The sequence below is a fragment of the Misgurnus anguillicaudatus genome, chromosome 22 (genome assembly GCF_027580225.2).
Source record: "Misgurnus anguillicaudatus chromosome 22, ASM2758022v2, whole genome shotgun sequence".
Lineage (NCBI taxonomy): Eukaryota > Metazoa > Chordata > Actinopteri > Cypriniformes > Cobitidae > Misgurnus > Misgurnus anguillicaudatus.
In genome coordinates this window covers 24038399-24090118 of record NC_073358.2, presented here as the reverse complement: position 1 = coordinate 24090118, position 51720 = coordinate 24038399, and the positions used below count along the sequence as shown (strand labels likewise).

Below are 51720 nucleotides of genomic sequence, written 5' to 3'. Positions count from 1 at the left end.
CGTTAGTTGATATATTGTTTCCTAATTCAGTTTAGTAGGCTATGCAAAGGTTTTAAGGGTGCTTTGTTTGTTTGTTCGGGGAACAGACATAGTCTCTGTATGTTGATATCCTGGTGATACAACAATGGATTTAATATGCCCAAAAATTAATGTGAGAAGGTAGACTGTACCACCCCTTCAGGGCTGCCACTACAAACACCTGATCACCCTTTCGTTTGCGCTTGTCTTCTGCACAACTAAAAGTGATCGGTCAGGAGTCCTTAGCTTCCTAGAAGGCTCGTGCCCTAGAAAGATTCATAGAAAGCTCAGACAGGTAGGAAAGGGCTAACCCATTCAGGGATTTAAAAACAAATACCAAGAGAAGATAAGATGGGCGAAATATGGTTTCACTTGCAAGTCCTCGTCAGAAGCCTAGCGGCAGCATTCGGAACTAATTGCAGTTGGTTTAATGCCTTTTGACAGACACCCACATACAAAAAATTGCAAAAGTCAAGTTTTGTAGACAAAAACGCATGTAACAATCAGTAAAGGAAAGAAAGGTTTAACCAGCTAAAACACCCGCGTTTGGCGTTAATGGAAAATACTTGATTTAACAACCGAATTTAACTGTTTATCGAATTTTAGGGAGTTATTAAACAGTACCTAAAGATTTTTGGTAACAGGTTTACAAAGATGGGTCAGCTCACCTAAAGTTGATAATTCAGAAAGAGTAGGACCACCAAAACAAATGAGCTTAGTTTTACTTTCATTTGAAGTTTAAAAATTTGCTAAGACCCAAGTTTTAACATACACATATATCACAACAGCTACATATTTGCCAGCATGGCACATTCAAGTACACAATGACACTAAATTACATTTAAACACATTAAATTTTAATCAACTAAATCTAATGTAGATTTTGTCAACTAAAATTTCATGGCGTTTAGATGAAAACTAAAAACAATTCAGAAATTAAAAGGGACATATCATGAAAATCTGACTTTTTCCATGTTTAAGTGCTATAATTGGGTCCCCACTCCTTCTATCAACCTAGAAAATGTGAAAAAGATCAACCCTGTAACTTAGTTTTGGTAAACCATTCTCCGGAAGCATGTGAAAAAATAGGTAATTGTAATTTGGCTCCTATTGTGATGTCAGAATAGGATTATACCGCCCCCCTTATCTGCACTATCCAACCATGGCACAGCCATTTAGTACAGAGAGAAAGAGAGAGAGAAAATAATTCACAGCACAACTGAGTTTCAATTGCAACAAATCACCATCATTGTGTGATCAGTGCTTGCACTTAATCCGCTCATTTGCATTTTAAATGACACACCCAAAAACGGCACACTTTTGCTTAGGCCTACAAAGTGGCAATTTTAACATACTGTAATTAATTACCTGTGGGGTATTTTGAGCTAGAACTTCAATTATGCACTCTGGGGACACCAAAGATTTATTTTACATCTTATAAAAATCTCATAATATGACCCCTTTAATTATGTTAAAACTGAATTGTGTCAAAATTAACAGTGGAAGCCTTCCTCAGTGCAGCTGTATTTCCGACACTGACGCTGTATGATATTACTTAGATTATATGTGATCATGATGCAGCACTTTGGCTGTCCCCTACTCGGTAGAGCACTGGTTCCAGGCATGCCCCTTGCCACGGCACCTGAAGTTTTACCAAATTTTTTCTGCTATTGACCCTCACAAAAAACAAGTTCACTCACTTGGTAAGGCTTCTCTCTGGCTCGTAAGTCAGACCTTTTTTTTGGCGAGTATGGGCAGTGTTTAAATTCTGGCGCACCACTTGATGAGCTTGCTGCAGGTTAACTTGCAGGTTTTGGACAAACTGGACAAAAATGTATAGCTTTAGCCTCCCTGGCAACCTCTACAGTTTTTAACCAGATATCATGTGGCTGAAAAATGTCTTGACCCAGATTCAGCAAATTTGGTGTAAAGTTTGTTGCTGAATACAAAGTGCTCCCATACGCCGCGGCGAGTAAGGGATGATGTTCATCCCAATTCCATTTACTTTGGTCCACTTAACACTGAATCATCTGCAACAAGGTTCTATTAAATCCTTCCACTTGCCTATTGGATGCTGGATGATAGGGCGTGGCCCTGGTAGCTTGTAGAAGGTGATAAAGCTGTATAAACATTGAATTTTTAAAGGTCAGTCCTTGGTTGGTGTGAATCTCAAGAGGAGCTCCAAAGCAAGATATAAAAGTCAAACACCAACCTTTTTGTTGTTGTCTCAGCTCCTTGTTTGGAAATAGGAAACACCTCTACCCAAATGGTAAATTGGTCAATTATAACTAGGATGTACCTGTTGCCTGACTTGGGCTCCGGGAATGGTCCTAAGACATCAAGGTGTAGTCAGTCCACAGGCACTCCAGCCTGGTAGTTTGTCCCTACCCACTGGACTAGTTGTTTTACAGGAACTACACTGTGGAAACTTGATGGCCTACATCATTTCTTATATTGTACCAGTGGTAACATCTACATAGTTGCATGAGCGTTTTTCCCTCCTCTGCATAACCTGCTTGAGCTGGATCCTCCATGACCTGCTTTGAGGCCCAGTGGTTGCAGCCTGTTTGTGGATGGGCCAGTGTTGTCAACACCTACTTCACTGACATGACAATGGGGGTTAGTGTGATTATTTTTATTCTGACAGTTAAGAGTTTGTGCGTCTTAACGACAAGGGGATAACATCTTCTACATCTTCCTAGAATCTAGCCCATTGATGAGCTCTGTTCAAAGGCCTTTTTGCTCCTCTTTTCAGCTGAAGGGAGTTACTTTCTTGAGTAAAACTTTCAGGGATGCAGCAATTTAGCAACAAACCTGTGATAACTACAAAGCCCCAGGAAGGTCTGTAGTACCTAAATTTACCTAGTACCTGATGTTGGGAGGCTTCAGCTTTAGTCCCTATTTCTGCAACCTATGGAAAACTAAAGCAAGGCGCTGCATACACTGCTACACATATTCACCAAAGATGATAATGTCATCCAGGTATATCATCAAAGTGTCCACTGCAACCATCAGAGTACCAACTCCATGTCCCGTCTGGAATGTGCTGGGTGCATTACATAAACCAATGGGCATTCTGGATTACTCATAGCCCATTCCTGGTCACAAAAGCAGTCTTGGATTTGTCTTTTTTGCTAATTCCATTTTTTTTTATTGAAGGTCAAGTGTCCCAAATGTCTTTGCACCACCCAGCACATCCAGGCATTCCTCTATTTTTGGGAGGGGATATGTATTCTTTATGATAAGATCATTAAGCTTTGCGGTAATTCATGCGCCAGGGGATCCCCTGTCTTTCTTTCTTAAGAGGGCAATAGGGGATGGCCATTCTGAATTTGATGGGACAACAATGCCTGATGCAAGCATTTTCTTGTGATACATTTTCTCCTCATTTTCACTCTCTCTGAAGGAGTGTGTCGTACTGGTTATTGAACAGGCTTAGATATTCTTGTGTCAATGCTATGCTCCAGAGCAGAGAACCTCCCAAGATCATCATCAGTTGCTGCAAAAACTGCTTGGTGTTTGTTGACCAGAGCTATTAACATTACTTGTTGCTGTTCAGTAAGTGTTTCATTTGCTGAAGTGAAAAACTGTCAGAGGGGCTCACAGAGGTCAAGAGCATTTGGTGATAACACCCTTCTCACGTTGTGCTTATCTGAAGGTTCACTGTCAGAGTCACTGAATGCCCTCTTTCTGCATTTAACTAAGAATCATCTGGACCTAAAAAAACCTTCTTCTCTTCCCCTTGAACATCAGGGTATGCTTCAATGACAACACCCAAACAAACTCCTTGTGATAAGGGCCTACTAGAAGCTGTGATGCTGTATATCCTTACAGAAATCCTCTATTTCATGGTAATGATGAAACTGCCTGATGGCCTGACTACCCCCCAAACTAGGCATTCACACTCATGTGGCACAGTGAAATCAGTTTCTAACATCACTCTTAAAATGGTTTATTCTCTGCATACATTATGCTCAAGAAAAATTTCCTTAAGGGTACTATAAAGTATGCCATATCTTATCATATCATATGTAGGCAGATGAGTTCAGAGCCCATAAAGTCTTTTTCCAGAGGCATGTAGATGGTGAAATCAGCAGCTCCAAACCGAGGAGAAGGGCATATAAATTGGTGCAATGCAAACTGTCCAGTCCCAAACTTTTGTGCTGATTTTGAATACCACCTTCACTCCACCTGTCACTGACATGTCCTTTCCGCATTTTAGAGACACACATTTGTCCTGAAAGTAAGGGTGATTTTAAATCGAAATCGATTGAAATTAAGTCACAACCTCAAACTTTGAATAAAAAAATGGGATTGTCGATGCTGCCACCCCCCCCCATGTCATATCCAGTCGGCTTGCCAAGCGGGGAAAAAAACTCTCAGAGGTGCCTTTAAAAACATTGGTCCAGCGGAACGCGATTTATATTTTAAACACGAGGGGTGTATTGCTACAACTCCTTGAAATGCATATCATAAACAGGATTACTGATATCTGACTTCAGACAGAGCGCAGCTCTCTGCACGTAAGCGAGAGTGTGAGAGGCGCCAAGATGCAGCGGGTTATATTTTAAACAAAAAGGATAGTTTGCCTCAGCTCTGAACAAATACATAAGGATTACTACTTTAGTTTATGTTTAGACTTCGGACAGATGTGAGAGCGCATGCACAGAGAGAAGCGCAGCTGCTTATGACACGCTAGATTTATTCCAGATGCTAGGAGTCCAAGACGTGCGCATTAAGTCCATGTGCGTACAAGAAGGAAGTGAAGCCCACAAACCCCCAATGCGAGGTAAAGCATGCAATGTGCATGTTAATGTGAAACTAAAATAATAATAATAAATAATAATGGCATACCATTTGTTTGTCTTAAAAAAATTTCAAAACCGAGAATCAAATCGAATTGTGGCCTTAGACTCAAAAATGTAATCGAATCAAGGATTTGGAGAATCGTGACACCCCTACCTGAAAGTGATTTAGTGGGTCTTTACATTCATATTTACATAACACTGATGTGAATTTAAAACTTAGCCTTGATTATTCTTTTACTTTTAATTTTCTGGATTTAAAAATATTTCAGCATATTAAAGGTGAATTGCATACCACAATTTTTAGAAAAGAAACTGACAGAAATAACATTTTAAGAGCAGATAGCTTCCATCCTCCTTGGCTAGTGGATAACATTCCCTTTGGATAGTTCCAGAGGTTAAAAAGAATTATGTTATACTGAAGAAAACTTTGATATCAGTGATATACCCAATACATTACTTTAAGATTCTCATCTGAAGAAAATCTTACCTGAATCCCCTTCCATGGTGTTTTGAAAAGCACCTACAATTGAAGATAAATTAGCGAGGAGTCATCATCTCCCTAGGAAGTCTTATACTTGGTAAGTCCAGGCACAGGAAATTATAGACGTGATAATTTTGAGAAACCACAAGACAAATTTATTTAAAGATGTGTCATCAAGACAAGAATTTAAGGTAAAATATTTCATTAATTGCAAGACCCCTCTTTTTAGTATATCGTCTAGAGTGTCTCTGTGGATGCTTCTATGTAGGCATGACTACAAGGAAATTAAAGGTTAGATTAACAGAGCATAAGAAAGCTGTTAGAGTATGTAATCCTCAATACCCCAATGGTTCTACATTATAGAGAGAAAAAAACATTTGAGAATAATTGGTATAGAACATAAGTAGAACATAAGTCAATAGGAAGGTGGAAGAGATAGGGTAAAAAAGCTATTACAAAGAGAGTCTTTCTGGATATATACACTTAAAGCAGAATTGAACCCTAGACAATCTAGCCTGATATCACGGGGAATTTATTTCTATTATCTTTTTATTTGTGAAAAAAGAAATTTGCACGATTTCGATAAATTAGATGATAGTGTTTTGAAGAGGAATTTTCGTAACGGTCTTTGATGGACTCAATTAACCAGAATGCACTGTGCGAAACTTGAGTCATTAGCTCCACCCACTAACCAGTGATCAATGCAGCCTTCAGGCTTGTTCGACTTCATGCGGTACCACAAGAACCAGCAACCGGATGATGAAAAAATTCAAAAGTGATTCAAAAGCAAACTCCTTCGTATGATTTCGCGAATCGCTCTTGCAGTACTTTGACATCATCTGACTGTTGATTCTTGCGGCGCTGCATGAAGTTGAACAAGTCTAATAGCTTCTTTTATCGCTCAACTTGTCCTGAAATCAGTTCAAGTCAACTTGAAGTTAGCCAGCAATCGAACCCAACCAAAAGAGTAACTCCGCTTTTACTGTGTCTGAATGGAAATTACCAAAACCCTTGATGAAAGATCACTACCTGTGCAGTATGTGGATGTAAGGACAACAAATTCAGGCCACCAGGAGTTAGTTTTTATTGTTTACCTCAACGTGATGCTCAGTTGACACACCACTAACAGATTACTCAAAAATTAGAATAAGCCAGCATTTGCGTCAGGAGGACTTCAAGTACTGTTTTTCAGCCCAGACTCAGGTATAGGCTTGCCGCGATAGTGGGTGAAACGGTGATTACCGGTGCTTCAGCCTCTCACCGGTTAGAACACTTGCCCACCGCGACACTGCCTTTCACCATCGTTTTTATATTTTTGTGTAATTAAATCATTTAGTTTCGTTAGAGAGAGCAAACACACTAAGAACTGAATGTGTCTGCTGAGCGGAGCTGAACGCGCGTCACGTCACAGAGCAGCATGTGTCAGATTTTATTTATTTCTATCAGAGTGTGTGAGGCAAGCTGACTGACCAGATGATGGCAGAAGCCGCGTGCTTACTTGTTTTTGTTATAATATACATATATGATGTTTAATATAAGCGAGATCGTTTTGTTGTTGTGTTTTTCATCAAGAAAAATAAACCCATCATTCAAGCAGCGCTTTATGGAGAAGTAGCCGGTTGCTCTGCTTGGGACTGTCGGGTTCTGTCAGAATTACCTGCACACATTGACTCAAGCACTTATAATTAAACCAGCTGTTGCACTCGCATTCCACGCAAATTCATACGCGATTTAATGCAGCGTACGCAAGAACTGCATTTAAACAGTTGCGTAATTCAAAAGTGAAAGAAAAATGTGCACGTCTGCATGCGCATTTATTAGCCCCTCCCACACGGTGATACCAGGATCACCGGGTTTGTGACGCGCCGATTAACCGGTGGGAAAATTCTGTCACCGCGGCAACCCTACTCAGGTAATGTAAAATGGTCAAAATATCTAAAACATAATTTGGCTCAGTTGTTGCTTGTTTTGTGTAACTACGGTAAACATACTACGTATAGAAAGTTATTGTGTTATGAAACACGAGCAAAGCATGCTAACGTAACTCATCCTTTGCGGCTGTCAATCAAAGAACGATATCATCTACTGTCAGTCATCTCTCCTCAAGACCTGCCCTCATTCAGAACGTTCAGAATATGTAGTCATGCATTTTTTTCCCGGTGATTTGACATGTCATATCAACGTTACTGTAGCAGTTAAAAGCTGTGAACCCTCAATTAGCCTTCCCTGAGAAGTACAATGGTGACCCAGCCAAGTGTAAGGGCTTCTTGTTACAATGCTCTCTGTTTGTCTCGCAACAACCCAGTTTATACCCCACGCATGCCAGCCGAATCACCTTCGTGTGCAATCTACTCATGGGCATAGCTCTGGACTGGGCTCCTGCGGTTTGGAAGGATAATGGCTCGGTTTTTCTGACCTTTGAGGTTTTCTTGGCCAAGTCTCAAGAGGTGTTTGTGCATACTGCTGCAGGAGAAAGTGCAGGTGAGCGTCTCATCACCATTATTCAGGGAGATCGCATAGCTGCAGATTATGCGTTGGAATTTTTGCTCAATTCATTGCTCAAACTGGGTGGCCCAAAGACCCTTTGAAACTAATGTATCGATGCAGATTAAACCACAAATTGCAAGTGGAATTGGCCTGTTGCAATGAAGGGAGAGATCTAGCAGCATTCATTGATTTATCCATCCAGATAGATAACCTAATTTGATGCCATTACACTCAGCCCAGTTTCTTGCCGACACCCTCTGAACCCATGCAGCTGGGTTATACACATCTCACTCAGAAGGAGGGAGAACAGAGGATTAATACCATACTGTGCATTTATTGTGAAAAGCCTGGACACATTCTGTCTACCTATCCCACCACACCTCTCTCTCGCAAAACCACCATGGTTGAGTGCATTTATCCATTCATCACAACGTAATATTGAAATCCCAGTTCAAATTGCAACTGATGAAGGGTTAATCTCTACCTCTACTTTGATTGATTTTGGAGCTGCAGGAAATATTATGTCTGAAAGTTTTGCTCACTGTCATAATCTGCCATTAACACCATATCCATCTCATTTAACAGTTGAGACGATAGATGGAACACCTATTGGAGAGGGGAATATTAAATACAGTACTGGTAAACTTCAGTTATGAATTGGATCTCTGCATCAAGAACATATCTCCTTTTACATTATCCCCTCTCAACATTTTTAGTAATCCTGGGGCTGCCATGGCTGGAGGAAAACTACCCACACATTTCATGGAAGGAACACCAAATAGTTAAGTGGAGTGATAATTGTCTCTCAACCTGTCTGTTATCCATTCATCCTGTTACTTCCCTTAACACTATCATTACCTCTGAGGATTCTACATCATCTAAACTACCTCCAGAATATGCTGCTCTCGCTGAAGCCTTTAGCAAAAAGGGTGCATCTCAATTACCGGCTCAACGCCCAAGCGATGCAGTATTGAGCTTTTACCAGGAGCCACAACCTAGGTGGCGCATTTTACCTCTCTCTCAACCTCAAATCGAAGCCATGAATAAATACATTGAGGAAGACCTAGCTAAGGGATTCATCCGTCACTCTGTCTCGTGCTTTATCTAGCTGCTTCTTTGTGAAAAAGAAGGATGGAACTCTCCGACCCTGAATCGACTATCAAGCTATCAATGACATCACGGTGAAGTTCAGGTATCCACTACTACTCGTCTCAGCAGTCTTGGAGCAATTACATAATGCCAAATACTTCACCAAGCTTGACTTATGATGTGCTTACAACCTCATTCATACCTCATTCTTTTCTACTAAGTCAGGACACTATAAATATACCGTGTCATGCCCTTCGGATTATGGAACAGTCCGTCTGTCTTCCAGTCATTTATCAATGATGTGTTCAGAGACATGTTAGACCGATGGATCATCACCTATATCGACAACATTTTAATCTACTACAGTAACCTAAAGGAACACATCTAACATGTAAGAGCAGTATTAAAACGTCTCATTCAATACCAACTGTTCGCCAAAAGCAGAAAAGTGTGAATTTCATTATATTTAGTATACATCATATCATCTGATGGAGTAGCATTGGATGAAACCAAAGTTAAAGCTGTGCTCGATTGGCCCAAACCTCAAACTTTAAAGGAATTTGCAACGCTTCATGGGATTTGCTAATTTCTAAAGATGCTTCATTTGTAATTTCAGTATCATAGCAGCTCCTCTCACAGGAGGAGCAGGAGGAGACAACCACCGAGCAGGATCCTCAGCCCCTGCATGTAGATGGTTATGAGGCTTATCTGGTCCGTGACCTCCTCGATTTCAGACGTTGAGGTAACAGATTACAATATCTGGTTGATTAGGAAGATTACGGTCCCTAGGAACCATCTTGGGCGGAGGCCAGGGATATCCTCCACCATTCACTCATTACGCAGTTTCACCAAGATAATCCCGGGAAGCTGGCCCCTCAACCTTTATGGTAGACCCTGTCGTCATCCGCCTACTCGCTTCAGGGGCCACTCGCAGGGGGGTTCTCTGTCATGAGTGAAGCTCCTGCTTTGCTCCTCGATCACCACCAGAACGAGCCATTTCCTGTGTATTTGTTTACATTCGGAGTTCATTTCCCACAAGCCCACATACCTGGACTGATTTCTCTCTGCCTATTTCTCATTGCAAAGTCTTGATTTTCCCCGGCATCATTTCTGAGCGTTAGGTATGTTTCTTAGTTATAAAAGCTTTTTATTTTATTTATTTTTTGTTATTGCACTTTAATTGTAAAGGTGTTTATTCAATTAAAAACAACTAGTTTGAGATTTATATTCCTTTGTCCTTTTTGAACTATACTAGAATCCCCCACCTCACCCTGCTGTTAAAAAGTAAATTTTACTCTGAGTAAAGTTAAAATGACTTTCTTTTTACTTGAGGAGATTTAACTTTACTTGTACTCAAGTAAAATATCATAAAGTAACTGTACTTTTACTTGAATAGAATATTTTATTACTCTTTCCACCTCTGGTTTAGGGTTAGAGCTAAACTCTGTAGGACAGTGGCCCTTCAGGACCGGAAGTAAATAGCCCTGTACTATGCCATGACAAACCCAGTAAAAGGAGTTTTCAGACTTTAAATAGTTAACTCTGGGTTATTCTAAACCCCAAGAAAAGTTATGCCTTGGTTATCTTTTGTCACGTTTCACACTGCTCATACTTTACCAGGGGTTAAGCTGGACCACCTTCGAGTTCAGCTTGGAGTGAGATTTCCTGGTGGGTGGGGGATTGGGGTTTGTTATTGAAATAATATTATTTACTAAATGATTCCTAAAGATGAAAATTATTATATAAATAATTTACTTAATGAACCATTTGCAAAACTACTGATGTCTACTAATGTCTTTTTTTGCATTGAATTGTTGGATCAATCTGTGCATTTATACGGAAAGGTTTTACATAAAAAAATTTTGCTTTAATTTGAGGTCTACAAAACAAATCAAACTAGAATAACTTGTTTGTTTTTTATTTAAAGTGTATTGTAAACAAGCAATGGAGATGAAGCCAAAATTGAACCTTTCTGTTTGCAGTACTTTGTAAAAAAGTTAAGGCCTTTATAAAAGCGGTGCTAACCCTGCATCCGAAAAGGGTTTCATAACCTGTGTAAAATGAGGTGTTAACTCTGTTTCTAATTTACATATGCGTCCATCTTGGTTTTAAAGCTCTACAGTTATGCATGTAAAAAATGTCTTATAATAACAGTCACACAAACAGGAAAAACACCTTTTACAAGATGATGCAAGAATTTATTCATTGTACTAAATATAGAGGTATGCATATGAATAAATCAATTTTAGAAAAAAATTATACAAAGATTATAGACTTTTCAGAGTACAAGTTTATGGTATACCGTACATGAGTACAAGAAACTCCCACATTATTTTATGATTATTTGAGATTTGTAAAGCAATGGCAAAAATATTTAACTGATTAACTCTTTTTAGTACATTTGATGTTCACTACTGTTTGGTGTGGTAAAAACAAATTTCTTCACATCCTGTTGGAAATAAAAGACAAAAAAATGTTAGCATTAAGGTATCATTAATTAAATTAAGATCATCCATCACCATTACTTACAGCAGTTTGCTAGCTGCTTCCACTTTGGAGAAACATCAGCTTGTGCCAGTGCACAAGTTGATTCATAATTACTGAGGGCATTGCAGAAAGCCGTCTGGCTTCCACCTTGGAGACACAACTGGAAGAGGCAGTCAGAAGCAAATTGACGCTTTGCTATTATATTCTGACACTGGGAAAAGGGGCCATTTGCATCCTCCAATAAGCCACAGAAGCTTTGTCCCCTGTATTTTAACTTGTTTTCCTCTGAGCATGGAGGAAAATGCCAGCAGTTGCTGCTGCTCTCAGGGACACTCCAAGACGCTGCCCATTCTGTGATGTCTGTCATGATGTTACCACTTGGTGTGACAAAGTCTTCCCCAAGGTCATCATTGTAGGTTCCACACATTCCTTCAATATTATTGTAGTAACTGCTGGAAACCACCACCATGAGCGTATCTGCCCAGTTAAATATGACCTCCAAGCCAAAATCTGTATTCAGAATTCCTTTAGTCCCTGACAACATTATGTTGATGCCTTCAGATGACAAACTCACAGGAATGTTTAAAACATTGCCATCAATCTGTATGGGAAGAAGAGTAAGCATGTATGATAAAATGTAAATGTATTACTGAATTGGTGTGTAAAAACAAACTAAATTCTGGGTTAGAGAAATATCCATGAGTATTGACTTACTGTCACATGATTGACGTTGCCTTGGATGAAAGTGATGTCATGTCCTTTGACTTTGATGCTGGCTGACTTGATGTATGAACCATAAGAACCTTTGCGCATTTCATTTTTGTTGACGATGCTGAAAGGTGTGAGTGTTTTGTCTTTGCCTGATGTTTTAACTAATGTATAGGAGCAAATCCCCTGGAAAGAAAAGTGGTTGCCATCAAAGGTTCTGTAATGAGGATCTCCTGTGGCCATGCAAGAGGCCTTCGACACTGGAACACACAGTGCCTTGTTGTCGTTTACAGTGCAGTGCTCTTTCTCACGGCATTTATGGTCACTGCAAAGGTCTGGAATAGACGTGGACATGTTTATTGGACAATCAACTATTTTAGTTTGATTTAAAGGAACTTACACAAGCGTACATGATTTAGCAAATGCTTTATATGGTTTATTACAGAGATAATCACCTTTGTTGTGACACCCAAAAACACCATCTTTTTCACCACAGAACTGATCTAAAGCACATTTTAAAGGTTCACAGGAGAACACTCCAGCTTTGCAGAGACATTTCCTTTCACAGTCTCCCTCAATAACTTCCTCATCTGACTTGTAGAACATATAAAAGATAATGGTAAAGTTGTTACAGTGTTCCATGGCTGGGTTATTGCACACCACATACACAAACAACAGATTTAATGGTTTCTTACCTTGTAATATCTTCCATCTTCATCACAGCCACAGTCTTTCAAAGCCTTACATTCACCTCCATCAAACACCAAGCCATCATCACATTGACATCCCTCATGACACTGTGGGCATTTCTCTGACTTTGTCAGGCTGGCGCAGGTGGAGGTACAGGTGTCAGCACAGAGCTCATAGTGACTGTTCACAAAACACTTGAAAGCTGTAAGAGTACAAGACCATTTTCAGAGACTAGTTTACATATCAGTTTAAGACAAAATATTTATTTATATTATAGTGTATCTTGAGCACATCTAAAGCCAAAAAGAGTGAGAGGAAGATAATTTTGTTACAAGCAACTACTTACGACAGAAGGTGTTATTCCTCCAGCTATTGATTGATGTCCCAGTCTCTTGACAGCTGGCTACATATTTTTGTATGTGACTACAGAGAACTGTGTTGTCCTTTGACTGTGCTGCCACATCTTTGACACATTCATCAAAAAATTTCTGGGGTGGAACTTTATCGTAACAATTAGAAAATGGTCCATTCTCTGATGTTAGAATACTGCAAGAAGTCTCTGCCTCTGTCTGTTTATCTTTGTCAGGATTTACACACTTGGTTCCACATCCGGTTTGGCACATCATTTTGTCTGATGGTGAAACCCAGGCCTCAACAAAGTATACCTCAGAAGATGTTGGGTTGCCATCTGGCAGGAGAAAATCATCTGCTTTGTTTTCATTGTAGTTTCCACACAGACCTGTGACTGCGCTTTTAAAAGTTGATGGGATCTCAACAGTGACCATGGAGACTGTATCATATGTGAGTTTCAATCCAAAAGATGTTTCCACAACAATGTAAAGACCAGACTGATAGACTTGCACCAGTCCTTCATCCACAGTTAAGGGGAGATTCATTTTAACATTATTCACCTGCAGAGAAAACACCAACATAAAAATGAAGTATTTATGAAAGATTTAGTTTTTGATTTCTTAATGGACAGTGTTTTTTTATATTACTGTGTATTACCTGAGTTTCCCAGATTTGGCCGGGCAGCAAAGTAAACATGTGTTGATTTATCTGTATTTTGACACTTCGAGTGAGGACTGCCTCTTCAGAAGAGGACTGCTGTTTCACTAACACACTGAAAGAACTTGTCTTCTCATCCTTTTTCTGAGTCATTTCTACTAATTTATACTCACAGTTCCCTTCCACATTAAAAGATTTTCCATCAAATGACTGATAAAGTCCATAGCCTGACACTGTGCACACTGCTTTGCCTTCAGGAAAACAGCCTTGAACTCCATTCTGGACCTTGCAAGTCTCGCCTGGGCTGCAGGTGAATGCATCCTTACATTGAACTTTTCCATTTTCTGTGCAGACGCACTTTTGCTTGCATTTGCCTTCAGGGAAGAACTCTTGTCCCAGCTGATAATACTGGCCCATGTAAGTACAGCCGCACTGCACATTAGACACACACTCACCATTGCTCAAGATAAAGCCACCGTCACATGTACAGCCTTCAACACAGAGGGTCTCCGTACAGCCCTTAGGCCCCGTAAGGCCAACGCAGTTTTGGGGGCATCCAGCTCCACACACATTATAGTGGCTGTTTGCCTTGCAGGATGCAGCTGTGGACAGATCATGTTACAGATTATTTTCACTAAATTATTTATTTACTTATAAGAGAAATTACAATGCTGGATTGAATACTAACGGCAAAGAGTGTTGGTTCTCCAAGATTCCACTTTTCCAAGTGCATTCTGACAAGCAGCTGTGTATGCGGTGAGAAAACTGCAGAGCGCTGATGAATGTCCACCATACATGCACATATCGTACACACAATCTTCATAAAACTGAGTGGGATTCACTTTCTCATGGCAGCCTTTAAATGGGCCCATTTTATCTGTGATAATGCTGCAAGGCTTTGTAAAAGTCACTGTGTTTCTCTCAGTGGCATCACATTGGGGACAGACCTTGCCCTTACATTCATCTGAGCATCCAGGGTCATCCTTGAATTTCCAGCTGGTACCAAAAAGTGTTGGATTTGCAGCAAGAGTGTCATTAGGAGTGCGTAAATCATCATTGGAGTTTCCATTCCAGTTACCACAAAGCCCTCCCAATTTATTGGAGTAAGTGCTGGGAAGAGTGAGTACTACATGGCTGTCCCAGTTGAATTGCAATGTCAGACCAAAGTCAGCTTTTACCACACCAAAAAAACCAGAGCGGTAAATGTAGAGTCTACCATCCTTTTCATATGGCAAATTCACAAATAGATCATTGACCTTTAAACACAAAAGCATTTGAGTCAGTGTGTATGCTATGCAGTTTTTTATCTTAAGGTGTATAAGCTTTTTGAAATTAACTGACCTTCACTTTCTTTGGATTATCCTTACTTAAGACAATTGTATAACCATAGACACTTATTGATACTGTCTTGGTATAAGCAACTGCCTTGTTACTTCCTCTGTTCTCATTCTTGACAAGGACCTCAAAGGGTATCAATGAGGGGTCAGCTGTATTGAGTAGCTTGGATAAATAATAAGTGCAGGTACCTTGAAAGTTAAAGGCTTTACCATCAAATGTTCGGTAGTGTGGATCCCCTATACCCTGGCAGATACCATAGGTCAATGGATAACAATCTCTCACTCCATTTCGTGTGTCACACATTTCTGAATTCTGACACTTTGCTGGTGTGCATTCAGCTTTTCCAGTTTTGCGATTGCACACACATTTCTCTGTGCATTTTGTATCCCCCCAAAATGTTTGCTCGCCTGTATAATACTGGCCTTGATAGGTGCAGCCACACGTTGTCTCTGGCAAGCATTTGTCCACATTGAAGACATAACCTTTATTGCACTGGCAGCCATTCACACATGGCAGCGTGCACTTGTTTGGGGCATCTTGATCCACACAAATGGCAGGACAGGCTGTGCCACAGGAATTATAAGTGCTGTTGGCTGGACAATAGGTTTCTTGGAGGATTAAAAAAAGAAGACAATAAATGTAAACACCTTGGAAAGACTTTTCCCCCTTCTTTTATAACAACGAGTATATGTAATACTCTACAATTTTATTCAACGCGTTTACATAGTAAAACACATTGACTTTGGGACTTGTATTTAAACCTCATAAACCCAGCAGACACTGAAAAAGAACTAATAAATATATTCATAACTTCTAGGCGGCACTACTCTCTACCAATCTACACTCTCTGCGTATAATCTGTAAGATTTAGTCTAGTTTAGGACTATATTTGGTTCTTATATGTTTAATGTTCAGGTCTTTCTCTTTCATTGGTTTAGTTCTTATTCAATGTTTTACTGTTGGTTGATTTAAGAAAACCTTTTTGTTTATTTAAATTAATTGAATTATTCATAGTTAAAGGTGGTGTGTGTAAATTTTAGCGGCATCTAGTGGATTGCGAGTTGCAACCATCAGCTCACCCTTTAATTTCAAAACGCATATGGTAGCTGCCACAGGACAAAGATGTCATCGTCTAAGACAGTGTTCTTCACTCCCAGCCCTGGAGAGCCGGTGTCCTGCAGAGTTTAGCTCCAACCTTAATCAAACACACCTGAGCAAGCTTATCAATGTCTTCATGATCACTAGAAGATCACAGGTAGGTGTGTTTGATTAAGGTTGGAGCTAAACTCTACAGGACACCGGCTCTCCAGGATTGGGAGTGAAGAACACTGGTCTAAGACAACGTAGGGACGAAACATGCTCAGGACATGCCTATTATGACACACAGCCCTATCACATGCCATCGATCTTCCGTCGATATTGCTTAGTTGATCTATGGTTTGTGCCTCTTAGACATTCAAGTAACCCTGCTGCAAACATTATAAGGTTTTTAAAAAGGCAGATGAAGGTTAGTGGTCGTGCAACTGACGTCTTGCCTTTTGAAATGCTCTGGCGCGATTTGCGATCACACTGTGCGTTTAGCGCCTGAGCCCAGGTGAACTGCGCCAGAACCCACCTCTGCACGCGGTCCAGGGTGCAATTTATCAAACCGCATCCGGGCGGCGTGGTACCGAGTGATCACACTAGTCAAACTCAACAGGCTTGGGGGGCAAAGTGTGCTCGGGTGAGGTTTGGTTTAGATAAAGTGAGTGTGCCTTGAATCTTCAAAAGTGAGGGCACGTAAGAAAGCCTCATTAAGTCCTACATGCTAAAATCACCAGTAGATGAAGTTTTACAGTCATAAAGGAGCAGTTCTTGATATGTTAATTCCTGTAAGAATGTTAGAATTGGCATAATGGCACACGGAAGTAGTTATGAAATTCATCTATTTAAAAGTGGAAACTGCCTCAGGTGGACTATGTAAGCTGAAGATTGTAACTCCATTGCAATGAAACACACATACGTTTCCAACCTTATGAGCGATACTCATTGCGGCACTGTGCATGTGTGCCACTTCTGGAGACTTAAAATAAGAACTTACTTGTCATGGCAATGTGTTGGTGACTTATGAGCTATTATAAAGTAATATGTGCAATGTGTATGCAATCACACAATATTTCATAGTTAATGTGTTGTATTGAGTGAACTGACTGAATGTAAAATTGTCTTTCATATAATAAAAATATGCCTTTTGTTTAGATTACCTGTTTTGTAGCACCCAACTGTGCCATCTTTTGTGCCACAGATCTGATTTTCCCCACATTTCAAAGGTTCACAGGAGAACACTCCAGCGTTACATTGGCATTTTGCTTTACAGTCTGCTAGAACCACTACCTCACCAGTCTGCAAAGCATATTTGTGAATTTAAGCTAAATTTGTGGCAAAGGCACTTTGTTTATTTTAAGTTGATGTGATATTTGACCACTGTAGGCAAAAACAGAAATGTATGGCTTCTTACCTTGTAATATACTCCATTTAATTGACAACCACAGTCTTTCAAAGTCTTACATTCACCTCCATCAAACACAAAGCCATCATCACATTGACATCCCTCATGACAAGGTGGGCATTTCTCTGACTTAGTCAGGCTGTTGCAGGTGGAGGTACAGGTGTCAGCACAGAGCTCATAGTGACTGTTCATGAAACACTTGAAAGCTGTAAGATTACAAGAACATTTTCAAAGACTGCTTCACATATGAGTTAAAGACAAAATATTTAATTTTACACTGTATCTTGAGCACATCTAAAGCCATAAAGAGTAAATGGAAGATAATTTTGTTACAAGCAACTACTTACGACAGAAGGTGTTATTCCTCCAGCTATTGATTGATGTCCCAGTCTCTTGACAGCTGGCTACATATCTTTGTATGTGACTACAGAGAACTGTGTTGTCCTTTGACTGTGCTGCCACATCTTTGACACATTCGTCAAAAAATTTCTGGGGTGGAACTTTATCGTAACAATTAGAAAATGGTCCATTCTCCGATGTTAAAATACTGCAAGACGTCTCTGCTTGTGTCTGTTTATCTTTGTCAGGATTTACACACTTGGATCCACATCCGGTTTGGCACAACATTCTGTCAGATGGTGAAACCCAGGCCTCAGCAAAGTTTTCCACAGAAGATGTTGGAATGCCACCTGGCAGAAGAAAATCATCTTCCTTGTTTTCATTGTAGTTTCCACAAAGACCTGTGACTGCACTTTTAAAAGTTGATGGGATCTCAACAGTGACCATGGAGACTGTATCATATGTGAGTTTCAATCCAAAAGATGTTTCCACAACAATGTAAAGACCAGACTGATAGACTTGCACCAGTCCTTCTTCCACAGTTACAGGGAGATTCATTTTAGAATTATTCACCTGCAGAGAAAACAGCAACATAAAAATTAAGTATTTATAAAAGATTTATATTTTGATTTCTTAATGGACAGTGTTTTTATATTACTGTGTATTCACCTGAGTTTCCCAGATACGGCCGGGCAGCAAAGTAAACGTGTATTGATTTATCTGTATTTTGACACTTCGAGTGAGGACTGCCTCTTCAGAAGAGGACTGCTGTTTCACTAACACACTTAAAGAACTTGTCTTCTCATCCTTTTTCTGAGTCATTTCTACTAATTTATACTCACAGTTTCCTTCCACACTAAAAGATTTTCCATCAAATGACTGATAAAGTCCATAGCCTGACACTGTGCACATCGCTTTGCCTTCAGGAAAACAGCCTTGAACTCCATTCTGGACCTTGCAAGTCTCGCCTGGTCTGCAGGTGAATGCATCCTCACATTGAACTTTTCCATTTTCTTTGCAGACACACTTTTGCTTGCATTTGCCTTCAGGGAAGAACTCTTGTCCCAGCTGATAATACAGGCCCATGTAAGTACAGCCGCACTGCACATTAGACACACACTCACCATTGCTCAAGATAAAGCCACTGTCACATGTACAGCCTTCAACACAGAGGGTCTCCGTACAGCCCTTAGGCCCCGTAAGGCCAACGCAGTTTTGGGGGCATCCAGCTCCACACACATTATAGTGGCTGTTGGCCTTGCAGGATGCAGCTGTGGACAGATAATATTAAAGATTATTTTTACTAAATTATTTATTTACTTATCAGTCTTAAAGAGAAATGACAATGCTGGATTGAATACTAACGGCAAAGAATGTCGGTTCTCCAAGATTCCACTTTTCCAAGTGCATTCTGACAAGCAGCTGTGTATGCGGTGAGAAAACTGCAGAGCGCTGATGAATGTCCACCATACATGCACATATCGTACACACAATCTTCATAAAACTGAGTGGGATTCACTTTCTCATGGCAGCCTTTAAATGGCCCCATTTTATCTGTGATAATGCTGCAAGGCTTTGTAAAAGTCAACGTGTTTCTCTCAGTGACATCACATTGGGGACAGACCTTGCCCTTACATTCATCTGAGCATCCAGGGTCATCCCTGACTTTCCAGCTGGTACCAAAAAGTGTTGGGTTTGCAGCAAGAGTGTCATTAGGAGTGCGTAAATCATCATTGGAGTTTCCATTCCAGTTACCACAAAGCCCTCCCAATTTATTGGAGTAAGTGCTGGGAAGAGTGAGTACTACATGGCTGTCCCAGTTGAATTGTAATGTCAGACCAAAGTCAGCTTTTACCACACCAAAAAAACCAGAGCGGTAAATGTAGAGTCTACCATCCTTTTCATATGGCAAATTCACAAATAGATCATTGACCTTTAAACACAAAAGCATTTGAGTCAGTATGTATGCAGTTTTTCATCTTAAGGTGTATAAGCTTTTTGAAATATACTGACCTTCACTTTCTTTGGATTATCCTTACTTAAGACAATTGTATAACCATAGACACTTATTGATACTGTCTTGGTATAAGCAACTGCCTTGTTACTTCCTCTGTTCTCATTCTTGACAAGGACCTCAAAGGGTATCAATAAGGGGTCAGCTGTATTGAGTAGCTTGGATAAATAATAAGTGCAGGTACCTTGAAAGTTAAAGGCTTTACCATCAAATGTTCGGTAGTGTGGATCCCCTATACCCTGGCAGGTACCATAGGTCAATGGATAACAATCTCTCACTCCTTTCCGTGTGTCACACACTTCAGAACTCTGACACTTTGCTGGTGTGCATTCAGCTTTTCCAGTTTTGCGATTGCACACACATTTCTCTGTGCATTTATCCCCCCAAAATGCTTGCTCACCAGTATAATACCGGCCTTGGTACGTGCAGCCACATGTTGTCTCTGGCAAGCATTTGTCTCCACCGAGGACATAACCTTCATTGCACGGGCACCCCTCCACACACGGCAGTGTGCAATTGTTTGGGGCACCTCGATCCACACAAGTGGCAGGACAGGCTGTGGCGCAGGGATCGTATTTGCTGTTTGCTGGACAATAGGTTTCTTGAAGAAAAATAAAGAAAAGAGGTTAAATGTAAGCACCTTAGAAAGACTTTCAGTCGTTACTTTGCCTGGATAAACAATCCATCGACGAGATTGTGAAGAAGGTGGGGGAGGAGGAGTTGCCTTGTATGTCTGTAACACCATCAAACAAATTCGATTGATGCAACTAGAAGAGGACGAACATGAAGTTCTGCGGGTCTGGTTACGTCCCTTTAAAAGCCAATTGTGAATTGGCTTTTAAACTATGATTTTCTTACCTATATAATACGTTTTTATGTTTGGATTTATTCTGCATTTCTCTTATTGACTCTTATTATGGTTTGTGTTAATAATAATTGTAGTAATAATAATAATAATAATGTTTATTTATATAGTGTCTTTTCAGAGCTCAAGGACACTTTACAGTGTACAATTAACAAGTTACCGCAAATCCCCACCCAGGTTAGTAAAGATCCTGTCTAGTTGGACCACAGCAGCACATCAGCTGAGAATTTTAGACATCATACGGCTAACAACTTGGCATTAGTTTTAATGTACTTAGAATTGTGAAAGCCAATGATGTGTATTTTACGTTTAGAGTAACAAAAGCATTATCTGACCACTCTAAATAGGGTGAGCCTCAACCTCTGATTATTGTAATATTATTCTATCTAAAGCCCTATTAGGATGGTAATTGTTTCTCATGGGGACGTAAGGTATTTTCATCATTTACAGGGGTAGTCAGCGATGTTATTGTCATTCGAATCCAGAATGTCAGTGTTTTTCTCCGACCACCGGCATAAAAAATCATGAATTTCCTACTGTTTTTGGATGCACACCAAGGTTGTGTGATAATTTAAAGGGAACATATCATGAAAATATGACTTTTTATGTTTAAGTGTTAAAATTTGGTCTCCAGTGCTTGTATCAACTTAAAAAATGTGAAAAAGATCAACCCAGTAACTTGTTAAATCATTCTCTGCAAACATGAAAAAATAGGTCATTGAAATTTGGCTCCCCCTATGATGTCAGAAGGGGATAATACTGCCGCCTAATCTGCACTATCCAACCACGACACTGCCATTTAGTGCAGAGATCAGCTCATTTGCATTTTAAAGGACACACCCAAAACGGCACATTTTTGCTCACATCTAAAAAAATGGCAATTTTATGTTATAATAAATTATCTATGGGGTATTTTGAGCTAAAACTTCACATATGTACTTGTGCTCTGTCTCTCTCCTCCTCTCTCCCTCTTTGCACACATAAGCATATTGTAATGTCTATCTAATTGTATATCTATCTATAAAAAAGGTGTGAATATTATTCTGTGCGCATACTTGCACATCTCTCGCTTGCACATGCTTTATATGCATGGCTTGGATTTGGGTCTAAGGAAAACGCAACATATTTTCGAAGCTATGGTTACTACACCCCACTTTTAATAACTCTGCGTTGGGGAATCAACCATTGCCTTAAGCAAGAGTCTTCCTTTTTTCCATTATCTGCATGATTTTCTATGTATGTGGGCCACAATCATCAAATAAGGGGCTCATTAAAGTTGTGCGTAAGTCCTACCACATAGCCGCGACGGTGTTTCATTTATACTATTGTGTCGGCGACGGCGTTGACGTGCAAACACACATGCAGACCGCTGGTAGGCAGTATCCATGCATGTTACCACTGTAGCAGCACGACCGTCAATAAAGAAGCAGCTTGGCAAGTTTAACCCATAAACGAAGGAGAAACAGCAACTTGTTGTGTATGTTTTGAGATGACCAGAAGTGATGGAAGTAAATAAACAGCGACTTTTGTTGCAGTTTGAGTTAAATCACTCCTCAACTTGGTCTATCTTTGTTCTCACCTTTGCAAACGGATATACCTATGACGCAGTTTTTTTACCTGACAGGAGGGGTTCCAATGGACCAATCACAGCGCTTGCGGTCCACGTAGTACTGATGCGGTTTTAAAAAGATTTGGTAAGGTGCACGTCAGGCTACGCAGAGCTACACAGAGGCTACGGATAATCTACGGCGTAGACCTTACACACAACTATAAATTGGACTTGCTTTGCATGGTGGGTAAACACGCCACTGGTAATAAACACATCAAGACAGGCTGAAGCAGACTCTGTTGTGTCTTTACCTTGGACAGTCGACTTCTTGGGGAAGTTTTAATTTAGTTCTAGAGGCTGAACCCGTGCCCTTCCACCACATTGGAGTGTGTTTTCAACTTAATGTAATGCTGCGCACACCGATCATCAAACGACATCAAAGTAACGCACAACCGTTTCAAGAACTGTGCCTGTTAATTGCTCTCGCGGTGTTCTATCACCTCATTTGCAAATTGGTCTCCGTGGCGCAATATGTAGTCAATCACTTTTGCACAGTTTTTACCAATCCTCTAAATTCACACCTATTTTTTCTTTATCTCTTTTTCTTTTTTATATCATGAACCTACACAGATAATAGGAACAATCAATTTAAAATTATTAAAAAAATATAACCGCATTAAAGCCATCTCATGGTACACACAGAGCGTGCCGCCACTGGTTGTAAATGCTGTTTACAATGTTTGCTGTTTGTACTGTCTGCACATGTTTGCACACTCTGTGTATAATCTGTGTATAAGGTTTAGTCTATCTTAAGACAATATTTGGTTCTCATAATATTTAGGTTTTCTCTTTTGTTGGTTTAGTTCTTATTTAACATTTTACTGTTAGTTGATTTAAGATAACCTTTTTGTTTATTTAAGATAATTTAATTATGCATAGTTAAGTGTGTCTTTGTGCAGCATCTTGGTTCTGGAGAAATGTTGTTTAATTTCACTGTGTACAAGCTAGGGGTGTCACGATTCTCCAAATCCTCGATTCGATTACATTTTCGATTCTAAGGTCACGATTCGATCCGATTCTCGATTTTTACATATTTTTTATATGGCATATAATTTAGACAAAAATGATATGCCATTATTTATTATTATTATTATAATACTTTAACATTAACATGCACATTGCACAACTCGCATAGGGGTTTGTGGGCTTCACTTAACGCGAGAGCTTGTAGAGAGAGGATTCCTTCTTGCACGCACATGGACTATGCGCGGTTGGCTTAATGGATCGGGCGGATGACGTGACGAAAAATAATATTTTAATTAAATTCGGGCGGGTGCCGGATCGACTGCTTGTTATTAGCTCTGTCCTTCTAAGCATGCGGCATCTCTGTCTTTCATAGTGGCAGCCTCAGAAGTTCAAGAAAAGAACTGAAATGAGACGGTCTAGCCTTCTGAGGACCCGAAATTTGCGTCACCTGCTGCACACGCCCCCAGTAGCGCCCACCGCGCCTGTCAGCGGAGACATTTCTGACTTTATTAAAATAAATGTGTAAGCAGAAAAATATTAATTTATTTTAGAACACATGACACATTGATGTAGATCTATTCAACAGCATATCAAATAATCAACCTAGAAATATACGCAACATAAACAGAATAATATTAACACAAAACATAACTTATAATACTAAAACAGTGACAAGAAAAAGTTTTCAAATAAATACACACTTTTATTTAATAAAGCTTTTAATTGTTTGGGATATCCTCGGCTGTTAAGGATCCATTCGTTCTATCATTAACAGCGCGGAGAAATGAGGACGCATTTTGACACAGCTCTTATCAACGCCGGCGAAGGAGGAACGTGGCAAACTCAAAAAATGAGAATTAAAAACAAAGGAAATAGAATGTCAGAAAGGGTTGCCTGGAATAAGTTTTACAACGTGGTAAATCAGGATGACACCAGTGCAGGCTATGTAATTCGTGCGTTTAATTTAGGCTATTTATTTATTTATTTTTGTCCCTGTGCGCCGATCGAAGACGGAGTTCACTGCTGATATTCAAGAGGTTTCTAGTCTCGCGGCTGTCATCAGCAGCGCCTTGCATCGCCCAGTCAGCGGATGGCGGGCGGGTGCAGTTTTGAAAACTGGTCAGAAACGTTGGTGCGCATGGATGGTGGACGGATGATGAGTTTTTTATGCGGTTGCGGATGAAATAATAGTCCATCCGCGCATCTGACGTCTGAACATAAACTAAAGTAGTAATCCTTATGTATTTGTTCAGTTTTATGCGTTTCATGCAAGCTGAGGCAAACTATCCTTTTGTTTAATGTAACCCGCTGCATCTTTGCGCCTCCCTCACTATCGCGCACGTGCAGAGAGCTGCACTCACTCTGTCCAAAGTCAGATCACTGGTAATCCTGTTTATGATATGCATTTCAAGAAGTTGTAGCATCCCTCGTGTTTAAAATATGATCGCGTTCCGCTGGACAGATGTTTTTAAAAGGCATCTCTGAGAGTTTTTTTCCTCGCTTGGTAAGCCGACCTGACGTGAAATGGGGGCGTGGCAGCATCGACGATCCCATTTTTAATTCGAAGTTCGAAGCTGTGAATTAATTTCGATCGATTTCGATTTAAAATCGAAATCGTGACACCCTTAGTACAAGCTATGGTTGAAATGACAATAAAGCGACTCTGACTCTGAACATGCTTATCTTATCAGTCTAAACGTAAGATACATGCAAAGAAATACGCTTGCATATAGTTCCCAAATGAGAAGACAAGATGGCACAAACTGTTAGATCACTGCTGCTTGTCTTATGCACAAAAGGATTCTTAAGTTTAGAAGTACTGTATAGACGGTTTCATCGGAAGCACGTGATACACGTCTGGATCCGAACCTTACTTCCGGTTTCGTTTTTTTAATGGTCTGTCTAGTTGCTAAACTGATCTCTTGAACAAATTCCTCGTTGAAAATAACAAATGTTTTGGTTTCCTAGGTAATCTATGTGTTGTTTTTTGTGCTTGTTATATAATAAACTATGTTTAAAGAACTTTGTTGTTATTTATTCTTAGCAGAGTTTACCGGAAGTTACGTGCGGATAAGATGAAGTTGTACATTCAAAAAAGGAGGAGCCTTGATATATCAGTATATTCCAGTAAGAATGTTATAAATTGCATACTGGCACAGTAATTATGAAATTCATTTATTTAAAGGGGAAGGCAAATAGGTCTCATTGGGCATTGAAAAACAGGTTTTTTTACAACAACTTCCCACAACCCATCGAAACCTCAGGTGGACTATTTGACTCGAAGATAGTAGCCCCATTGCAATGAAACACATTCCTTTCCTACCTTATGAGTAATAACCATTGCGGCACTGTGCATGTGTGCCACTTTAAATGAGAACTTACTTGTCGCTGCATTGTGTTGGTGGCTTTTGAGCTATTATAGTTTATAAGTATTATAAGTAATATGTGCATTGTGTATGCAAGCACACAATATTCCATAGTTAATGTGTTGTATTGAGTGAACTGACTGAATGTAAAAATATCTTTCATAGAATGTAAATATGTCCTATGTTTTGATTACCTGTTTTGTAGCACCCAACAGTGCCATCTTTTGTGCCACAGATCTGATCTTCCGCACAATCCATAGGTTCACAGGAGAACACTCCAGCGTTACATTGGCATTTCGACTCACAGTCATCTAGAACCACTACCTCACCGGTCTGCAAAGCATATTTGTGAATTTAAGCTAAATTTGTGGCAAAGGCACTTTGTTTATTTCAAGTTGATGTGATATTTGACCACTGTAGGCAAAAACAGAAATATATGGCTACTTACCTTGTAATATACTCCATTTAATTGACAACCACAGTCTTTCAAAGTCTTACATTCACCTCCATCAAACACAAAGCCATCATCACATTGACATCCCTCATGACACGGTGGGCATTTCTCTGACTTAGTCAGGCTGGCACAGGTGGAGGTACAGGTGTCAGCACAGAGCTCATAGTGACTGTTTATGAAACACTTGAAAGCTGTAACAGTAAAATAACTTTTACAAAGACTGGTTCACATATCAGTTTAAGACAAAATATTTAATTTTACACTATATCTTGAGCACATCTAAAGCCATAAAGAGTGAGAGAAAGATAATTTTGTTACAAGAAACCACTTACGACAGAAGGTGTTAGTCCTCCAGCTATTGATTGATGTCCCAGTCTCTTGACAGCTGGCTACATATCTTTGTATGTGACGACAAAGAACTGTGGTGTCTATTGACTGTGCTGCCACATCTTTGACACATTCGTCAAAAAATTTTTGGGGTGGAACTTTATCGTAACAATTAGAAAATGGTCCTTTCTCCGATGTTAAAATACTGCAAGACGTCTCTGCTTGTGTCTGTTTATCTTTGTCAGGATTTACACACTTGGATCCGCATCCGGTTTGGCACAACATTCTGTCAGATGGTGAAACCCAGGCCTCAGCAAAGATTTCCACAGAAGATGTTGCAATGCCACCTGGCAGGAGAAAATCATCTTCTTTGTTTTCATTGTAGTTTCCACAAAGACCTGTGACTGCACTTTTAAAAGTTGATGGGATCTCAACAGTGACCATGGAGACTGTATCATATGTGAGTTTCAATCCAAAATATGTTTCCACAACAATGTAAAGACCAGACTGATAGAGTTGCACCAGTCCGTCATCAACAGTTACAGGGAGATTCATTTTAGCATTATTCACCTGCAGAGAAAACACCAACATAAAAATGAAACTTTTATGGCACTGTCATCATATAAGAATATGGTCTGTGTTAAATATAACATTACCTGTATCTCCCAGATACGGCCGGGCAGCAAAGTAAATGTGTATTGATTTATCTGTATTTTGACTCTTCGTGTAAGGACTGCTTCTTCAGAAGAGGACTGCTGTTTCACTAACACACTGAAAGAACTTGTCTTCTCATCCTTTTTCTGAGTCATCTCTACCAATCTATACTCACAGTTTCCTTCCACACTAAAAGATTTTCCATCAAATGACTGATAAAGTCCATAGCCTGACACTGTGCACACTGCTTTGCCTTCAGGAAAACAGCCTTGAACTCCATTCTGGACCTTGCAAGTCTCGCCTGGTCTGCAGGTGAATGCATCCTCACATTGAACTTTTCCATTTTCTTTGCAGACGCACTTTTGCTTGCATTTGCCTTCAGGGAAGAACTCTTGTCCCAGCTGATAATACAGGCCCATGTAAGTACAGCCGCACTGTACAATAGACACACACTCACCATTGCTCAAGATAAAGCCATCGTCACATGTACAGCCTTCAACACAGAGTGTCTCCATACAACCCTTTGGCTCCGTGAGGCCAACGCAGGTTTGGGGGCATCCAGCTCCACACACATCATAGTGGCTGTTGGCCTTGCAGGATGCAGCTGTGGACAGATCATATTAAAGATTATTTTTACTAAATTATTTATTCAGTTATCAGTCTTAAAGAGAAATGACAATGCTGGATTGAATACTAACGGCAAAGAGTGTCGGTTCTCCAAGATTCCACTTTTCCAAGTGCATTTTGACAAGCAGCTGTGTATGCGGTGAGAAAACTGCAGAGCGCTGATGAATGTCCACCAAACATGCACATATCGTACACACAATCTTCATAAAACTGAGTGGGATTCACTTTCTCATGGCAGCCTCTAAATGGCCCCGATTTGTCCTGGATAATGCTGCAAGGCCTTGTATAAGTCACCTTGTATCTCTCAGTGGCATCACATTTGGGACAGACCTTGCCCTTACATTCATCTGAGCATCCAGGGTCATCCTTGATTTTCCAGCTGGTACCAAAGAGTGTTGGGTTTGCAGCAAGAGTGTCATCAGGAGTGCGTAAATCATCATTGGAGTTTCCATTCCAGTTACCACAAAGCCCTCCCACTACATTGGAGTAAGTGCTGGGAAGATTTAGTACTACATGGCTTTTCCAGTTGAATTTCAATGTCAGACCAAAGTTGGTGTTTACCACGCCAAAAATACCAGAGCTGTATATGTAGAGTCTACCATCTTTTTCATATGGCAAATTCACAAATAGATCATTGACCTTTAAACACAAAAGCATTTGAGTCAGTGTGTATGCAGTTTTTCATCCTAAGGTGTGTTAGATTTTTGAAATATACTGACCTTCACTAGCTTTGGATTATCCTTACTTAAGACAATTGTATAACCATAGACACTTATTGATACTGTCTTGGTATAAGAAACTGCCTTGTTACTTCCTCTGTTCTCATTCTTGACAAGGACCTCAAAAGGTATCAATGAGGGGTCAGCTGTATTGAGTAGCTTGGATAAATAATAAGTGCAGGTACCTTGAAAGTCAAAGGCTTTACCATCAAATGTTCGGTAGTGTGGATCCCCTATACCCTGGCAGGTACCATAGGACAATGGATAACAATCTCTCACTCCATTTCGTGTGTCACAGATTTCTGACTTTTTACAGTTTGTCACTTTGCATTCAACCCCTCCAGTTTGAGGGTTGCACACACATTTCTCTGTGCATTTTTTGTCCCCCCAAAATGATTGTTCAGCTGGATAATATCGGTCTTTGTAGGTGCAACCACACTTTTTCACAGGAATGCATTCATCTCCACTGCGAACATAACCTTCATTGCACTGGCAGCCCTCCACACATGCCAGTGTGCACTTGCTTGAGGCCTCTCGATCCACACAGGAGGCAGGACAGGCTGTGCCACAGGACTCATAATGACTGTTTGCTGGACAATCCAGTGCTTTGAGAATAAAAGGAAGAATTTAAATATATACATTTTCAACTCAAAATATTGCAACACTTTCACACACAGCATGTCTGTTTTAGTAATTTTAAACACAGATAAATATTTATACTTGTATTTCTACTTACGGCAATTGGAAATCGTTCTCCAGTTGCCAGTAATCTTGACTCCAACTGACATGCAAGCACCAACATAGCTCTGAATGTTGTTACAGATGAAGATTCTAGCACCATTATTTATACAGACATCATAGACACAATTGTCTACATATATGTTGGGATCTACAAGTGCATGGCAGTTAGCGAATGGTCCATCTTTCTTAGCCATGACACCACAGTTTGACTCTTGCCTGTACTGCTCTTGAAGGCTTAAAGAGCAGGTTGGACACTGCCCATTACAGTCATCATTGCAAAATAGATCTTTATCTGGAACTTTCCAGCTCTTGGCAAACTCAAGGACACTCGTGACCGCTGTGCCTTTGGGATCAGCAAATTCATCTCTGCGGTCACCATTATAATTTCCACAAAGTCCACCAACTGTCTGGAAATAGTTGCTGGGAACTGTGATAAACAGCATCATATTCCAGTCATATTTCACTTGTAGGCCAAAATCTGTTGATATAATAACATCCCATCCCCTCTGCTCAACTTTTATTTTTCCACCATCGAAAGTAAATGGCAAGTAGGTGTTTTCACCATCAAACTTAAATGAGAAACAAAAACACAAGGAAATAAAGAGAGAGATTTAGTTATTGTGAAAAGTGGTGCTAAATAGGAATGTTCAGTTTTATTCTTTCATCTACTGTAGTTTATGTAAATAATGACATTAAGATATTGAAAAACATCAGGTGCTTTTATTTTTTACCTCTACTAATCCCCTTTTGCTGCTAGCCACCACTGTGTGATTATACACAAGGACAGAAACCATCCTCACATATGCCACCCTGTTGTTTCCCCTGTGGTTGTTCTTTGTCAATATGGTGAAGGGTATAAGGCCTTTTTGGGGCTTTGTATTGTTCACCATAATGTAAGTACAAGTTCCCTGAAAGTCAAATAGCTTTCCGTCAAAAGTTTTGAAATGGGGATCGCCAACAGCGTGACACGTTGCAAAGGAAGTGGGGACACAGACGCCCTTTCTACACTCCTCTCTTTCACGGCATTTCATAGTCTCACAGGGGTCTGGTGGTGGAACCGGAATTGACACAGAAACTTAGGAAACAGAAAGGAAAGTTTTTGATCAGTTTTTGATTTTACAAGCACAATTGATATGTAATTGAAGATGTGATTACACAACATGAACCTGACATGTCTTACCTGTGTTACACACTCCTGTTGAAGCATATCCACACCTTACTTTTCCACCATAAACATATACAGCCATCGGTGAATCTCCAGATATGGTAATGGGTCCTTTCTGTGAACCAACTGGCATGATAGCCCATACATATTTTCTGTCTCCAGGGAAAACTTTCCACTTCAGTGATTTGGTGATAAAGGGGGCTGATGCTGCTTCAGCGACAATTACAGCTGTGTTTTCGTAACTAACTTGAGGATAAATTGTCCATGATTTTGACATCTCAGAAGTGGGAAGAAGATTAACTAGAAACTCATCATAGGGATAATTGCTACTCATATACATAACCATAATATTTTTATCACTTTTAATTACTTTAGCATTGCTTTCAAAATGAACAGGATAAACATCTCCAGAATTCATTGTTACTTTCTGTGGATGCTTGGGATTCCTACTGAAGATGGATACAACAGTGTTATCCTCTGGAGCTACCACATAAGCTGTGTCTATGCTGTAGGATAGATGCATTGCAGGAACCAGGTATGTGTTGGAGAGAGACTCAGTCGGGATCAGCTGCTCGTAGACATGCTCACAGGTGCCCACGATCTGGGCACACTGATGTCCTGCCAGGACAGCCACCGGAAATGTAGATGTGATTTTTGTTCCAGACAACGTTTCAAAACTTTGAAGCTGAATAACCTCATAGGCATTTAAAGTTATGGTTTTTGGCCTAATTCTGGGAGAAAGGTAAACAATGTTGACTGTGTTCACCTCCTTGCCGTTGGCGATGACAACTTGCTTTTTATATTGCAGTGGGCCCGTGTCTGGAGTGAAAACGACATAACTCCTGCCAAGTTGGTTTACAGGGAAAATCACACTGGTATCTCCAGTGTATTCCTTTATGTTTGATGACACCACTGAGATGTCAGCATCAGAGGAGATTGAAACAGTTTTACGAGAGACTACATCATTTTCAAGCTCAGCTTTTGCTGGAAGGGCTATCCATTTGGTCTCACCTTGTGCTATATTTACTTTTTCACTATAACCTAGACTAGTCACCTCCACTTTCACAATTGCTGGGGAATCCCGTGCTGTAATGGCAAGGGTTGGACTGGCACCTCCGTATTCGTAATTTGTCATAAAAGCAGTGATGAACTCGCGCCCTATTGGACATCCTTTAACCGCAGTAGTAAGACAAAAACACAGTATTGGCACTTCTAAATACTTTTTGAATCTACCACTTTTACTTTAGTTCACTGTGCATGTTGACAGCTACACTCTAAAAAAATTTGGTAAATTACACTAAAAGTGGTTCACTGGCTCGTAACAATAGGGGAATCACTTTAAGGGATAAATAGCACGTATGTGGAACCGTAAGGGCTGCTATAGCACGACTAAAGCACCATTTTAGGGTTCATTACAGTTCTGAATATGACCTACGGCATAGCCTCAATGTTATAGGCTACACATCGCATTTCATTTATACTTCTGCATTGTTGTTCACAACGACAAGCACTTATACATGCTGATCACTAGTAGGCAATGTTGAGTTTTGCATTGTGCGCCCTTAAATAAGAAGTCACCGTCTGCCACTGGTACAACGTGATTAAGTGTTTAATTTTTCAAGCTTTCATAGTCACTGTGTATGCTATGACACATTATTCATACATAGGCACAGTGGCGCAAAAATGGGGTATGCCGTATATGCAGTGCATAGGGACGCAGCACAAGTGGGGGCTAGGGATGGTAACCGATGTCCGTTTGACCAATGGTTGACCTTATCAACATTAACCAGTTAAAGTTGTCGGTTAAAAAAGGTGATCTCTAAATGAAGCTATTATAGACAGTTGACGAAACACTACTACAGTAAGCCATCTCATTCCCATTTCCAGGATCTTTTTGTGTGAAGTGAACAAATCCCTCACACTCAATTTTTTATAACTCGTCTGTTTGCACTTATAAACCAATAAAAACATTTGGTGCAAGGTCACAGCATTTGGGTTCTGGCGCGAGGTCACAGCTAAACATACTTAAAAACTCATGAAACTTTGTACACATGTTAGAATAAACGAAAAATTACATGTGGTATATGCGTCAGTGGGTGTGTATAAATGACTCGATAACACACCTGCAAAATTTCAAGAGAACAGCTCTCCTGCTACGAAAAACTTAAACCCCATTCACACAGACCTTTGGTCCCAGAAAATACCCGGAAAGTTGCCAGACATGCGTCTGTGTGAACACAAACTCGTCCCGTTAATCTTCTGGGATCGTTGCCGGAAAGAGGACCTAGTCAGATACCCGGATAACCCTCTGTGTGAACAAGAAGCCGCAAGAATGGTTCAGCTCCTTACAACGAGAGATAACATGCATATAAACATTCACCACAAGAAATGTTGCAAACTAGATTGAAGCAGTTATCAGGAAATTATAAATGAGACGCATAAACAATGACGCACGTGCCGCAGTGAAGACGCGCGTGACATGGCAACATGAAGTTGGTTCAACTCTTTAAAATGAGGTTTTTTCAATATTCATGACAAGAAATGTCAGCAAACTGGACTAAAGCAGATATCAGGTAAGTTAGCTTGTTACTTACTGCGTTGAAACGGAGATCATTCAGCAGCATAAAAGAATATCGCGTCACATGCTCATTTGAGCTATAATAAATGACAATACCCGTGCTTCATCCCAACAAGATATATCGTTCAGCTCCTCAAAATGCGGGTTTTAAATGCATATAAACAATCACGATGAGAAATGCCTGAAAACTGTATTAAAGCAGAGATCAGGGAGCTTGTCAAATATCCACTCAGAAGCTGAGATCATTCACCAGCATAGAACTGTGCGTTCAAGCGCTCCTTTATAGTCTTATCATAAACAAAAATGCACGAGAGTGGTTTCTGGAGAGAGAAATAATAAATAATTTGCAAACTTCATACGCTGCGTAGAAGAGAGGGTGGGACTTTCAACAGGTCACGTGTCTTTACGGGACCGTCAGATGCCGGGTAACCTTGGCAGTGTGAACTATTCCGGAAAAATCAAGGATGCCTGTCCCGTGTATTTTACAGAATGTCTGTGTGAAAAGGGCTATACAGATATGAAATTTGGTAGACACATATATCACCTCAAGACATACAAAAAGTCCTTTGGAACCAAGCTCTAAACCCCACAGGAAGTCGGCCATTTTGAATTTTCGCTGTGATTTCTGTGCAAATTTTGGCATTTCCAGACTTCGTACTTTAACAAACTCCTCCTAGAGATTTAATCAGATTTTATCTGGTCAATTAAGAAAAAACATTTGCATAAAACGTGTTCCTGATGAGGTTTTATAAAAATCTGTAATACCGCAACTATCCACTAGATAGTGGATATTTACCCAATTTATAAAAAACTAACTGAAGCAAAATTTAAAACTCTGTATATGTTTTGATAATCATTCTGAATCTGATCTCATGCATTTTGTGAAACCTTTGTGAAAATTACAAAAAATGCTGGGTGCGAATAAGTTAAAGGGACAGCAGTGAAAAAAAATCTATTTTAACTTAATATCCTGTTATATAAGAGGTCATTATACTTGAATGAACATCCTTCAATCTTCAGAACTGAAAAAATCCTCTTGGTTTAAGTTTAGACCGTGAGCTGGTCTAAGGTCATGAAGCTTTAAGTTCTGTTGAAATACAACCGCAGTGGGCGTACGGGACATAACAAAGCCATGGCTGGGTCTGCCTCCTTCAAAGGCAGCACCTGATTTCTTAAAAGCCGGGGCCTTAGTGGAACTCTAGAGACAGCAGGCCCAAATTGGAGGCACGAATCGTCAACCGAAGAAAGCATGGAGGTTCCCTATACCCTTTATGGAGGCCAATGCAATCAGGATCAGAGTTTTCCTTGTGAGAAATGTCATTTTGAGAAAAGCTCAAAGGGAGAATCCTGCAGGGCCTTTAGCACAATGGACAGGTCCCAAGGAGGAATGGGGCACGAGGGGTTTAGCGACTGCACACTCCTTAAAAACCTAATGACCAGGTTGTGTTGTCCGACTGACCTTATCAGGGCATGGTGAGTGGAGCACCGTTTATTGGACCCCATGGTGGAGGCATCTGTGCATACAACAGCATGTATGGAGACCCATTTCAGGAGTACATCAGCCCTGAGAAATTACAGGTCTGACCACGGCGTGAAGTGCGACAACACACTGGTGTAATGGTTACAAGGGGCAGGCTGCTGTGCCACGCCCTCCTCGGGACTCGTGAAGCCAGCCCTGAAGCGGTCTCATATGAAGCAACCCGAGCATTGTCACGGCTGTATGCTATATGAAATAGTTTCAGTGGGACCGCTATCTTGCCTTTGAACATGCATTGAAGACGAATGCATTGAAAAATGCTTTCTGCACCAACATCTTAAACAGCACTTTGTAAGGTTTGTAAGGCTCTATCGCGTCCTCCACCAGTAGGACCGCAATTCTGGTATGCAGTATGTGTGCGTTGGCATCTTTCACCATAGTGAAGCAGATAACTGAAAATTTGGAGGGGCGCCGGGCGAACTTAATTGCGTACCCAAGTTGGATGGTGCGTAAAAGCCATTGCGACGGGCTGGGAAGCTGTTGCCAGGCTCTGAGGGACAGTGCAAGGGGAATTAACAGCACTACCGGTGTACCTGCAACGGGGCAACAGAGCGTAGGTGATTGCTGGTGTGTGCCCTGTGGGTACATGAATCAAGGCGTTGTGTGGTGCAACACTCACCTGGCTCCGCTGATGGGTGGCTGTGCAGGTGAGACCCAAGCTGCTCGACACACCCGCTGGTGAAAGAGGACGTGGAGGACTGCATTTTTTTAGAACGGTTGTAGCTCCTGAGTTCTCTGAAGACCTGAAGAGAGGAGGGGACATTGCTCTATTTGATGTGTGGCTACCGGCTAAAAAGTTAGCGGAGCAGATTAAATGAAGACTTCTCCTCCAGGCCCATTGCCAGTGGAGGGAATGGTCGAAGAGTGGTCCCCTCTATTTCCAGGTCGCCCGTCCCAGGGGCGCAACACTTTTTTCGTGTAGCGGGTGGGACAGGCTGCGTACGGCGGGTTCTCTGTACTGCCTGGATGGAGGAACAAAGTTGGGCGACCGAGAGCTGTTGGGCGAAGACGATTCTTATCGACTTCCTTCATTAATGCGAGACACAGCCAGAGATGCAGTTCCTGGTCCACTAGCATGGACATAGCATGACCAACAGCCTGTGTGGTGACCTTGGTCACACGGAGGGCCAGGTCAGTAGTCACATGAAGGTCTAAAAAGACAGCTGAGTCATGACCTCCCTCGTGCAGATCCATCAGAGCCTTGGTCTGATGTACCTGCAGCAATGCAATAGTGTGAAGTGCAGAGGCTGCCTCCTCACAGGCCCCATACGCACACGCCGTTATTGCAAACGACTGCTTACAAGCTGGCAAAGGAAGAGCAGGTTTACTCATCCTGGTGGCTGGACACAGCTGTATCACAACCGACCACTCCGCTGTCGGGACATCACCATACCCTTTAGGGCCCCCAGCGATCGAGGGGTGAGGTCTGAAAAGGACGATTACGTGAGAATAGGTTGCTCTCCCGAGCAACTCCAAAGTACCAATCATCGAGGCGGGATGGTTCGGGTGGGGGAGGTTGAGTCCACTTCAAGCCGACGCACCTGAGAGAGTATAGCTATCATCTCTGCGCCGACTGCGGCTGCGCTACCCTGCCTGAAGGTGAGAGCAGATCTGTGCTGATGTGAAAGAATGACAGCCCTCCCTTCGATGCTGTGATCAAATCATTGGAGAGCCGACAAATACTGGCAGCATTGTAGAACACGAGCCGGCCATCTCCATCGGCACCTCTACTGTAGGTTTGCTGCGGTGACAGAATTTTCCCCCCTGGTTAAGCAGCGCGTGACAAACACGGTGATACTGGTATGTATGTGTGAGAGGGGCTTATAAATGCGCATGCAGACATGCGCAATTTACTTTCACTTTTAAATTAACCAACTCTTTAAATGCAGCGCTTGCGTACGCTGAGTTAAATCACGGATGAATTTGCATGCAATGTAAGTGCAACAGCTGGTTTAATTATGTGCTTGAGTCAATATGCGCAGGTAATTCTCAAAGAACCCGCCAGTCCCAAGCAGAGCAACCAGCTTCTTCTCTATAAAGCGCTGCTAAAATGTTTGGTTTATTATTTTTCTTGAATGAAAAACACAACAACAAAACGATCTCGCTTATATTAAACATCATATATGTATATTATAACAAAAACGAGTAAGCACGCGGCTCTGCCATCATCTGGTCAGTCAGCTCGCCTCGCACACTCTGAGAGGAATAAATGAAATCTGACACCTGCTGATCTGTTATGTGACGCGTGTTCAGCTCCGCTGAATTCAGGCAGCAGACACATTCAGTTGTTAGTGTTTGCTCTCTCTAACGAAACTAAATTATTTAATTACAGGAAAATATCAAAACCTACGGTGTCGCGGCAAATGATCTAACCGGTGAGAGGCTGAAGCACCGATAATCAAAGTTTCACAGACTATCGCGACAAGCCTACTCTACTGGCTGTGGATCTGAGTGCTGAGAGCTGGAGGGATTACCAGCCGGCCTAGTCAGCATGGTGATGCAGAGATCGTCCCTTCGGAGCTTTGCAACTGCAGCCTTGACAATGCTCGGCAGTGGAGGGGGGGTGACCCGTCTCCTCAGATCCACAAGGGTCATATTCCCGCAATGGAAACATGATGCCTCATTGAACGCAGCCTCAGTGTGCTGAATGCCTATGCACGGGAGACAGCAGTCATGACCATCTGCGGGATTCTTGTTAGTGTCGCACTGGGAACTGCACGGACAAAATGACATCTTTAGAAAGACGCAATCCGCCGTGACACAAGAGAATGGCTGTCTTTAAAAAGACACAAATTCAACTCGTGCTGCTTTTTAGGAAAATTGCTATTTGCAGTGCTGAAGTTATGAAGGATGCAGGGGAGTGGCAATGCACACACTCAACTCAAGTTCAAACAGAGAAAATAAAGACGTGGAAATCCGCAAGCCTCTGCTGAGGTGCTGTCTCTCTGACCAACTTCAGGGAGCAGCGTAATTCAGAGCAGATAGAGAGCTTCTCAATAGCAGTGCTTCAAACTGAAAAAAAAGCCGATTTGGATTTTCACCTGAAGCTCGTCTTATGCTTGTGCGGCAGGTTGGCACCGGCAGATGCAAATACCTGCATGCCAAGTTCATGCCAGTACGTTGGTCATGATGTGATGTCATAGTGACCGACTGAGAGGGAGCTAATTTCAAAGGGTTTACATACTTTATCCTACCACTTTGTTGTGTGCACACTACAGAATATATTATGTCTAAGTAAAATAAACCACAAAAACAAGAGTGTGTGCCTTAGGGCTTAGTAATGTTAACTTAAATATTACATTTATTAATTTACTGGCACTAATGCAATTGTGTGGGTAAAAACAAGGTTTGAAAAATTTTAGGGGGGCGCCAACACGTATCTTGCATACCCCTTGGCACATGTGCAGTTGCGTCGCTGCATAGGCAGATGACTTCAGGTACTGTTTACCCAGCTTCAGATGGATAACAGGATCAATGTGAATATATAAACAGATTTATGTGTTTTAATTACTTTGCTTGCATGACATGTTTGACTAACTTGAAATATGATAAGCTTGTCCCTCCACCTACACTGTAAAAAATTCTTTGCTGCCTTAATTTTTTTCTTGAATCAACTCAACTTTACATTAATCATTTCAACTTACTATTATTTATCTTCACAAGAGATGAGTTGAAGATCAAAAAGAGTAAGTTAAAATGACTTACTGTAAAGTCAAGTTGATTAAACAAACAAAAAAAGAATGCAGCAAATATTTTTTACAGTGTACTCAAAATTACCATAACAATAAAGTAATTATTGACAGTTTGGTTTTAATTAGTTATAAATCTCTGATGTTGTTACATTTTTTTAATATACACCATGAACCATAAAAAATCTGATGTTGACTATAGACCATAACAAATCTGATGTAGATTTTTAAGCCTGTTGATTTTTTGATATTTGATTCTTATAATTTTAAGGTTAATCCAGATTCAAATAATTTTTCTTAATTTCATCATTTTAATTCTGGTAATTTCTATTCTGTAATTATTTATGTGTCACTATGCCTTCTAGTAAATTGTATACTTTTTATTTGAATATAAGAAGTCTTTCTAAAAGTTATGAAAGATTTACTCATTACTTATATTAACTTAAACTTCGCTGTTATTGTTTTATCAGAGAAATGCCTTAGGGAATTATTTAAATTTCCAATGTATAATTCAGTTTATTATACAAGAAAAAAGTGGACTATTACACACTTAGAATTAGGAATGGTTTATCTCTAAAATTGGATAAGGATGAGGTGGAATCAGCTCTGTGTGTTTTTTGGAAAAAACAATTTTATTGTTGGAGTTATAGACCACTCTGAAATCAGTGGTCTTGTACTCAGATAATATCTTTTTTATTTTAATGAAAGTTAACAGAGCTAATGATTACCAAAAAAAAGCATAAGAGAATTTTAAATAAGCTGAATATTTGAACAATTAATGATATGCTCACTAATAACTCGTGGGATGATTGCATGAAAATATGATGCAGAAATTGCATATCAAAAATTCAGAAAATTATTATTTTTAGTTTTCAAAAAAAAGTTTTCCAAACTTGGTTCACAGTTGACTTATCAAAGTTTTTGAGTTGTAAATTATACACCTCTTACTCATAGTATTTACAAGTCTTGAAGAAATAAGTATGTTCACTATATTAGATCTGCAAAAAATGTAATAAGTGTTTAAAACCACTTGGAATGTTATCAACCAGTTTTTTTAGATGATAAAAATTCTCTTACAAATCCATTTGATTTAGCCAAAAAATAATATGCCTTTTTTGTTTATATTGGATATGAATTAGATAATACAATTTCCACTTGTCGGGTAACCCATTAGATTTTATTCCAAATTAATTTTCTATTATTTCATCCTTTGAGCCCCCAAATATTCAAGAAGTAATGTCATTGATGAGTTGAAAGTTTCTTCACCTGGTCATATTCTGGTGTTTCTTGTCAAACAGAAACAGGTGAAACAAAGAGTCAATATAACATTTCCTTACTAAAAAAAATGAATAAATAAAATGTTTGTTCTTTTAAAGTATTTTGATATAGAAAACAAATTCCCAATTTCATTCCTATCAAACTCTGCAACCTTTAGATTTTCATCACTTTTAGAGGACAATTCTCAATAAGAGGTGTTATGGAATGACTTTTCTCACTTGTCGCTGAAATGCTCTGAAACCAAATGTTTCAATATATGTTTGAAAAAAATCAATTAGTTCTTTTTTATTTTCATTTTCTTGCATGTATTTTGTATGAAAGAAATACACACACACACACACACACACACACACACACACACACACACACACACACACACATTCTGGTTTCCATGTTTTGTGGGGACATTTCATAGACGTAATGCATTTTATACCATACAAACTGTATATTCTATTCCCCTTACCTACCCCATTCTCTAACCCCAACCATCACAGAAACCCTTCTACTACACTGAAAAAAATTATTCATTGAATTTAATCAATTTTTTTAAGGTAAGTGGTTGCAATCAATTTATTTAAGCTACATTTAAACAAAAATATTAGTAAAGTAAAATAAAATATAAAACTTTTGTTTAAATGTAGCTCAAATAAATTGATTGCAACCACTTACCTTAAAAAACTTGATTAAATTCAATTAATCTTTTTTTTCAGTGTACTTCACATTTTCAAGAAACATAATTTTGTTTAATTTATAAGCTTGTTTCCTCATGGGGACATCAAAATGTCCCCACAAGGTCACAAAAATACTGGTATTCCTATCTTTGTGGGGACATTTGGTCCCCACAACATAATAAATACCAGGTACACACACACATCACTGCATGGTTCTACATACTTTAGGACCATATGGTTTTACATAGGTGCTATATAGTTATAATGTGGTTCCCCCATGATTACAAGCCAGTGATTAGCATAATTTCTTAGAGTGTACAAAACCATGTCCTACAAACTTTACGGGTTAATGACTCAAAAACTGTCAAATGCTGTACTCAAATTTGGAACATTTCAAATTCATAATAATATTTATAAACAAACTGCTTTGTCATTTTCTAAAAAAATAATAACAAATTATTTTTATATTTAATTTCATCTTTTAATTTTTTTTGCAGCCTCTGGACAGTGGCACAACTTAGCACATGAATCATAGAAAATTTATTTAAGTTTAAAAAATAAATTTTAGTATTCATTGCATTGTATTTAATAATCCACCTAATAATACCCAACCAGAATGTAAACTACATATGGGGTGTATATGATATATAATATAAAAAATAATTACAGCCAAATTATCAAAATGATAAATTGACAATTATACACACACACACACACATAAATATATATATTTTTCTTACCAGTTATTGTTACCACAGTAAGACAGAGAAGAAATGACCACATCTCCATGACTGTAAGAGAGAAACTATAAATTTTCTTTTCTTTTAAATTTAAAACCTTTTAAACAAAAGTAATTCTTAAAAGCAATCATGTATACATACCTGGAGGTTAAGTCACATAAAATGAAACTCTTTCGAGGAATGCGTGGCTTATATAGCCTTGCCAGCATAAAGAATCTGCAAACAGGATCTTATTATTAAAGTACATAAAACTGTGTAAGTTTAGGCTAATTCACTTGACAGTATCGATAAAATAAAAAAGTACACAACGTTCTGCATCACCGCTAAAACTAACAAAGAGCTACAGGTAGAAAGACAGAAATAATGTAATTAAACACAATGTTACTGAATTATGAGAACAAATATAGGAGGGACGTTTTCAGATGACTTGCTGTGTAACACTGTGTACATTTACTCCCTTTACAAGCAAAAAAAGTTTACCCACTGAACATTTATTATCTTTGATGGAGAAATGTATAAACTTACTGGTGGCAATTTTGTGAACTTTACATTCTATTAATCAATTGAGGGTGCACTGTAAAAAATAATACGCTGGATTTACTTAAAAATATAGTGCATCATTTTTGCATAAATTGCTTAAAATTCCCTGTAATACTAACTTAAAAATGGATGCAAAAATTATGCACTATATTTTTAAGTAAATCCAGTCTTTATTTTTTTCAGTGTGTTTTTGCAGAAGCTACATGCAATTTATGTGTAATGTGATTAAGTGTTTCATTTTTCCAAGCTTTCCTACTCACTGTGTATACTGTGACACATACTATTTAGACATAGGCAGATGACTTCAGGTACAGTTTACCCAGCTTCAGATGGATGACAGGATCAATGGAAATGTATAAACAGATTCATGTGTTTTAATTATTTTACGGCATAACATGTTTGCCTAGGTTGTATCACTTACCAAATGTGTGGTTTAGCCCAAACTAGTTTATCCTCCAATTAATTGCATCAGAAATTTAAATGCTGTAATTCCCATATAATTCAAAACTGTCAGGAAAGTTAATATGTTCAAGTCTGTTTGACATCTATTCTGTACCACTCATTTGAAAGAACAAACAAGATCATTTCCGCTTTTTATTTTAATTACATAAAAGTATATTTTTATATACCTGTACAGTGGATCAATTATCAGGTAAAGTACACACGGCTGAAATATTGCTTCTGAGTCATGGGGTCAGTCTAAGGAAAGCAAAAGTAAAGAACGAAATAATGCACCATATATATTCTGAGAACAAATATGGGATGCAAATGGTGTGCGAGACTCCCACAATATAGACAATCTAGTAATAATACAGAAATAGCTTTGTAGAGTTTAACTATTCAGCAAATCAAAGTGGATGAATCATATTTTGCCACACATTTCATTCAAACGATAGTGTTTCATTCTATCCTTTATCATAAATAGAATGGACGATTAACACCAATATAGTTGCGTACACTTAACTTTATTTAACACAACAAACCTGGTCTGTACTCTCAAAAACAACATACCATGACTGGTGTCAAACTTAATAACAGTCCGTGCTGCAACAATAATCATCCCAACATCCTTTCTCTTTTTTTTTTAAGTAACTTACAACCTAAAACACAATTTAATTTAAAGAACATCCTGGAATGTAAATCATAAGAGCATGCATACACTCACATATACTTTGTATTGACTGAAAATTACACAATATAAAATTCTTGTAAACTCTTGTAACAAAATAAGGTGGTGTCTTTACTGTTTATCTGTTTTATAGACCAGTTCAAGAGATGTAAACAACACTGGTCCAGAAGCACTTCCTGTTTCCGTTTTTTAACACTAGATAAACGTTGGGATAAAATAAACCAACAGAACATATAAACCTGAATTAACTGAAGTTAAACAAACATCTTAAAGATAATAATATATGTAAAATAACAAAATAACTGTCACAAACTGTAACAGGAAGTGTTTTTGGACCAGCGTTGTTTACATCATTTGAACTGGTCTATTCTACTTGGCACATATGAATACAAACTCTAACTGCAGGTGAACACATATACCAACTAAATCCCCCGTTCCCTGCAGCATGGTGGTAAGTATTAGTTGGTCACTACATAATCTTTAAAGGCACACACCCAGATTTTGGGAATTATTCACCGTATCCCCCAGAGTTAGATAAGTCCATACATACATTTCTCATCTCCGTGTGTGCTGTAACTCTGTTTGACGCAGCCCCCGCTAGCTTAGCTTAGCACAAAGACTGGAAGTGAATGGATTTATCTAGCATACTGCTCCCAATAAGTGACAAAATAACGTGAACATTTTTCTATTTGTGTTGTGATTTGTATAGTCACACCGTGTACAAATAACAAGGTCATATGAGACACAGCGATCTTTTAACTGTATACATACTGGGAACTATATTCTCAGAAGGCGAAGCACTGCTACTTGGGCGGAGTGATTTGCACAACTCTGACCGAACTCTCTGCTCCTCACCAGGGGCTTCTCAGGTGCTGTGAGCAAATCACTCCGCCCAAGTAGCAGTGCTTCGTCTTCTGAGAATATAGTTCCCAGTATGCATACTGTTAAAGGATCGCTTGTGTCTCATATGACCTTGTTATTTGTACACGGTGTGACTATACAAATCCAAACACATAAATAGGAAAATGTTGGAGTTATTTTGAAACTTATTGGAAGCAGCATGCTAACTGACGCCATTTACTTCCAGTCTTTGTGCTAAGCTAAGCTAGCGGGGGCTGCGTCAGACAGAGTTACAGCACGCACAGAGATGAGAAAGGTATGTATAGACTTACCTAACTCTGGGGGATACGGTGAATAAGCTAAATTCCCAAAATTTGGGCGTGTTCCTTTAAGGTCTAATCACTTTTATTCCAGACTTTGTAGTAGAAACAACAGGATTGATTGTGCTTGAATTTGAGCCTGTTACACTCTTTTCACTTCTACAGGCTGGCAACTCACTGTTTTTTCCACTACTGTGGTTCTGTCCTTCCTTGAGGTGTCGACGATTTCTCCTCAGAATGTTCCCTGAGTCGAGCTGGACGTCATAAGACCTGTAGTCCACAGGTTTCACTACTGTCGCATTCCTCCATGTTTTGTTATGAACCTCAGGCTGGACATGTACTCTGTCTCCTTGTTTTAGAGCAGGGATTCCCAAAGTGTGGTACGCGCACCCCTAGGGGTACGCAAGCTGCCACCAGGGGTAAATATTTCCTTTGTAATCATTTTTATTTTAAATAAAAAACTATAATTTTTAGTTTTTGATAGAAACGTAGAAGACAGCTGCTGTCTTTTTCTACGCACTGCTCTTCTGTTATGCACTGCAGCCGCTTATGCGTGCCAACTCGTTTCATTCATTCCATATAAACTCAGCAAAAAAAGAAATGTCCTCGGACTTTCAACTGTTTTTACTTTCAGTAAACTTTGTATGAACACTAAAAGAGTCAACACCATAAGACATAAACTAAAAATGTTACACAGACATGTGACTAACAGAAATAGAATAAAGTGTCCCTGAATGAAGGGAGGCTCAAAATCAAAAGTACCAGTCAGTATCTGGTGTGGCCACCAGCTGCTTGAAGTACTGCTTTGCATTTCCTCCTCATGGACTGGACCCAATTTGTCAGTTCTTGCTGTGAGATGTTACTCCACTCTTCCACCAAGGCCCTTGCAAGTTCCTGGACATTTCTGGGGGGAATGGCCCTAGCCCTCACCCTTGCAATCCAACAGGCTCAATGGGATTGAGATCCAGGCTCTTCGCTGGCCATGGCAGAACACTGATACTGCTGTCATGCAGAAACTTACGCACAGAACGAGCAGTATGGCTGGTGGCATTGTCCTGCTGGAGGATCATGTCCGGATGAGCATGGGTACCACATGAGGGAGAAGGATGTCTTCCCTGTACCGCAAGGCATTGAGATTGCCTGCAATGACTACAAGCTTAGTCCAATGGTGATGTGATATACCGCCCCAGACCATGACGGACCCCCCACCTCCAAATCGATCCCGCTCCAGGGTACAGGCCTCGGTGTAACGCTCGTTCCTTCGATGATAACACGAATCCGTCCATCACCCCTGGTGAGACAAAACCGTGACTCATCAGTGAAGAGCACTTTTTGCCACTCCTGTCTGGTCCAGCGAAGGTGGGTTTGGGCCCATAGGCGGCGTTGTTGCTGGTGATGTCTGGTAAGGACCTGCTTTACAACAGGCCTTCAAGCCCTCAGTCCAGCCTCTCTCAGCTTATTTCGGACAGTCTGAGCACTGATGGAGGGATTGTGTGTTCCTGGTGTGAATCGGGCAGTTGTTGTGGCCATCCTGTACCTGTCACACAGGTGTGATATTCAGATGTAACGATCCTGTGCAGGTGTTGTTACACGTGGTCTTCCACTGTGAGGATGATCAGCTGTCCTTCCTGTCTCCCTGTAGCGCTGTCTTAGGTGTCTCACAGTGCAGACATGACAATTTATTGCCCTAACCACATCAGCAGTCCTCATGCCTCCCTGCAGCATGCCTAATGCACATTCACGCAGATGAGCAGGGACCCTGGGCATCTTTCTTTGGGTGTTTTTCACAGTCGGTAGACAAGTCTCTTTAGTGTCCTGCGTTTTTAGAACTGTGACATTAAATGCCTACTCTCTGTAAGCTGTTAAGGTCTTAATGACCATTCCACAGGTGCATGTTAATTAAATGATTATGGTTAATTGAACATGCATGTAAAACAATGTTTAAACCCTTTACAATGAAGATCTTTAAAGTTATTTGGATTTTTACAACATTATTGTTGAAATACACAGTCCTGAAAAAGGGAGTTTATATTATATATATGCTTAACTGGCTGAAATCAGGGAAACTGTCAAGTGTGAGACGTCTTATGATAAAGTTGTTAGTCATGAAGGAGGAGAAGGACCAAGAGAGAGAGACTTTTTTCTATGGCAAAAATAGAAATAATGAAATGTGACGAGACATGGGCCAATAATTATATAATAAAATACATAAATACAAAGACACTGTAGAGCAGGGGTTTTCAAACCTGTCCTGGAGGACCACTAGTACTGCACATTTTGCATGTTGCCCTTTTGTGACACGCCTCATTCAGTTACCTTACACACTCAGTTCAGGTCTTGCAGTCTCTATTAATAAGCTGAAGATTTAAAGCAGGTGTGTCTAATGAGGGAGACGTGCAAATTGTGCAGTACTAGTGATCCTCCAGGACAGGCTTGAAAACCCCTGCTCAAGAGAACTTATTAAAAGCTTTCATTTAATTTTGTTTGAAACTTGAGCTGTTATAATGAATCTGCAAACTATGATACACCTTTTGTGTGAACAGTAAAGGCTTTCGTGAATGTGTTTGATGGGTCTGCACGTGACGCACGCATCTTGAGGGAGAGCGCACTGATAAACATGAGGAAAGCTCTCATATGTCATCTATTAGCTGACAACAGTAAGTGTACATTTTTTACCATAGTTAACTCGAATGGCGTCTAAATATCAAAGTGGTTAAACGCATACACGGGGGCACGCATCATCTATGCTGAGCGTAGCTGCGTCTGGTCGTAGTTTCAGATGGTGCAACAGGTGTAAATATTTTTCACAATGTCAGACGTAGCTAAGCCCGACGTATGACTTACACCCAACTTCTTATCGTCCGGCTGGTGCAACTAGCCCCTGGTGATTTGCGCATGATTAAACATGAGTCTTTATGGCGAGAAAACAACGTTTTTTTACGTTTATTTTTTTTTGAAGTGGAGATTGGGGGTGCGCCAACCCAGTTGGGACATAGAAGGGGGTGCGCAGGAAAAAAAGTTGATGAACCCCTGTTTAGAGGATCAAGATCTTTTGCATGTTTGTTATAATATGCAGCCTGACGGTTCCGGTTTGCCATCTGTCCTTGTTGAGTGTTAATTACCTTTGGTTGTAACAGGTTGTCATGCATGGGCATAAGAGTTGTGTTTCTCCTACTGAACCGTTGCTGTGCTGGGCTTACTTTGATCCCTTGTTATGGTGTGTTTCTCTGATCAAGCATAGCGAGCTATGGATCCTTCCCATCAGCATTTGCTTTTTTCAACAGCCGTTTTGCAGTCTTTACCGCCGATTCTGCCATCCCTTTGCTTTGTGAGTAGGCCAGGGAGGATGTCTTGTGTTTTAATTCCCACTGTCTACTGAACCTTTTGAAATCTTCTGATGTGTATTGTGCGCCATTGTCTGAAATAACAACGTCTGGGATGCTGTGTCTTGCGAAATGGGATTTCAGCTTATGGATGACAGTGGTGGATTGTGTGTCAGGTAAGTAGTCCAGCTCCCAGAATTTAGAGAGGCAATCAACAGTGATCAGGTAGTTTTTGTTGTCTAAAGTGAATATATCTGTTTCCACCTTAGACCATGGGTTACTTGGTAGTTTGTGTGACCACAGAGTCTCCTTCTGCTGTTTCACATCCATAGATCAGATGTTCCTATGAATGTCTTTATCTGATCATTCATCTCCAACCAATAAACACATTCTCTTGCCCTTCTTAGGCATCCCTTTATGCCCAGATATGAGGAGTAAATGCGCTGAACAATGTCACCTCTCAGTGAGTCAGGGATTACAACTCTGTCCCCCCTGAAGACAATTTCACTCTGTGCACTTAGTTCCTCCTGAAAAGAGTGATAATGTGCAATGTCCTTCGGCAAGTCTTTTTTGTTCATTGACCAACCTTCTTGGATGTATCTGATCAGGGACTGCAATTTTCTGTCTTTACTTGTTTCCTCTCTTTTGGCCTGGAGTCTTTCTTCTGCTATATGTACATGCTGGACCATGTTTATGCTTTCAATCTCAATTTCTACAGAACTTTCTGATGCATGTTCAGGTAAGTTTGAGCGGCTCAGCGTGTCAGCTAGCTACATGTCCTTCCCTGGGATGTAACTGACTTCGATGTTACACCTCTGTAGTCTAAGTAACAGTCTTTGCAGGCGTTTTGAGGCATTCATCAGGGTTTTTTTACTATGTTTTCCAGTGGCTTATGGTCAGAGTGTACAGTTACTTTGTGCCCATACATATACTGATGGAATTTTTCCACACCAAAAACAATGGCCAGACATTCTTTCTCTTTCTGGGCTTAACCTCTCATAAAGTGGCCCCTGTCTCTGACGCATCACACTGAAGTGTCAGTGGCTCTTCTGGGTTGAAGTATTTGAGAATTGGGGCTTTGGTGATGACATCTTTGAGCCATGCGAATGCTTGTTCATGTGCATCTGACCATTTCCAAATACTGTCTTTATGAGTTAGCTGCCTCAGTATCTCACAGCCATCTGACAGGTGGTCACAGAATTTTGAGAGATAATTTACCATGCCCAGGAGCCTTCCCTGCAAACATACCACTGCGGGCCCATGCTGGCTTTTGTGGGCACCGTGGGCTAGAGCCAGCCCCCACCAAACCTAAACAGGCCCAGTGTGGGCTTGCCCAGGTAAAGCCCAAAGCTTTGGGCTGAGCTCTGGCTTTCTGTGAGCAGCCCACACTAGCGGACTGCCTTCATTAATCCTATGATGGCCCAGACTGGGCCAGCCCATTCGGGCCCAGAGCAACTTTTGGACCTTTGGGCCCATGCAGGTTTTGTGTTGGCAGCCCACGTTCTGTTTGGCTGCTTTTGAATTTTTTGTAAAATTCTATACGACCTTATAACTCTGCACAAAAGGACTATTTTTTGCATGGGATTGTGTCTACAAGGTCTACAATTCCTTTAAAAACCATGAACAAGTGTGCTCTTTAAGACAGTGCATTCTTTCACTGGATAATTCTATCTAATCAAATGCAGAAAATATATTTATAATATAATTGTACAGTATTGTTCAAAATAATAGCAGTACAATGTGACTAACCAGAATAATCAAGGTTTTTAGCATATTTTTTTATTGCTACGTGGCAAACAAGTTACCAGTAGGTTCAGTAGATTCTCAGAAAACAAATGAGACCCAGCATTCATGATATGCACGCTCTTAAGGCTGTGCAATTGGGCAATTAGTTGAATTAGTTGAAAGGGGTGTGTTCAAAAAAATAGCAGTGTGGCATTCAATCACTGAGGTCATCAATTTTGTGAAGAAACAGGTGTGAATCAGGTGGCCCCTATTTAAGGATGAAGCCAACACTTGTTGAACATGCATTTGAAAGCTGAGGAAAATGGGTTGTTCAAGACATTGTTCAGAAGAACAGCGTACTTTGATTAAAAAGTTGATTGGAGAGGGGAAAACCTATAAAGAGGTGCAAAAAATGATAGGCTGTTCAGCTAAAATGATCTCCAATGCCTTAAAATGGAGAGCAAAACCAGAGAGACGTGGAAGAAAACGGAAGACAACCATCAAAATGGATAGAAGAATAACCAGAATGGCAAAGGCTCAGCCAATGATCACCTCCAGGATGATCAAAGACAGTCTGGTGTTACCTGTAAGTACTGTGACAGTAAGAAGACGTCTGTGTGAAGCTAATCTATTTTCAAGAATCCCCCGCAAAGTCCCTCTGTTAAAAAAAAGGCATGTGCAGAAGAGGTTACAATTTGCCAAAGAACATATCAGAGAAATGGAGGAACATTTTGTGGACTGATGAGAGTAAAATTGTTCTTTTTGGGTCCAAGGGCCACAGGCAGTTTGTGAGAAGACACCCAAACTCTGAATTCAAGCCACAGTACACAGTGAAGACAGTGAAGCATTGAGGTGCAAGCATCATGATATTGGCATGTTTCTTCTACTATGGTGTTGGGCCTATTTATCGCATACCAGGGATCATGGATCAGTTTGCATATGTTAAAATACTTGAAGAGGTCATGTTGCCCTATGCTGAAGAGGACATGCCCTTGAAATGGTTGTTTCAACAAGACAATGACCCAAAACATACTAGTAAACGGGCAAAGTCTTGGTTCCAAACCAACAAAATTAATGTTATGGAGTGGCCAGCCCAATCTCCAGACCTTAATCCAATTTATAACTTGTGGGTTGATATCAAAAATGCTGTTTCTGAAGAAAAACCAAGAAATGTGATTGAATTGTGGAATGTTGTTAAAGAATCATGGAGTGGAATAACAGCTGAGAGGTGCCACAAGTTGGTTGACTCCATGCCTCACAGATGTCAAGCAGTTTTAAAAAACTGTGGTCATACAACTAAATATTAGTTTAGTGATTCACAGGATTGCTAAATCCCAGAAAAAAAAAATGTTTGTACAAAATAGTTTTGAGTTTGTACAGTCAAAGGTAGACACTGTTATTTTTTTGAACACACCCCTTTCAACTAATTGCCCAATTGCACAGCCTTAAGAGCGTGCATATCATGAATGCTGGGTCTTGTTTGTTTTCTGAGAATCTACTGAACCTACTGGTAACTTGTTTGCCACGTAGCAATAAAAAAAAAATATACTAAAAACCTTGATTATTCTGGTTAGTCACATTGTACTGCTATTATTTTGAACAATACTGTATATAGTTCATTAATTTTACAAGAAGAATACAGTTTACTTCTTAAAAAAAAGATTTGCAAATGTGACATTTTGTAATTTTTTTGGTATTTTCCCTTCTGTTAGACTGCCTATCTAGGAACCATTGGTGGGTGTAAAGCCCAAGTTGCCACTTAGGCTATGTTTACACGTACATGGTTATTTTGAAAAACAGAGACATTTACCTTCGACCCTCGTTAACGCGTAAATGTAGATTTCGCCTCTGAAACCGATTCTTTCTTAAACTCCGGCCAAAGTGGATATTTTGAAAACCTTCATTTGCACGCTTGCATGTAAACTGGAACAAACAGATGTTTATGCGGCCTTTGTCACAGTATGCGCCAGAGCTCGCACCTACGTCGAAAGTGCGACCTATGTTTACATGTGACTGTTACTCTGAACGCTTCCATGATACATTTATGTTCGTGCAAACTCGTTTTGTGTGTTTGTATGTGCAAATACAGCTGCTCCATTATGGCAGCAATTTTACGCGTGTTCGACTTCATACGGCGCTGCAAGAGCAAGTTGAAAAATCACACGTAGAGGTCTAATTTCGAATCACCCTCGCGGTACTTTGACGTCATCGAACACCTACTGCAACAACTCCTTTGTCCAACATAAAGAACCAGTCCGCATCACCACCAGCGCCACCGGTGATTGGGTTACATGGGCTCTTGAAGGCAGATTTGCACGGATACGTGTAAATGAACACTTTTCTGAAAACTGTGTGCACAATATTATTTTTGAAACCGGAGAGGTTCAATTGTCCGTTTATGAAAATAGCCGCCCACGTGTAAACGTAGTAGGGCTGGGTAAAAATATCGATTCATCAATGCATTGCAATTATTTGTTTCTCAATTCAATATCGATTCATCAAATCCTATGAATCGATTCAGCCAACCCCGGCCAGTGGCGGCGCTGTGGGCAACACTGTAGTGAGAGCGTTCAGCGTTGTACAAGACGCGCTATATAAAAACAGAAAGATCAAAGATGGCAAACAGCAGCACTTCTTTCAAGCCTGTACCATCAACATGATCAAACATTAGCAGAGGTGGAAAGTAATGAATTACATTTACTCACGTTACTGTAAATGAGTAGTTTTTTGTGTACTTTTACTTTTTTGAGTAGTTTTTAAAATCTGTACTTTTACTTTTACTTAAGTATGTTTTGTTTGAAGTATTGTATTTCGCTACATTTTAAATCATATCCGTTACTGAGTAATTTTTTTTTTAAAAAGCAAGGTGATAAAGACACACAACGGATGATTGATGGGCGGG

The 51720-nt window shown here is 40.0% G+C and overlaps 1 protein-coding gene and 1 pseudogene across 1 annotated transcript; both read right to left on the bottom strand.

Moving 5' to 3' along the window:
• Positions 1 to 11135: 11135 nt before the first annotated feature.
• LOC129440572 (IgGFc-binding protein) lies at positions 11136 to 31649 on the bottom strand. Its single transcript, XM_055199974.2, has 24 exons — positions 30464 to 31649; positions 30015 to 30358; positions 29279 to 29852; positions 28543 to 29147; positions 27895 to 28462; positions 27199 to 27800; positions 26548 to 27112; positions 26210 to 26406; positions 25956 to 26094; positions 19955 to 20556; positions 19307 to 19874; positions 18611 to 19212; positions 17950 to 18514; positions 17612 to 17808; positions 17358 to 17496; positions 15118 to 15722; positions 14465 to 15032; positions 13777 to 14378; positions 13115 to 13679; positions 12774 to 12970; positions 12534 to 12672; positions 12085 to 12413; positions 11413 to 11971; positions 11136 to 11332 (listed from the first exon to the last, which is right to left on the bottom strand). Coding segments are annotated over exons 1-24 (10953 nt in total). The 5' UTR covers positions 31584 to 31649; the 3' UTR covers positions 11136 to 11330.
• A 4398-nt stretch (positions 31650 to 36047) lies between these two features.
• Positions 36048 to 45711, bottom strand: LOC141358897 (uncharacterized; annotated as a pseudogene).
• Between the last annotated feature and the right edge of the window lie 6009 nt (positions 45712 to 51720).

What these genes read in the sequence shown, in the direction of transcription:
- LOC129440572 (XM_055199974.2), bottom strand. Translation starts at nt 31,583, where the DNA reads ATGACAAATTACGAATACGGAGGTGCCAGTCCAACCCTTGCCATTACA. An exon ending in AGTTGGGTGCTACAAAACAG is followed by an intron (nt 15,723 to 17,357) that starts GTAATCTAAACA and finishes TAATCCTCCAAG; the next exon opens with AAACCTATTGTCCAGCCAAC. An exon ending in ATAATCCAAAGAAAGTGAAG is followed by an intron (nt 15,033 to 15,117) that starts GTCAGTTAATTT and finishes TTGTGTTTAAAG; the next exon opens with GTCAATGATCTATTTGTGAA.